The sequence below is a fragment of the Sinohyriopsis cumingii genome, chromosome 14 (genome assembly GCF_028554795.1).
Source record: "Sinohyriopsis cumingii isolate HCF-2022 chromosome 14, ASM2855479v2, whole genome shotgun sequence".
Taxonomy (NCBI): Eukaryota; Metazoa; Mollusca; class Bivalvia; order Unionida; family Unionidae; genus Sinohyriopsis; species Sinohyriopsis cumingii.
In genome coordinates, this window is record NC_142974.1 from 116240738 (window position 1) to 116312826 (window position 72089).

The following is a 72089-nucleotide window of genomic DNA, read 5'->3' on the forward strand; positions in this document are numbered from 1 at the left end:
GTGATGTAAACGACACTGGCATTACGGTGATGCCTTTTGCGCGTGAACCACAGTTTAATTTCTTCTTCGTCTTCTCCTAACATGTCGTCGAAAATGACCAAATGGGTTTGACGGGAGTCAGAGACGATGCCGTCGTCTTCTTTAGGAATGCCTTCCACAAACACAATGGAATCGCCTTGACTTTCTCGCAAGAGGCTGTACGCCGATTGCCACTCGTTGTAACACCACACGATGCGTTGAGGTGGTCGATCGATCAAATGATGTTTATGTTCGATCAAACGTTTGACGAATTCGGTTTTGCCTGAACCGTTAGGTCCAGCAATGAGCATGTTAAAGGGATGGCGAAGATACAAATCCTCCCAACTGGCACGATCTAAGTGTTCGTCGATGACTTTGACCGTCGAGGAAGAGGGAGAAGAGACAGCAGAAGTAGCCATAGTGTCGGTAATGTCACTTGTGACACGAAAACAGACAAGATAAGAGTTTATATACTTTTTTCAGGACACGTTTATTGAATGTTTTAAACATGAATACTAAAGACAAAAATACATAAAAGCCAAAGGCTTAAGTACAACGATAAAAGGCACATGAAAATCATTAACGTGGAATAAAAACAAGTGTCTGTACAACATATTTTGGGTAAAGTTCTGACCAGTTCTATAGGGGGTAAGGTCACACAAGTGTCCTCCCGAAAGGGTCTTTCAGGCCTGTCCACGACAGTCCTGTCCTGGGTGACGGGTTCTTCTGGCACCGTCACTAACACAGGTTGAAAAGGAACTTTTTTCTTTGGACGTTGAAAGGAAGGATCACAACTCTCGAGCATACTGGGCCACTTCTTGGGTCCTAGCCTCAAAATCCCATTCTTCCCAGGCACGGGCATCTGTCCAATGGGGGTGTAAGTCACAAGCTACACACACATCGTCATACGCGTCTTCGGTAGCTAAAAGTTGACGAATCTTTTTTTCCCGTAGAGGTCGAGAAGTATCCAGATGTAAAACGCAAGGCTTTGAGCAAAATGAGTCTCTCGTGAACATTTAAAGGCACCACCTTCATGTTGAATGGGGTGGTAAATACTGTTCGTAAAGAGTCCACAAGGAATCGGCTGGTAAACGAAATCCCAGAAAACAAGTCACTAAGACACACACCACTTGTCGACCCAAATTGAATGGATACACTTCTTGCAATAATTGATGGTAATGATCCACGGTTTGAATATGGTCATTGAGTTTCTTCCACGGAATCTGTTCAATCACTTGTGACATAAGCCGTGGCATGGATTCCTGATTTTATAGTCTCTTTATTTCGGAAGCAATAAAGGTACTTTCTAACTAGACATCTTCGTTCTAAAGTAGGGAATCTAAATCTTGCATACTGTAACCTACACTTCAGAGTTTGTTTAGATGTTTCGTCTTCCGCTAAGCAGATTCCACGTAAAATACGTTGGTAATCCTTTAACTCGTCTTCCTCAATACGTTGCACTAGGTGAATCTCGAAGTAACCAAAATTACGAACATTTAGTTCATTCACTAACTGAAAGTGTTGAACAAGGTCTGACCACTGAAACAATTTCTGACGAATCAATTCTCTTATGCCATTCAGGTACCAGTGGTTAAAGATCTGGTGACGTAACGGATGCAACTGTTCTTTACGTTTGACTTGTATTTTGACCAGCTCTCGGTAAATGCGTTCTCTCAACTCCACAGGCAAAGCACGAATGTTCTCTTGTAAAGTATCCATGAATAGGTCAATCCGTACAATTCACAATCTTCTCCTAGAGCAAAAGTAATCCACATAGTGAGTAATTTCTGGCCACTGCCATTTAGGGTAATGTCCAAGAATCTCATTGAACGCTTTGATGTAAACGGTCTAGAGTGATATAATACGACGAATGCACACTTGACGCAGAGAAATCTAACACACTGATTGACTTTTTTCACTTTCCTCTTGTGAATTTCTCGGCACAAAAGTTCTAGAGTTACCCATTGAGATTTCACTCTGGCAAATCCCTGCCAAACTTCCTTGTAAATCTTCTCTTGCAGTTCTTTAGGTAATGATTCAATATCGTTTTTGAAATGAAGTTTAAATACTGGTCTCTGTGATGTCCAACATTTGATTCCTAACCAATCTGGTTTCTTCTTCTTCAACGACATGGTAAGTTACTTCAATGTCTCGGTCCCACTAAGGGTAAGTAATGACAATTCGGTGACCATCGATCATGTTCTACGTAGGCCGAATCTTGCGGTTCCCAGTGGAGAAGTGACACACCGCAACTGAAGCACTTGACTTTATCCCCTTCGCCCAAGTAGAAAAACCCGGCTCTGGCTAATTCTTCGGGGGTCGGTCCTCCCAGATACTTAGGCCATTTTCCTTTGAACGATTGAAGACGATTTTCAAAGTCGCAGTATTCCGACAAACGTACACGGAACGAATATTCGTCTTTCACAGGTTCGTTTCGATGAGAGTAGGGTGACATGGACAGGAGTTTGCTCAGGGCTGGATGACATCCGTAGGGGGGTAGACGTGAAGGTGGACATTCACCTTTAAAACGAAACCCAGCAAAGTGTCCAAGAGGACGAGCGGCATCGCTTTCGCATCCCTCAGGTTTGACACGCACAGCATCACTTTCCATGATAGGGGTAGTGAGAGCAAAGTTCCCATGATGTTTTACGGCATCGCTAAGGTCACAGCGTACAGCATCGTTCCCATCGTAAGGCTCACAGTCGCATTCCACTTAAGAGGCCCCACACTTGAACTGTGCCTTTCTGAACTTGTTTTGTGTTTCTGTGAAAGTATTCATCTTGTTCGCTTGGTCTTGGCAGTCACAATGAACTATCGATCTTGCCTAGGGTTCCTTTTTATATACAGACCAATACCGACGTGTCCATACGGCAAAGTAAAGTGGTTGGGAAGTCGCACTCCTTCTGGTACACGATTTGATAGACATTTTCCAAGGGTCGACTGACGATGTGGTGAGTGGGTAAACGTACAATCTTGTTGGGTTGATAGGTGGTCACTTTAAGGTGTTCATCTTCTCTAGACTGCAAGGCTTCTTTCAATACCCCAAAGTTCACCACTCGACTGGTACGATAATTCAGAGTCAATCCTTTCACTTTGCACGTCGTCTGCACTTCTCCTTGCTTGTCCCGGTATTCGTAACCGTAATTTTTAGGACCATCACTGACGAAACTTAGAATCTTGTCGTCGAGGTGCTCGTCTGTCCAGGCTCCTAAACGGTCTCCTTCGATGTCAGGGTGCTGTTGACTCGGGTGATGGATGTAAATGCAACTGTCCGTGTCAAAGTACAGGACACGTTCCTCTAACAGTTCTAAAGCTTCGTACAATTTTAAGCGAGCATGAGCTGTCACGTAAGCCGCAATGATGACATTTCCAAAGGGGTCGTCTTGTACAAAGTCCAGATCTTCTTCGTAATTGACCAAGATCAAATTCTCGCGAACGACGTCCACGTGTTTCATGAATTTGGTTTTGTCGTGAATCATCTGGAAGTAGCGGGAAGGTTCGATCAAATATTCCGTCTTGGGTAAACACGGTCGTTGTGCCATTTTCTCCCTCAAGCAATTTAACATCACTTTGGCAAACGATCGCCTGCCTTCGCTTTTCTCGATGTGATCTAAAGTGATGCCTTCTTGTTCATAGTATTTCTCTTTGAATGTCATTTGGTCTTCGGGAGTGTGACACCAGGACGGATAGCCGCTGGCTTCTTGCTTCAGTTTCAAAAATTCATCCACGAAGTCTGCGAAAATGCCTTTCTGAGTGGGGTCACCCTTGTGGTATTGTTGTGTCTTGGGAAAGTGGCAAATTTCGTACACTTCTAACAGTTGGTATCCCATGTCCAGAGCTTTGAACAATTCTACTCTGACCCACGTCCCCGTCAAGGCCCGTTCTTCCTGGGTGTGCTGACAAGGTTGGTCTTGGTTGCACGTTTCGGCAGAAGTACGGCACAAAGGAAACATCAGTTTGCCTTGGCAATGGTGAGGTAGCACGGGATGGTATAGGTTCGTGGGAGGCAAAACTTTGCACTTGATCAAGCCTTCGTATTGTCGAATGTTTTTCAGGTCGATGTGTTCCGTGAGCAACTGCGGGTGCCCTGCAGGAAATCGACAATATTTGCACACGTAGGGATACAGCGAACACACGTCCAAGTATTTGATTTATTCTCCTTTCTCTTCGTCGGCTTGGTACAGCAAACAGGTGGCATTGGTCCTTCTTCCGTACAAACTATCCCTCGGGTTCAGGGGGTCCATGAACTGGTAACTTTCCACAAGGCCTTTAAACTTGGGATCGGTTTTCAAACGGTGATCGTATTCGTGTTCCCACACTTCCACCACTTGGTATCCTTGCTGTTCTAACTTTAGGCGTCGCTGACAAGTGGCCTGGTACAAGTCTTCCATGGTTCGTTGTAAAAACTGATTTTTAGTGTCACGATCAGGATAGCAGACGGGACATCCGTGAAATAAGCAACCGTTAAACTCGTACACGATCTTGGGGTTTTCTAAGTCCCAGCCATCGACCGAATACGTTCCGATGGTCTTTTCGCCCCCTCCGTTGCGGGCATGCTGAATCCATTTGTCTTCCTTGTCGCACAAGTAATGTAACCAGCGTAGGGCTTTGACCGAGTATTGACGTTTGACATAGTTGGTCGTTTGAGGACTGATGACAGCCACGGTGTTTTCAGGCATGAATCTTTGCCGGTACACTAAGGAAGACGCTTTGGCAATGGTGCAAGCTTCCTTCAAAGGATCGACCACTCCGTGTTCCATGAACAGTTCTCGAAATTTTCCACAGCAACGCCGTAAAATGTCCACGTCGGAACGACAATACTTTAACATTTCTTCCTGAAAGTCGAAAAGGTGGGAGGCATGAACCTGGTACCAAGCGTAGAAATCTTCGGGGTCGTAATAGTGAGCCTCAGGCAAATGGGGTAGAACGGCATGTTGATTGGCTTCCGTATTGAAAAAGTGTGGAAAGTACCCTTTAGCCATTTCTGTCATTCCAAACGTTTTAGACATTCGACTCAAAGGCATGGCCAAATAGCTCATCGAATCTTTAAACTGTACTTGTCCCACTTGCATGAAAATGATTTTGGCTCCGTTCAAAGTGACTTTAGGACGTTCGGTGCCATGTTCCGTATAGTATCTCAAAAGAAACTGCCCATCGTATCCGGAGAAATTGTGAGCCATCACTGTGGCCTGGCGATGACTATCTCCGTAACTTTCGATGTCCTCTTGGCTCCACGTCTTGTCGATGGGGTCTAAGACCCATCGGGCGAAATCGGCTAGCGTGTTCGGTCCTCGAAAGATTTTTTCACGCCCTCCGGGAATCTTACTGCAGTGATGGCAATGACTGAAGATAGGTTCTTCAATACACTTTTCGCACGCTCGATGAGCCACGCAGAAATTAGGAATGTGAATGCCGGCCTCTTGTATGCATTCGAAATCGAAAAAGATGAAATTGCCTTTCTTCTTGTGTCCATCCTCTTTCTCTGGTTGGGGTTGGTATTTTTGCACGTAGCATTGGTGTTCCAAGTCCACGATGTGATGACAAATGTGACATTTTTTCTTTCCTCGACATACGTGTGCCTTTGTATTATTGGTAAGTATGCCTTGTCCACACGTAGGGCACAATCTCAGCAGTTGACAAGCACATTTCTGCTGTGAACCTTGCGTCTTCAAATGATGTTGGTAACAGGCAGGGCTGACAAACGTGCGCTGACAAGCTGGACAATGCACTGGTTCTTGTCCTTCGTTCAGACAGGGTGGAGAGGCCAAACATCCTGAGCATTTCGATCCACAATGCTTGTGTTGCTCTCGATTGTTATAGCCATAGTCACATTTCTCACAGTAATAACCGTATCCCAGGAATCCGGTGATACTGGTAATGGTATCGAAATGGTCATCGTGATGATAAAGGTGAATGTATTTTCCATCCTTAAAATCTTGGCCTCGAAACAACAGAGGTCCGCGCACTTCTTGAGGGTGCACTTTCAAGGTGCATCGTGGAGCTAGGGCATCTTGCAATTTTTGCATTTCAGGAATGCCACAGGGTTTGTCTTTGGGCAAGCCGGCTTGTTGTAACAGGAGTTCTGCTTCGTTTCGTTGTTTGGCTCGGTCCGATTGTCGAATAGTTTTCCAGGCTCTTTTCCATTCTGCCGTGTCGTTCTTGTTGACATAGATTCGTCCCACCACGATGGCCCTGGCTAGACACATCTGGTCTTCAGGGTTGTGAATTCGGACGAGACTTGTTTAGGTGCTGCGAAGCTCGTCCACCAATAACATCTTTTTGCGTCCAGTCCCTTGAGGAGGAGAGACGTGGGTCATGTCCAGTGTGGCTTTTCCATCGGTGATGTCAAACTGGTCATTGGATTGTTGAACGTGTTGAATTTTGTCCATGTCTTTGGAAGCAGTCAATTCTGCAGGGCTGCTAAACTCGATCCAAACAGGGGATTTCAAGCCGTCGTGTTGTATGGAAAGTCTCAAGCGATCGTCTTCTTTGGGTTGACATTGTCGCTTGAGTGTGGTGAGCAAAGAATCCCACACCCCGGTGATGAACCCTTCTGCTTTCTCTAACGGTACATCAGCCTTGAAATCTTTAAACTTCACCGTGTATTTGTAAGCCGTGGTTCTAAATGTTCTAGAGGGACGCTTTTCCGTCTCTTGAATGGAATAGTACTTTTCAGGGTTGACTAAGGGTGGTGAACTTTGTTTAGAGGGTTTGGAGTCTGGTTCACTCATGTCCTCTTCAAAATCACTGGCATGAATTTGTGCCAAGACTTCAGCCCTGGTACGAGGCGATAGATCACGTTTCTGCCTCTTACTTTCTTCTTCTTTCTTCTCAAATGAATTGGATCGTTTCATCTTGATAGCAAAATGTCAAATGCCTAAAGTTAAAATACCATGGACTAATTTATAGGCATGGCAGACCAGCGTATATAAAAGGGTATGTGTCTTGTCCTTTCACTATTCATTTCACTCACAAACCGAGCACAACGATGGAAGAGACTACACAAATACCGATGTATGTCCGATCCAAATGGACAGTTATCCATAGGACCGACACCAGCCTATGGATACGTAGGATTTACGTGGAGAGTCAAGGATGCCTCAAAAGAGTGTTAGTGTATGGACCTACCATTAGACGAAGCCTAAGAAGAAGAAGAAGATGTTGCAGATGCCCTTTATGTTAAGGGCATATTAACATAAACCCAAAGGCCCTTTTCAGGGCCACTCCAATCTCTCGAAAAGAGATAGACTTTCAATTGCCTACCCCATTTTTAAAATTTTTTTTTGTGTTTAAAAAAATAGAGACCCCTCCCTGTTTCAATTTTCGTATGTTCCTTTTCCATAGACCCATCAGGTCGGGACCCTATTAAAATAGGGTCGCGACCCTGTTCCATTTTCCCTTATCTCTCAACAGACCCAAGATTTTCTTTTCCATGTTCAATTCCCCTTGAGGCTAGAGTGTCCCAAGACTTTTTCCCCATGTTCAATTCCCCTTGAGGCTAGAGTGTCCCATGATTTTTCCCCATGCTCAATTCCCCTTGAGGCTAGATTGTCCCATGATTTTTCCCCATGTTACATTTCCATTGAGGTAGATTGTCCCAGGGGTGTTATTAATGCTAATTCCCATTGAGGCTAGGGTATCCCTCCTTACTACTCCCATCCCCTCACCATAAATACCAACATTTTATATTCTTCCTTAATTTCTTACCATCTGCGGATTCTCAACTATACAGTAATATGTTTCTGCTGTGCATGCTTATAAGGTACTGTCTACAGACTGCGTTTGCAATATTATGCCTCCATTAATCAAATCAGTCACATTATATAAATAAATATTAGTGATAATGAGGAGACAGTCTGAAATGATTGTTGCTCAATCCTTTATAACTCTTGTTCTATTTTTATTTATGTGTTCTATAAATAAATACTGTTTAAACCATCAGTATCGTGAGGTCAAAGTTCACTGGACGAGTATATCGGATGTGTGCATTTATTTGCACACATATAGTTGTTTCGTGGACTTTTTTGTGTATGTGTTGCTTAATACGTGAAATCCATGATATAATGTCTTTATTATAGTCATAATTATCATCAACTTGTATACAAAGAAGATCAGATCTAAATATAAAGTCTTAAAACTTTAAATGGAATATATGTATAGGAGTTAGTCTTTCCCGTATTTTGAAGTTTGGCAGTACCGACGCTTTGCTTTCCAGCCATTTTTCAACCAAGAACAAAACTGAGATATCGCATTCCTTCTTCTGCATTTCTTATGAAAAGCAATGCAAAAGAATATAAAACAAAAATCGGAAACATGATACGATATTTAATATCCGTTCACACTGTAGAGAGAATAGTAGTTTGATTTGGTGTTTTAAGGCACAGTAATACGTGTAGGTTATTTAGTACCGAATTAATTGGAGTAAAATGATTTGTCCAAGCACACAACCACATTAGCAGACCCAGGCTGGTTCGATTATATGATTTGAACACGCGTCCTTTCGGTCGTCTTGCAAGCTAACCACTGAGCCACCGAGGCCCTACCAGAATAATTCATAACTACATACAGTGGATTCATAACACGAATATCATAATTCATAACTGCATATTGTATATTCATAATATTATAATTCATAACTGCATACAGTGTATTCATAATATAATAATTCATAACTCTATACAGTGTATTCATAATATCATAATTCATAACTGCATACAGTGTATTCATAATATCATAATTCATAACTGCATACAGTGTATTCATAATATCATAATTCATAACTGCATAAAGGGTATTCATAACTTAGAATGTATTCATTACATGAACATCGTAATTTATAACTGAGTACAGTGTATTTATAATATCATAACTGCAATCAAAATATGATGAACCACTATTGTTTTTCCTGAAGAAATAAACACATAACAAAATAGCAAATTAAAATATAATCTATTGTTTATTTCTGGAAATTACTTATCCAAAGTGTAGGCGAATTCTGTCACGTAGGCGACAATGCCTTTTTGATAGCAGATTGCAAATTGGATACCCGTTGAAGAATACCTCCCTTTTAATCTTCTAGCAACAACTTTACGTATGTCAGGTAATAATGAATACTGTAGCAAACGAACGATAAACTCTCTATGTATGTCTCCTTGGATGGCGTTACTAATCTTTAGTTATTTTTGGTGATCAGTGGAAGTCGGTGTTGGAAAGACATTTCTCAGAGTATCTGGACAATTACTATGAGCATACGTCATACTGTGTCTGAATAATAATAATAATAATAATAAACTTTCTTTACGAGGATACCACATTTAATCATACCTAACCCATCTACCATGTGGTACTGAATTTTTGTAATTGGCTATGTAGAAAAAAAAGAAGAAAAGAAAAGGAATACAAGATCATACACATAACCAGAATGAGTGTGCACAATCATTTATACATATTTAAAATGAATGAATCTGTGTGACTATACCGGGAAATATCAGGGGACATAACGGTAAGATGGATTATTTTCGTAAAACATAAGAAATTCACTGAATATAGTTAGGTATACATGTTTAGCAACTTGAAATTGAACTAATAATTTGAGCGGCATATGTTAGGTCGTGTATCGCATGGCAAGACGCGAGGTACCAATCTGGCCTCAGATTGCAATTAGCTCCCCTGGAGGTTGACACAATTAGGAAAATACTTTGAACATATAAGACCGTGTTTAATGGTGAGTTTCACAGCTGACATATATTGAAATATTATAAGGTATGTTGAAAATAAAACGGTAGATTTTAAAGTGTAAAACTGCATGATCTTCAATGAAAACAGTGGTATGCAAAATGTCACTTAATTTTTCATCGATCAGGCACATTAAATTATTTCCCTTGAAGCAAGCTGCTTACCGTATGTATACACATAACAGTTTCGGTCAGCCGATAATATAACTTTCAAGATTTAATGCACTAAAGTGAGTTGGTACATTCACACAAACAACAAAGGTTGGTTATAGCAACAAATGTACAATAATGAATGATTATATATAAGAAAGAAGCAAAACGTATGTGGTCTCAGGCCATCTACGACTTGGATAAGCTTACGGATTAATAGAGCTAGCTATTAATAAATCTTTTGTGCCTCAGTATACCGCGGTATTTAAGAACGTACCGCAATACGTACAACGGTATACCGCCTTATTTAAGAACCTACCGAGGTATTATGTGGTATTTAAGAACGTACGGCGATACGTACCACTGTATACCGGAATTATATTAGCGACCGACAATTCAGTGCTCTGGTTTAATTTGCGACTGTCAACAACTAGAAAAACATCTGTCTTTTATTTAAAGCAATATAACACCATATTTTTTATATCCATGATATTATTTGAAGAAAATTATCTTTAGAGAAAAGTAAAGAAACTCAGTTCAAAAGAAATTCACTTCCTCTTCCACCGGGAAAAAATAATGGCTAGCATCTTTTAGTAGATTAATTTCCTGTGAGTATGTTAACTGCTTTATAGCTTAACTTAAGTTGCATAATTAAATTACACAATAGCCTGTGAAAGACATCGTTCTCACCACAGAGTGCATATTGATAAAATGGGAAGCGTTGATAATAAAGCCTAAAATTTACTAGCTACGCTATTGTTATAATACACATGGGACATTGAGTGGTATGTCAACATCCGAGCAAGATATTTATGAGAGAGAGAGTGAGCAATCATACAGCAAACGAGAACATATTTAATGGCTCTGAGGAATTACACAAATTTAAGACAAAAAATACAAGTGTGCTCCTGAAAATCTCAGGAAGATTCGCAGTCATGCCAAGGAATACATATATGCTTAACATATTCATGAATGCTAGTAAATAACTAAAACACGACGTGTTTTTGTTTGTTGGGTTGACGTTTTTGTTTTAAATACAAGTCTTTTTGCGAAAGTTGGATTTGGCCCATGTCACATCATTACATTGGACTACCACTTTAGTAATGTTGATAGGCGTCAAACAAGCGATCAAAGGATCATCAATACTATAATGTTTTTAATATTCGCCAATAATTTGTGACAGATACAACATTCTGTGAAAGGAAGACAATTGTTTGAACTGGTTTGTCATGAATAATGAAAACAAGATGTTAATATCATTAACGTCGTAACAATTTTAATCGGGGGACCGCTCCGGTGGCCTAATGATTAGAACGGGAGCACATTTTATAATATGTTGTTCAATGCTGTCAGTCTGGAAAATCTATTTATTGGCCCCAAAACCGTTAATGACAAGATACAACTTGAAACTTGGGGGGGGGGGGCAGGACTTACTGACTTTAAAATTTTGCAGATAGATAGATAGATAGATAGATAGACAGACAGATGTTGTTGTTGTTGTTGTTGTTGTTGTAGGATTTAACGCCATTTTCAGCAAACAATAGGCTATACATGGCGGCCAGTAGTAATGGTGGAGGAAGAACCCGGAAAACCCCGGAAAGAACCACGGACCCACGAGAAGCTACTGGCAAGCTTTCTCACATACCCACAGCCGAATCCGAGATAGATAGATAGATAGATAGATAGATAGATAGATAGATAGATAGATAGAGAGATAGATAGATTAGCAGGTAGGTGGGTGAGTGGGTGGGTAGATAGATAGGTGGGTGGATGGATGCAGGGATGGAGGGACTGACGGACGGACAAACAGACAGACAGACAGACAGGCAGGAAGGCAGACAGACAGACACACACACATATATATATATATATATATATATATATATATATATATATATGCGAAACAATACCAGCTAATGCTTTTAATGCGAATCAATGCAAATATCCATTTTTCTCAAAGATCTTTTACTATTAAAAGTACGTTATATAGTATGATTATTGTATATCATATGCGCACGTTAAGCATGACATACGTCCGGATCCTAATTTATTGATATCCATCAGAGTGGGACAACCCAATTTTCTTTTGGTTAGCCAAAGCCTGCTTTAATTTTGTCTTGCCTAAGGTACTTCAGAGCCCATTCATGAACTTTATCTGCCTAATGACTATATGATATATTTGAATTTAAATGAGCTAAATGTGAAACACATACATGTGCCAAAATATTGTTTTCAGCTAACTAAAATAGAACACCACACAGATAACCACATACTCCATATGAAATAACATCTGTTTCAAATATACTTAGGCTGGCAAGAAATGAAATAGCTGTTTTATTTTTACCTTCTCATTTGCCATTTTTATAATAGAAATTGCACACAATCATGCGCAGGTTTCTTGTTCTCATTAATTTAGAAATAAAACAGAAACATCCATCAAAATGTAATATACGACTACTATCAACCCCGGGGAGGCAAATGATACAATTTGAACTACCATAAATAACTTACCCTGTAAAGGTTATATGGACCCAGAATACAATTAACTTTACTATATATTCTCTACCTTTGTTTCTCAGTACTAAACTTTTTACTGTGTGACAATCAATACAAATCATATGTTAATCTAAAGTACCTTCAAAGATGAATTCACGGTGGAGTTCTTGTCATAGGTTCACCGGCTTTTCTTTGAGAGGCTGGTCTGTAAACAAACCAGCGTGTAATGGAGCACATATTTCACTTCTGGATCACCACCAAGACGTTATTACTCACTGTAATCTGTCGTTGAATCACGCACAGACAACCACACCATATGCTCATATCCTAATGCATAAACAATTGCCTTTAAATCCATATCAAGAATACCAAGAATGCCCAAATCTACCTCTTGAATCACCACCAAGACAGGAAATAAATGATCTAAAATAGACTGGGACTACATTCTTAGATAGTGAACTGGAACTATTCATTGTGATGTTTCCTAAGAAGCCTAATTTGTTATGGCCAATTTTAGTCAAATATTTATATTTGCATGTCACACCTGTTTCAGGTTTAGACATGAAGTCGTTTTGAATTTATTTGCAAACAAGACAGGCGATACATGTCAGAAGGTGTGTAGTGCTGGTGTTCCACACGATGCAAGTTTTGGCCCAATTGCTCTTGATAAACCAAAACTAAATTTGCTATATCTACCTTAATTAAAGGATTTTTTCAGAAGCAGTAAAAACCTAATCGTATTACAAGATAATAACACCTGTCTGCAAATATGTTTGAAATGCAAAACTATTGATAAATTAATTTTTATAGGAAATTTAAATAGACAGGTAAATTATAAAAGCTAAATTTTAATGAAAAATTAAATTTTCATACAAGATTTAAAATTCAATTTGACAAATGTTAGACAGCAAAGTTGAGTAATGAATGGCATTTAAAATAAATGGTAGTGTGGGTCTGTACAACTGATAACATTTTTCCCAGGGGTAGTGAAGAAAGATAGCTTCTATTGGTTTTGGCAGCAAATTGCAATCTGCCTGTCCAGATGCAAATATGTTTACACACTAAATAATGACAATTGCTATGTTCTACATTTATTGGTTCAGGTACTTAGGAAGTTGTTATTATAAGTAATAGCGCACTCAGCTGCAAAGTTTTGATGGGACCACTACCATGTTTTATAGCAAAAATGCATTCCATTTTAATGTCAACTACAAAAGCGACAATGTGAGAGGATAATACAATTCTATGGAGGGTCTACCTTACTCAGCAATGTGTAATCCTTCTCATGAAGACCTAAGCCATGTCTTTTAGGTGCTATATATCAGTGTGGTGATATGACCTAATCTTGGTCATTTATGGCAGTACACTGCTCGTGTCCATATGAAACCTTGATATCACCAATGGACTACTGGAGAGCTTCCTGTTATGTATATTTGATTTAATTATATCTGATTTAATATATATTTATTTCAATTTAATTATTTGTCAGTTTAAAACAAATTATTTCATGCTATTGTAATGTAAATTTATTCAATAGAAATGATACTTTTTTCAGAAAATAGTTTGACTTTGTTCGTTTTATAACCACTAGGTGCTGATCTATATCCTGACCTTGATTCAAAATTAGTAGCAACCATGTAAATAAGTTCTAATTTATTTTAAAATGATTGGTTGTTGTCAAGGTCATGATGGGACTACGTGTTTAATTTCTATTTTTTTATTTCTTAGAGTAAAGTGATTGGTTTTCATCAGGGCCACTCTGGGTGTACGTGATCTTTAACAAGTAACTAATTTCTATGAGCTTCTAGAACATGATCACGTGACCCCCTTATTGCGTTTTAGAAGACCATATAACCTTTGTTTTGGAGAATTATTCTCAGTTGCTGCTGGGCTTTCCCTAACACTGACAGTTGTGTGTTGTGTGTTGTGCTGTTTGAAATTATTTCAAATTACCTGGATTCAAAAGGATTAATGATGTTATTGTTAAATTATTGAAAAATTTATTCAACTATCCAAAACCGGAGAGATAATTCTTGTTTCTACTTGCAACTGTATACTACAACGCTACATATTACAGCATACGTCATCGTCTTCCATTTTGGATTCCTCGTCGGGACTCGAACTTGAAATCATTAGAACATTTTGTTATTAGGACTTCAAAAATTTTATTCGGGGATTATTCTTGGATTATTTTGGATTTGATTCTTAAAACCGTAAATTCATAATTTTTCTTCTTCATTTTTACAGAATTTTCCAGGGAAATAAATTATTGTATTTTTCAAAGCTTTTGGTTTTCACCTCTTTCTTGTGTTACTGTTGATTCGAGGCTAAACACGTAATATTCCAAACTGATCCAACTCTAACACTTTGTTCCAGATACCAGGCTAGACCTGGAATGATATTAGATGTTTCACGTAATTCTAGAAAACAGTAAGATGTAGATACAGGAAGTTAAAATGTGATAGATATGGTGATTTCAAAATAACTTTAAGGTTGCAAGCATGGGAAAAAATAGTAAACTTGACAGAGTGACACTCAGAAATATGAAACAATGGTCATGTATTAAAGTGATAAATTCATCCTAAAAATATATGAGGTTCCTAGAAGCATATTTAGCCATTTACAGGTTAAATAACTAATCAGGTAGACTATGTATCATAAAGTTTAAGACAATGGTGGGACGGTGAGGTTTGATCATTGGTGCAAACATAGGTACGTACCACTATACAGGGCAGTCAAGTGACAATGCATCAAATTAAAATATATTACTATAATCAATCATATTCATCAGGAAAATAACAATTTTGGATAGTGCAAGTGAATACAACTAAATGTGGCCACACAAATCAACTATATGTACCAATAGATCCTATATCATCAACTAAATGTGAAATTCTGATCGCCAAAAACATGTACACATGGATGGAAATTTGCATATGTGGACATACACAATGTACTTGTTAAGATCAAATGTGCAAACATAATTCAAACGATCTTTTTGAGCCTTCTTAGTGTGTGTTTTAAGAGTGTTGGTTACCAATGATTAAGCTCAATGATTCAATGGAATCAGATGTCAGCTGATGCTATAATACTGCACTCGGTCAAAGTATTAAATTGAAATAGGCATATTCATGATGAAAATAATATTTTGGAATATTGTAAGTGCACACAGCCAGATATGTGCCTTACAGATTCACTATTGATATAATCACAGCCTATATGATATACCGAATGTGAACTTTTGATCTCAAACATTCAAAAATGTATGGATATGTGTTTATATAATGTGTTTGAATATTTCTTATGTAATCCTTATTGTGTCAGTGGAAAATATTATTAGTAATTAATAATGCATAAAGCAAGATGGATCATCAGAATTACCATAATATCATATAGGTCACAATGACTAACTATATCAATCAATATCTTAACCAAACCGAACAATAAAATGGAATACATTCTGCGTTCAACTCATATCATTTTGCTGTTTTCTTAGATCCAATGGAAAATATACGTGGGTAAAGTATATTTGATCCCTTTTACACGTAATTCACTTACTGCCAGTCTAAAATGATTTAGTAGATAATTTGTGTAGGTTTTAGCATAAAGTTTTAATCTCTGTCCTCTCACTAAATGCCCTATAACTATGTTTATAAACAATTAGTGAAATCAATACAAGCAGATATGTGCTACTCAGGAAGTTACCCTGTCATAAACACATCCATTAACTTCTTGGACCCCTAATAAATAGTTTGAATGACCAATAGAATTATGTCTTCGTGTGTTTTAAATGAAGGTCTCATTTTGACGTACAAAGGCATATATCCATCATTGTAGCTTGTATATGGTGTAGGAATAGATACATGCTGATATCATTTAATATCATTCCCAATAAATATTATACATGTGAATTTTGAGGGAAAAAGTTAATTCTTTTTTAAATTTCATTTAAATTATTAAAATAAAAAATATTTTTTGTAATGTTTAATTTCATTCTTATATTTTCCAATTCAATAAAAATAATATTACAATTTCATTTGTCTGTCATTAATAATAAAGATTTTAGCCCAGTTTGAACTTTAATCAAATAATGCACTGACATGACCCAGAACACAAATAATTTTGCTATATATTCTCTACATTGTTTCCTCAGTACTGAACTTTCCACTGTGACAACCAATACAAATCATATGTTAATCTAAAATACCTTCAAAGATGAATTCACGGTAAAGTTCATATAATAGACGCACCGTCATTTTTTTTTTGAGAGGCTCATTTTTTTTTTGAGAGGCTGGACTGTAAACAAACCAGTGTGCAGTGGAACACAGATTTCACTTCCGGATCATCACCAAGACTTTATTACTCATTGTAAACTGTCGCCGAAACACACAGATAACCACACCATAAGCTCATATTCTAAAGAATAAAAAATTACATTTAAATCCATACCAAAAATGCCTAAATGTAATTCTTGTATCACCACCAAAAGGAGACAGGAAAATATGCCTTGAAAATAGACAGGGGCTACATTCGTTTTTACTGAAACGGAACTATTAATTGTGATCTGTTTCCATAGGAATATATAATTGAATATCAAACGAGTTTAATCGCAACAATAATTAATGGAGCAATGTAGAGTTTGATTGGACTAAATATTTTTCTGATGAATAATAATTATAAAGTTGTAATATATATTTTCACAGATGAGATTATGTCATCCATTTATATATATATATATATATATATATATATATATATATATATATATATATATATATATATATATATATATATATATATATATATTCAGTCATAGCGAATTACTTGCATTATTTTCATTCACTGATGATATAGAACTTAGGAAGAGGCGAAGGCTGCTGACATAAATTGTTTTGAACTCGTCAAAAATATTGACATGCTTTCTTTTACGTATGAAAATTTAACTCTTTACCCTAACCACTCAGCTAAAATATTAGTAACTCGCATTTGTATGGTCTGGAAGCATTTGAATCCACGTATTCATTATCATCATGAACTAATATGACCATTTGTGTATTCATTGTACACCGAGTTCAAGACGCATGCTTACTTACTGAAAACTGAGTTCAGGTCACAAGTTTGCTCGTTTCTGTGATCTTACCGTTTGCTAAGTGTTCAAACATGGATTATTTGATTTTTGGTGGTGAATGATTTAACGATTTGCAATGCAAAGACACATGCATATAAGGTCTCAAATTTATTACAGATTCAGGTCTGTAGAGAAACCACGTCTAAGTGAATTTTAGATGTAAATGTTATTTTATCATGATTTAAAATTAACAGCTATTACTGAACTGTATGTTCAAAGTATTCATGGTACTTAAGGTTTTTCTTTCTAGAATGCATCTATCATTTTAGAATTTATTATCAGTTAAAATACACTATTCTTCCGTTTTCAGGACAAATAGTGTGTGTGTGTGTGTGTGATTAGGATTTTTAACGTAGCTTTAACAATTTTTCAGCCATATCGCTACGATGTCTGCAGTGTGGCAGTTTATAGTGATGTCCAACACTGGAGGATCATGCCTCAAACATGTATCACGATGTCCCACCCAGTCACATTATCCTGACACCAGGCAGGCCATTCCTAACACTAACCTCTTAATGCTGAGAGCCAAGTGAGGCAGCCGTTAGTACCATTTTTGTAAGTCTTTGGTATGACTCGACCGGGGGTCGAAACCACAACCTCCCGCTTCCGAGGTGGACGATCTAACCACCACCGGAGCGGTAAGACAAATAGTAGTTAATAGTAGTCAAATTAGGCGATGGTAGCTACCGTTTATAGTTGTCAATCACGAAATCGTATCTATAGTAATTTATAGTAGTCACATTAAGAGATGGTCACTATACCTCTTCTAGATTATTTTCTGTAGTTGTTTAGACTCGTTACATTAGCAGATAGCAGTTTACATAAGCCACATTAGGTGATAGTATTTATAGTACTGTATATATAGTAGTTTATATAAGTCACATTAAGTGACAGTATCTATAATAGTTTATATAAGTCACATTAAGTGACAGTATCTATAATATTTTATATAAGCCACATTGAGTGATAATATCTTTGCTAGTTTAAATAAGTCATATTAAGTGATGGTATCTATGGCAGTTTGTATAAGTCACATTAAGGTATATACCATTATTAATAGTTTACATAAGTCATAATAAGTGATAGTATATATAGCAGTTTATATAAGTCACATTAAGTGATAGTGTATATAGTATTTTATACAAGCCACATTAAGTGATAGTATCTTTACTAGTTTAAATAAGTCATATTAAGTGATGCTATATATGGCAGTTTGTATAATTCGCTTCTAGACTTATGTCTGCTTTCAATAAAACTAATACGCATGTTCATTTTAACGTTCACCAATATAGATTATCGTTTCCCTCTCTTCCTCATACATAATCTCAATTTTGTACTATTCAAAACGTGATTTCTGTTTGGGAGTTTGCAGACGACGTCTTTATTTGATCGTTTTCCTTAATATGTTTTTCCCAAATATTTTCCAATACTTTTTGACAGTGCAAGAATTTTTAATTAGATAACATGGAATTGAAGACCTCATAAATGATATTTTAAGAAAAATGAAACCTTTATTTTGAAGAAAATCATGCTGGAAACTTTTATTTATTTAGGTAGCAATTTCGATGAAAACTGTGCATGACATTTAGAAACACGCAGAACCACTGATCTCTAACGATAATTATTGCAAAGTATTTTCAAGTCAGTGGGAATTTTCCTTTATATAATATGTGCATTGTTTCTCTGTTTATTACGTCAAAGAAAGGATAGTGACCCGCCGAACACATAGCAACGTGAAATGTTTCGACTACATCAAGTATGACTTTTGATGTGTCGAAGACACGAAGATACAGTACACAAATTCGTGAATAAGATATGATTGTAATGCTACTGAACGATGAACGAATCGGACGCCACACTCTAGTGCACGAAGTCCAACGATGGATTTAACATGATGATGCGCAACAACGGATATAAGAAAGTTATATCATTTCTAAATTTAACTAATTAGAACATGTAACTTCAACAAGTAATGAAAATAAAATAAACGAACGTAACTCATAGACCATTATGATTGCTAGGTGGGTTTATAACCAGAGATGATCAATGTGTGGAATTTATATACAAATATGGACAATGTACGGTTCACAAAAACAAAGCCGTATATACAATCGATTTGCACTAGCATAACGATATATAACTATATAAAGATAATTAATTCGAATTGCACTCATATAGCGCTATTGAATAATATTGATCGAAAATTGAATATATATATATATATATATATATATATATATATATATATATATATATATATATATATATATATACAAAATTAAGAAATCATTCATTAGTTACAAGCTATAAATATGGATCGTCAAACTAATCATCTTAAATAATCGCCTACAGGAGCGGACTTAAGCACACTTTGTTACACGTGTTTGATAATTTCAGATTTAGTTATGCTATTGTATGTCATTGATTTTACGTCCTCGATTTCAGATGCAGCTCGCAGAAAGCTATATTACCGTGCTCTTGGGACATATCGTTAAAAATACTGATCTCTTTTGTTTTAATGTCATCCTAACAGAAGCATTAACTTCATACTCTTAGAAATTAGTGCCAACGAGAGCAAACGTGTTAGAACTGGTTCAGGCCGCTGGATGTCAAACAATATTTTAATAGCCTGATCTTTATTTCTTGGTATACAAATTTTGTAAATAGCCAAACAAAACCTAAGGGTGTTTACAATTTTCTAAAGAATTCTGAAATAAATGCATGTATGGAAAGTTTAAACATGCTAATTGTTTATTTTCTACTTTCAATATCATATTCTCTCTCTCTCTCTCTCTCTCTCTCTCTCATCTTGCTTTGGAGATTTCGTTTATCTGTTTAAATGGGCATTGTCCTACTCTAAACATGATTAGATCTTACATGAACCTTTCTTACCCGCACTTTCTCAACTTGCAGGCGTTATCTCATTTTACTTCATGCGTTTCTTACATTATCGTAATTGCTGATATTGTATTATGTTATAATACTTTTTGTCTAACATTAAAATAAAGTGTTCAAAAATAATTTTCAGGAAAAGCATTTTTTAAACAAAAATTGAAAACAAGTTCAAGCATCCGGCTTAGATATTGAGTTAATTTCGTACAAAAATCTATAAAATTTTGCGCGACGTTTAAAAACATCCAGAATGCGTTAATCCAATATAATGACTATTGTTATTTATTTTAAGGACAAAATTAATTTCCAAATGATTGCGTTGTTTCCTTTTAATTTATATTGTCACTCAAAGGACTGAAGCAAGCAACATAAGGGACAACAGCGTGCTATTTATTGTCCCCTGTAAGTATGATTTGTTTTATACTTTTTTCTGTGACCTATTGGTAATTATTATTTAAAAAAACATCATCTTGCATATCAAAATGAATTTCTAATCTGGAAAACTATTTTTTGTCTCAACACAAGCCGCTTTACGATGAACTGTTATGGATGTTCACTTTATCCTCCTGATAGAATAAATGAAACATTAGCCTTTATCACTCTCATTTCTTGTATGTTAACCTTAGCAATCCATCGACCCCATTTGGGTACACACACACACACGCACACACACACACACACACACACACACACACACACACACATATATATATATATATATATATATATATATATATATATATATATATATATATATATATATCGAGAGAGGGAAATGAAATATGCCTGGATTGAAAAGGGGCTAACAAAGCTGTGTTAAATTGATAACACGTCTTCATCTTAAGATGCTTTCTTATGAACAGATTTGCTTTTATTATAAGGCAATCTGCTTATCGAGTTTGCAGTGAGATACTAGTTGCATCGATTTGCATCTGTTCGTCCTATAAATTAAACGAGCATCGTAGCTATTAGTTAGTGTCGAACTACATTTTGTTACAAACCAGAGTCGGTCTACATTCATTTACAAATCAGTGCCAATCTATATTCCGTTACAACAATGAACAATGATAACTATTTTGTCATGCCTGAAATGCTGCATATGAAGATGTATTTTCGGGATTGTCTCAATATAGAAATGGGAATGTAATTGGTATGTTCTTAGAGTTTCTTAGTCGTAAGCTATAGAGAGACAGACACCAGACAATGTGACGTCTTTCATTTATATTACTTTGGAGAGTGATGAGATACCGAGGAATCGGAAGTCATTTCGCATCTACGGTTGTTTATCTTTAAATATTCCAAAAAAACTGGTGATTTTAAAACCGCCACAAAATTTGGTGTAGTACGGTAATTCAATAATCAGTACTAAATAGGCACGTGGAGACGAGAGGAAAACCACGTGTCTCTTATTTATTGCATCCGTTACGTTGGTATGGATGTTTAGCTGACGTGATTCCCTTTAGGGCAAGAGCTATTAGGCTTATATTGGCAGCACAATTTCCGTGAAGAAATGCCGGCCTTTTGTTTGCAGCGAAACTAATAAAAACACGACAGCATTTATTTTTTTGTTCATTGTAATCGAGAACGCCAGTCTCGGTTTCTTTTATTCGGACACAATCCGATCCACCTGGTAGAAACTTTGAGCAAAGTATAGATATTCAGATTGGTCATATTTTACAAACACGTGACAAGAGTTTACCAGCTTTGAATAAGAATAAGGAGATCGCGAGAACGATGTAGGTGACTGTCGTGGCTTTTGGTGGTTATCAATGCTTACAGGATGGTCGACCATGGTCTTATAATCGTGATCGAGCAAATAATAAAACGAAAGTAAATGAATGGAATAAATGGAAGTCTGAGCAGAGATATTTAATAGAAAAACATAAGCCAAGTATAGAGAATACAACAATTTAATCAATTGGATAAACAAAATAAAACATTTCAGAACCATTTGCATGAATCATCGCTACCAGAAATGAAAATGAAAAAAATTAAACAAACAATTTAGCCGAAAGAGCTTAAATGCAATTAGCAGTTTTGTATTATATGGAAGGCAAATTTCACCAGGAAATGTAATGAGTGTTTCGAACTTTAGTATCTCGGCATATCTTTCATAAGCTGATAATAGGTTGCTCGTCACTCTTCAGAATCAAACTAGCTTTTCAGTGACTCGACGAACTCGTCCACATCGTTAACGTTATCATCTCTACATTCAAACGGACTAAATAGGCTTGTTTAGTTCATCCACAAACAAATCTAATCCACAAAAACTCAGCCGTCTACTACATGAAGTACGTGGTTCGTTTACAACGTTCCTAATACAATATACTATTTGTATGCACATGTCGTGCAGCATGAAGCCGTATATTAGTAGTATCGCAATACTCTCAACGAATCTGACAATGTACAGTTAACGGAGAAAAAAGTGTATATAAATATATAAAGAATGAAAACATATGTGCATAAGCTACAAACTTTAATAAGCAATTAAGCAATTACTGGAGCAAATTGGGTTAAGTTCTTGTATTTCAAAGATTTTACGACGTCGCTTTTCAGATGACAAGACACAGAAACTATATTCCCATACTCTTGGGACATATCGTTAAAAAACTGGTCTGTTCTGTTTTAATCATCCTAACAGAAGCATTAATTTCATGCACTTAGGAATTAGTGTCAACGAGAACAAACATGCTAGAACTGGTTTAGGCCGTCGGACAGGAAAAGATGATCTGCATGTCTTGGTTTTACAAGATTCTCTAAATAGCAGGAATACTAAATCAAGCGTGCTTAGATTTATCTAAATATCTCTTAAAAAATTCATTTCTGGAATATGTCTACTTGCAACAGTATATATATATATATATATATATATATATATATATATATATATATATATATATACTCTCGCTGCTACGTTCCTTCGGGAAGTTCGCTATTATTCTGTACTCAGTATTTACTAGTTCAATACATGATTCAGTCTTACATAAAATTTATTACCAGAACTTTCTCATTTAGGTTTTGGCAGGCATTGTCTTGTCTTACTTGATGCTTTTCTCATTGAGGGTTTGGGCTTTATAATAGTGTATATACTGAAATACAATCAAAACAATTTTGTTTATATCACTATTAAAACATTCTCCTATAACCCAGTTCTGCAAACATAATCGAAAACCCGTTCAAGTTATGTTAAGAACAAAATACGTTTTCCTATGACATTTCATACATTCTGTGAATTATATAAATACATATATTGTCTATCGTTGAATATTTCTAAAGAAAGCCACGTTGACTTGTATTTATTAAATTCCATTCTTTCGCAAAAATATACTTAATCTATTATTAATAATATCGTCAAAAGTTTCTCAAAACAGCTTCAGTACCTGTTAGATTTTCGGTTGGTTAAATCACACAACTCACCAGGAATCTGTATTGATAGCCCTATGTAATATAACACTAAAATGGAAATGTAATTAAAACAGAAAGCAAAATATGTTAGAGACAATGAACAATTAATATAATGTTGCCAGACCCGAAGTGCTAAGTAAAAACACTTCGTATGTTTTCGGCCTAACTTTGTGCATGTTTAAGACTTCATTCCCCATCCGTGTAATACAGGAATTTTACAGCGGTCGTTCGTATCATTAGGTGCTTCTTAGGATCCAATTATCAGCCAGATTCGCAAGGCGATGCATTGCTTCAAAAGTAAATCTGTCATGACTTTCATATATTTCCTGTTGAATTCCCGTACTGTTTCCTCCACATATTCTTGTCGTGTCAACATGGAGCAAATTAACGCAATCTCCACTCACCCACCTCCACCTCACAAAATGCAGATGTTGCTCTACAGCCTGGTATCTTTCGTGCGTTAAGAATGCAACGTCTATGACATATAAGGTAAATCAGACTGACATCAACCACTATGATGTCATACATTTATACAACGATGGGAACCTCTGACATACAGAGGAATTCGAGCTCATTTCCCACCTATGGCTGTGACTCTTTGGACTTAAAGTGCCATAACAGTGTATCAACATTTATTCAGTTCATTTATTGGTGAATGAGAATATATATTCAAAATAAGAATGCAAAAAATCCGATTAAAATTTTTCAGTAATAACTGCATGGGGACCGATATAATATTGCATTTGCACCTGTCTACGATAATAACCGAAAGCAACCGCCGACCACATCCTGTATTTAGCGAAAACAAAGCGTAACGTCACATTTGCAACACTTGTTGTAAACAAAGGTCGAGTTGGTATCGTTATAGTATAGAAAAGTCCCAGAAACTCAACAGGAAAGCTGCGATTATGCATGAAGTGAATTATCACTGTCCTGGGGTCTTCGCCATTCGAAGATTGGGAGGTAATAAGCTTGGAAGAATCTGATAATCGTGTAGACGCGGCTATCGGCACCCAAATTAATCCGTACCAGCTTGAACCCTATATTTCCAGTCCGAAGAACATGAGAATGAAAATGACGAAGAAGAACGAAAAGATAAATAGGCAGACAATTCAAGGTAATTATTTTCTGAAGACGATATTTACAGTACTGTTGAAAAGTCTCCTGTTCGTTAATAAATGGAATTTTTTCTCGCCTGTAATGAAGGCTTTATAAACGTATTGCATTTCATGGGTAGAGACGTATTTATACGTTGATAAGTAAAAGGTATACGTTAACATTTCACATTTCTCATATGTATGCTAATAGTTGATTTTTATAACCTATGATGTCAACCCTTTTTCTGTGGTAAGCATCAACTTGCAACTTCTATTTTATTTCATATTTTGATTTAATTTCCCAGTGCTGTACTGAATGTTTTACCTGTTTCTGACTTTAGTAAGATTAGTCATTGTACTGTGCAATTGATGTGTTCATAAATATGAGATTAAATTTGACAAGCACAACACTATGCATTAAAGAAGAAATCTCTATTTTAGGTGTAATTGTGGCCATTGTTTGGTAATGACCACAGCAAGGGAATATGTGTGTTGTTGTGGCATAGAGAAAGTCAGAGGTGTCTGAAGTGGATACCAGGGGATACAATGTATAACACACCATCAAGGATTCGGTCCAGTTTGTCTAGACATCCATGTTTTGAAAATGGTATGCAACCAGTATAGAAAGCAATTTAAAGAAAATGTCGAGAGAAAGGAAATGAGTAAGTAAAATGTCTGAGTAATTTTTCATGTTCTTTGTTTCTTCGGGATCTATGCATAACAACATAGCATTGTGGTTATTAATACAGCAAATAAATAAACCTATTTTTCCAGTCATGTTATGCTTTCATGGACTGAACCCTTGTTCTGGAGGTGTAGACTGTCTAGCCTTTATAACCACAGTGATATTAATAAATCAGGCCAAAGAACAACACATATACATGTATAAATATCGACATGTATAAATATTGTTTTATTTCATATTTTGTATCGGAAAATAAATTGGTTATATATATATATATATATATATATATATATATATATATATATATATATATATATATATATATATATGCACAGATTATATTTGGAATAATTTAACTTTATTGGTATCATACAAAATAACGATAAATCACACTGGGCCACTACTGACACCATATATTGAAACTTTTGATTTCCTAATTTGATCTAATGCAAAAGCATATTTTATTTAAACTTAGTTTTCAGAAGACTTCCGTATACAGCATACTGACAATATACTCAGTGGTGTTGGCACTTCGAGGGCAACAAAGTGAGGGCCATCATTCCATCACGTGTTGTTCAGAGGATTCGCACTGCCTTTCCTGATTATAATATATATATATATATATATATATATATATATATATATATATATATATATATATATATATATATATATAATATTACTTTATGTTCGTTAATTACTAATGTATCATCGTACCATATGCTGAATCAGCAAGGATTTTCCTGACAGTGTGTCTTCTTTCTTGTACCTTGGATCCATTATTTTATATCTGGCTCTCCCATCCTTAGTGCATATTTGCTCTCTTTGGCTGTTTTCATTAAAATGCAATGCAACTAGCCAAAACCTATTTAAAAGTAAATAAAGATGCAAAATATATAATTCTATCAAAATGAATATAATTTATTTTTATAGATACTTTATTTGCAAACATTCCAAAACACTAAAACCTGTTATACAATTTTACATTGCAGTATATCAAAAGATCAGATCTTGATATCTATAATTTAATTTGAAGATGAATATACTGGACTATAAAGTAAACACTGAAAAACCTGAATCAGTATTTTTTGTGTGCATTACTTTATGATTACCTTGAAAGCATTCCATGATAGGAAAAACCAACCATTTTTGGTGCAAAGTGATTGATCATGGAGTGGTATCCCTTCATTCCTGAAGTTTGTTATCCAGATAACAGCATCGGTACATCTTTTCTCATTTGTCTCCTGATCACAGTCTCTTCAAGTTTTTAAGATACTTTAGATCCTATAAGTTATAAAATGTATTCATCAAGGCTTGGCTTTATGTTATCTTTCATGAAAATTAAAGTTTGCACTAAATTTTCTAAGTATAAATTCAATAAATTACTAGACCAAAACAGTTAAGTCAAAGTCACATGCCTATATGACACTTACTCCATAAGATGCTTTTGCTTACCAAATATCATTGATCAGTAAGTAATAGATCGGCTAATTGAACAAACTCGATGGACCTAAAACAAATTATTGCCAAGAATACAAGTATTGTTTAACAAAAAAGGTTTCAACCATTTTGTTTACCTGCTTTCAACCATTTCTTTTGTCTATCTCTGCCCTCCAAATTACCATGTTCACAGGATACAAATATATCACCATGGCCAGAATGCACGCTACTGATGTGGTTTACAGACTGCCAGTTTGCCAGCAGTAATTCTTATTTCTGGTGAGGCGACGATGCTGCAGTCCAATACAGGGGGTTGGCCAAACTATCTATCCATGGAGTTATATTTTTGTCTTTTGATAAGTCAAAGAGATTTTTTTCTCAGTCCTGTATATAGAAACAGACATTAAGAGCATCATGAAAAGTTTGTTTCAACAATACCTTTCACAAGACGTTTTGGAATTATTTTTTTAATATCATTTTTCACCAACTGATTGAACAAGATGTTATATTATGAATATCTAAAACTTCTGCACTAAACAAACCATCTACATTGGGTATGATTTTGAGTGTCACATTAAAAACATTAACACTTGTTGCGTTGACATTTATTTTACTCAGGTTCTTCTTCCTTTCATATAGGCAAGTTAAGAATGAATATCAATGCAAAAACATTTTGATATTTTTTTACCTTTAGCAACAAGGCAGATATCAAAATAATGTTGAGTGTCTGTCGTATTTTCCATCACCCATTTCACTATTTGGGCATGGCTATCTGTAAATAGGGATTTGATATGAACCTCATGGTACTTAAAGAATTCCACACTCCTTACAAGACCTTCCTCTTCCATGTGGCAGCTGCTCTTTACTTCATTGCGCTGCAACATAATGTTGGCACAATATTAAATCATGCAATTTTATATTTGATTTTGAAGTGTTTAGTGCTGCGCCCAACAATATTTCACTTACATCATGTCAACCAGTTTTGTTAGTATTTTGTAGGCAAATAGTTACATTTTTAACAATAATTCAATTGTTTTGTGTTGGCAGGTTTAATTTATGCGAGAATCTCTAGTACAAAACCTCAAAAATGCACAAGCAACTGACAAACTTTATGAAGTGAGGCCAAGCCAAGTACATCTTGTTCCAAATCTGATTCAAACCTATAACTTTGTGGCAAGTTCAACAAATTCCATATCTGGTATCACGGTACCAATTGTTTTTCTATATACCTCAATGCTAATGTTTTGTGAAATAAATATACTTTCTGTCCTACTTGGGCATGCATGTCACACACTGTCATAAAGAACAATGCTAGATTGTCAATTTGACAATGACATAACCAGGTACTCCATTGCATTTAAGAGAGATAACTCTACTGGAACTAGACAGGGGTAAGAGTTATCTAGTCACAACAAGCACATTTTCAGCCATGTGTACCATATTTTAAAAAAATCATAAAAAATACAAAATATGATCTAGATAGAAATTAACACAAACTCACATGTTGCCAAGAGCCTCAACATTTTTTTAAGCCAAACAGAAAGTACAACTCTTACATAATGCACCAATCACAGCTAGTGTTGTTCTTTAATTCTGAATACAATGTTCCATACACCTTAAGCGCCGCCCACCTGGACTTGCGCAATTGGTACCGTTATACCTATAGCAAACCTTAATTTTTCCAATAATCTGTGAAATAGTTTGGGACTGTATAAGTAACAAATATACTTAGTCTCACTTGTGAAAAACAATTTGATGAGGTACTAACCTATGTCTTATATGAATGTGTATAGAAGTGTCATTGAGCTGTTTGAACTATTGTTTTCATACTTTTGCTTCACCATCAAAATCATCTTTTGAAATAAAATGAATTCTTTCAACTATGACTTGTATCTTATTCCTATCAGCACTTATTGAACTTCACATAGGTGATATGGGATAAATCACATTATGTCATATTACGTAATAACTAGGTCAAAGGTCAATGTACCAAATAGTATGTACCTGTCCTACTTCAAAATGTACAATTCACCTAAAAGAAAGGAATTTATATTTGTTTGGTAGGTGCAGAACTTAACATCAGAGACAGGTGGACATGACCCAATCTTATTATAAAGTATAAGCTTTGACCACTTTACACTATCTGCAGATACAAGAGGTCACTAACCACCAGTCCTGACACAAAGGTCCACCTACCAATCCTCTTTGTAACACAAATAGTAAGCTTTCCTCCTTTGTAATGTGAACAAAATTGTTTCAATAAGCCAATCAGTCACCAAATATAGTAAATCACAGCCTCTAAGTGGTTATGTTGGATTGGGGGGTGAACTTAGGGGAATAAAATACAGAAAAATGCCAAATATAAACACTAAGTATAGCACATCAAATGGAGTTAAAAACAGGAGGAAAGTGTTTATCTAAAAGGGAGAGGTAGCTTATGATAAAGGAATTAAAGGAGGCAAAATCAGCAATGCTGAAAATGAGAAGTGAAAGTTTGATGACCTTACCTTGGACAAATATATGGGGCAGGGCCCAACAGGTCCAAGGACAGCCCAATGGCAACTGTGCTATAACATCCCTTACAGGTACCCAAATTTCAAGTGAAGTTGTGTTCATTTCCATCTAATATGAAAGGGTGAATAATTTAGATAATATAGATACATATAAAGTATATTTCTTCTACATAAGAATTTAATAATAATTGGCATAAGATAGAGAGAAACTTATCTCAGATCCAAACAGAAGATACCTTATCAGTTTTCAAACTTGTAAACTTTACTGTGAGAAATTATTAAATTGCTTCTACTTACATTTGCATCAAGATAGAGGGCTAATATAATACTTCACAAATCTTCTCTTTATTTTCATAACCAGTTACTGAAAATGTGAGATTTTATTTCCTTAAAATGTTATGACTGGTGTAAGGGAGATAACTGAATGATATACATAAGGTGTGGTAACCTCTAATACAGTATCCATGTAATATAGATGAGTTCATCAACAACCTGTTGTTGTTGTGGGGTTTAACGCCATTTTTCAGCACGATAGGCTATACATGGCGGCCAGTATTAATGGTGGAGGAAGAACCCGGAAAACCCCGGAAAGAACCACCGACCCACGAGAAGCTACTGGCACTCTTTCTCACATGCCCACATTGGCTGAATCTTAGACTCGAACCGCCGCAGACAGAGGTGAGATGGCAGTGATCCGTAACGAAGAGCGCTTTAGACCACTCAGCCACTCGGGGCCCCTCAACAACCTGTATTAACTTCATTGCAATTAAATTATCTCAAAACACATTACTGATAAAGTGAGAACCCAACATTTAGACTCCTATATTTAGTGGAGACCTCAAGAGTCATGTAATTTTAATTTCTAAGATGACGCAGCTCTTTCATATCACATAGTTCATATTTTCTACAATGCCAGCATGTAGAGTGCAGCCTTCCATAACCATGCAGATATCATCTTATGCCAATTTGGATTCTTGTGATGAGATGCAAAGTTTCAAGAACAGTGTGGATTTGAATGGAATGAATACGCACTGTGTGACTAAAATGGTTATCATTCTGTAATGTTGGACCAAACATGGAAATTCCACAAGAGCAGCTTGACACAAAGAAATAGGATTAATTGAAAGTCAATAGTAGATTATAATTGGGCTTATACAAGTGCCAATGGCAAATGCTGACTTAAGGAAACTGTTCTTGTTTGTTGGTATTCACTGCTACTTCAACAAAAGGGAATGCAAGAGAACTGAACTAACTACATGAACAATTTCAAAGCAGGAAAGTGTAAAAAATAAAGGACAATTAGAGCAGGACAATTCAAATCAAAGTGGGAAGAAATACCATATCCTTAATAAATTACCTAAAAATTACTCATGCCAGAACATCCCACATGGTACAAGTGATCTATCTACAAGTGTACTTAGCGTGTTCTCTATCCTGGTTTATGGCATGCCTTACAAGAACAAGATAGCTGTTTTTGTACACATGATTTTTCATCTTTTGCAGGTAAAATAGCCAATATTTGGCCAAAATCAATTATATTATGTTTACATAACTTATTTTGTTGCATGCATTCCAATCTAGGAGGTAACAGCACATACATAAAGACATCAGGTAACACAAGCCTATATCTATCATAGCTATAGTTATCAAAAGTCCCCATCCAAAGCCAACTTGTGCTATTTTCTGAAGATTTCATACATTTTATTCTTAAAGAACTTTCAATATTTGGCCAAAACTGTTCAGTACACATTTGTTTTCCTACATCAAACTAGTATAGTTCATAAATGCCGCCCACATGTATGCGTTTCTATGGATACACTGTGAGGCTATTCTTTCCTTTAGGTATCACGGTACCAATTGTTTTTCCATATACCTCAATGCTAATGTTTTGTGAAATAAATATACTTTCTGTCCTACTTGGGCATGCATGTCACACACTGTCATATAGAACAATGCTAGATTGTCAATTTGACAATGACATAACCAGGTACTCCATTGCATTTAAGAGAGATAACTCTACTGGAACTAGACAGGGGTAAGAGTTATCTAGTCACAACAAGCACATTTTCAGCCATGTGTACCATATTTTAAAAAAATCATAAAAAATACAAAATATGATCTAGATAGAAATTAACACAAACTCACATGTTGCCAAGAGGCTCAACATTTTTTTAAGCCAAACAGAAAGTACAACTCTTACATAATGCACCAATCACAGCTAGTGTTGTTCTTTAATTCTGAATACAATGTTCCATACACCTTAAGCGCCGCCCACCTGGACTTGCGCAATTGGTACCGTTATACCATCTGTAAATATCTATACCTAATATATATACACATGTGTGTGTGTGTGTGTGTGTGTGTGTGTGTGTTTGTGTGTGTGTGTGTGTGTGTAGACCTTCTAAATCTACCAGCTGAATTTGTTTATTATTTTCATAGTCAAGCAAAGTTGAAGGCAACATGAAAATTTTGACAATATTTATCAAATGTTTATATCTCAGTTCTTGATTAATTAGATATTTGCTGCATTTGTTTTTGGAAGCTGTGAAGGAACATTCTACAGGGTACAAATGGAAATGATTCGGTGAATGATCTGTTGACTATTATAGATATAATAATTCTCTCCTTGAATAGCATCTTCTTATTTTCTTTTGAAGTGACAATTACTTCCTGTGATGGTGACAACATTTCAAACCTACGCAGCTGATGCTTTGGTGCTGAAGATTCTAACACGCACTTACCTTGGCCTGGTAGTCAGTTTCCTTCACACAGTGCATAGAAGGGACAGCATCGTCACTGAGTTTGACTTTCTTTTGTGCCCTACCCATATGCTCAACCTCAAATCTATACCTAAAGGCGAAACATTCTAGTGTGAAATGAAAGGAGCAGAGGGCAGAAAACTCTGTTGGACCATCCCAGTTTGCTCTTTTGATTTTTGACAATATCTATCCACCTACGACGAAGTGCTTAGTCCTTCGGGAACGAATGGATGGAAAACTCATCAGTATTTGTGTTCCACAATTTGCTGCAACACACCTGACCCCTCTGCCCAACCTTGTACCTCCATGATCTCCACTTGGCATGATTGTGATGATAACACTTTTCAAAATAATATGGAACTGAACACGTGCTTTGTTTATGTTTCGATACAAACAGAAGTAAGGTGTCTGCTCAAAATATGAAGTCAGGCGATCTACACACTCCGGACATTACCAAGCGATAAAATAGGTCCGATGAGCATTATTTTCGAAAATAAAACTGAGTGTATATTTCAGTTATTATGGCGATTGTTTTCATCGGGGATTTTATACCGCTTCCAGATTTCATTTTGTGTTCAAATAATATTGAATTTTATTTACTTTATCTACACTGGTATGGCACTTTAAAAAGAAATTGACGATTGCCAAAACCGGTACAAAATTAGGTGTAGTACGATAATTCTAATCAATATTACAGAGGCACGTGGAGGAAAACGTATGCCTCTTTAGGACACACGGCAACAATTATATGGAAAAATGGGAGCCAGCCTGGAAATGGGTGAACATTAAATAGAGCATATATGGGTTTGGCTGTCCAGGATTGGTTAATAATGTAAGTTTTGTTTTAGGAAAAAGAATCTTTTAAGAGCTTATACTAGTTGTAAGTGAATTTGTTTTAGAGACATTGTTTTATTGACGGAATTTCAGTCCTTTAACAGTCTTGATTTTGGAACACTCATTATTAAAATTAGGACCAGACTCTTTGGTGCGGAATTCAAAGCACGTGTTTCAAACACATGCAGGTTCAGAAAATGCCGCGGCTCATACCCTTTCCTCTACACAGAAGCTGACATCCAGGTTTCGTCTATACTGATAAATATAGGCTTGATCATGAGCACATATAAATTTTAAGTTAATGAATTTTTAATATCATGGGGTTTTCTATGGGAACTGAATTAGTTCTCTGAGTCCTTTATTGCCTCTGGTTGGTACACTAGTGTATCCGACTTGCTAAGCAAATTGATGTGATTTCCCCTTGAGGCAAAAGATCTATTAGGCAAACATTAACAGCTCAATTTCCGAGAAGGAATCTCTGCATTTTATTTGCAGCAAGATTAGTAAAACATGACAGCTTTTCTTTATTTTACTGCAACCGATAATCGTCAATCTAGGTTTCTTGTAGTCGTACATGTTCCCGACAATGTAATGTAAACTCTGATTCAATTACAGATTTTTGAAGAAGTCGTGCTTTATAAAATGCACGAATAGAATTAACCAGAAATAGTTTCGAATAAGAATGGGACATTATGAAAACGGCGAGTGTGACACAGGGAGATTGATTTACATTTTTAAATATATATTATTAAAAGTTAATTATCTCTCAGTGCAAACAAGTCCGCCAAAATACTTTGAAAATCTAACATAAGTGATATATCTTAGGTGATTTTACATTGCAAGATAAATCTGTTCCACCTTTCGGAGTTCAATGTTCTCTGATTTAAGGCATGACGGCTGCTTGCTAAATCTACATTAAAGGGTAAACACGTGCATATGTATGTAAAGAAAACATTAATATACCCTAATCATATTAACTTGCATATGAATCTTATCACTATTAAAAAGTCAATAACACTGTTAATATATTGAAACAAAAGATTACATTCTGATTTGATCGATAGAGCATGACCAAGTTTGGTGGCAGATTAATAGAGTATGATCAATTTGTGGTAGATGAATTGAATATGACCACGTTTGGTGGCAGATGAATAGATTATGAACATGTTTGGAGGCAGACACATAAAACATGACCATATTTGGCGGCAGATGAATAGAGTATAACAACGTTTGGTGGTAGATGAGTCGAATATGACCACGTTTGGTGCAGATGAATAAAGTATGACCACGTATGGTTACAGATGAACAAAGTAGGACCACGTTTGGTTACAGATGATCAGACTATGACCACGTTTGGTCACAGATGAACAGATCATGATCACGTTTGGTGGCAGATGAATAAAGTATGACCAAGCTTGGTCACCGATGAACAGAGTATGACCATGTTTGGAGACAGATGACTAGAGTATGACCACGTTTGGTGGTAGATGAATAGAGTATAACCACGTTTGGTCATATATGAATAGAGTATGACCACGTTTGCTCATAGATGAATAGAGTATGACCACGTTTGGTCACTGATGAACAGAGTATGACAACGTTTGGTGGCAGACGAATATAATATGACTACGTTTGGTCGCAGACATATAGAGTATGAGCACGTTTGGTCGCAGATGAATAGAGTATGAACACGTTTGGTCACATATGAATAGAGTATGACCAAGTGTTTCTTTCCGGAAAATAGTTTTAGACTGTCGTACAATTTGTGGGATATACTCTTAATGCTCTCAATACAGTTTGTGTTGTATCTGTCAGATTATTTCAGGACCACAGCTTGTTCAAAGATATATGCTCATGTTTCTAGCTACATTAATCACCCCATTATTCATCAACAGGGTATCGAGGCATATACCTTTTTTTAAACTCATCGATACCACTCCATGTTTTTCATTCACCTTATGCTACATCGTTTCGATTTACAGATGAACAGTCGTAATACCAGATCAGCCATTATTCTAGATTCCAGGTGTGACTATCTGATCTCATGCAATAGTCCGGTAAGTTATTGACCTGTGGTTTCTCTGTTGGGCCTTCATCGCCAGGTCAGTACGCCCTTTAATCATATTTGTGGGAACATACATACATACATACATACATACATAACGGAAAATAATGAGATCGTCATGGTATTGAAAAGCAGTGACAGTTTTAGGAGGAATAACAAAATAGTACTACTGATACAGGATAGCACAGACATAATTTTTTTCTGCGAGCGATTTCAGCATCTCAGTCAACGGCCTCATTTCCTTATGCGGTGCATGGATCGAGGTCATTCAATGAGACAACGAGAAATGGCATTTTACAACATCAGCCTGTCATTGCAATCACGATGTTTGCTTACAATAATCCCACACGCGTCCCAATGGTCACAGAAGAGGGTTCTCAACCTCCATATGAAGGATGTACCCTCGAGGAGAATATTGTTGATGGTCTTGGACATATCGCAGGTGAATTCTACGGCCCAGCCAATCGTACTTGTATAAATACGTGTCATGTACGTGTCACGTCTATTGCCATTAACACTGATCTCTCAGATTACGGACAGCTGATGAAGAGAACAACGTGGGTTCCAGCGCTAGTGAAAGGGAAAGTTGCACAGAGACGAATCTCCTCTGTACGATAGTATTATCTGGTGTGATAAACATCTTATATAATGCTAGATGTGACGCCCTTTCGAGGTGGGTTTTCAAAAGCGGTGCTGCAGCAGTGGGTGTCTTTTTGTTCAATTCTCGGTGCCTTTGTCTGAGGTTCCAAGTCCACAGTTCAATACTACGGTTTTATTACCTGAGACCATAAATGGTCTTTAATTATCTCCAGTGACCTGAGGATAATACAGTACGAGTATCGAACAGAAACAAATTTTAGCATGCATATGCATACAAACATCTCTCTCTCTCTCTCTCTCTCTCTCTCTCTCTCTCTCTCTCTCTCTCTATATATATATATATATATATATATATATATATAGGATGATAACTATTGAAATCAGGGCTTAATATAAAAAGCTTAATTGTTAATTGACTAAAGTACATAAAGGATGTTACAGTGAGTTTGTGGTTTAAGATTACGCTGCCAAACTATCAGCTTATTTTCCTGGCATTAAAAGAGAAACAATTTTTATTATGGCGAATTTTGTACAATATAAACTTTGCAATATAGAAAAGATCCAGGCCTTCTGTTTACATTGCACTTGATTATGTTAACAACTTTCCTCAAATCAACTACGTAATTGAGTGCACACAATATGAAATCTTCAAGCATTTTCATAGATACGACAAACGGTCTGATACTTATGACAACCACGTAATTGAGTGCACACAATATGAAATCTTCAAGCATTTTCATAGATACGACAAACGGTCTGATACTTATGACTCAGTCGTCCTGGACTCAAGTCACCATTGCTAATTCAGGGTTATTACCCAAGAATCTGGTCCCTGTCTATTCTTAAAGGATATAGTTTGCCTCCCTCCCTTTGACGGTGGTTCTTGGCTTAGATTTTGGCACTTGTAGTATTGATTTAAAGTAAATTTGTTAAGCTTGAGAATTAGAGCATTATAGTGTATTTCTCTGTATATATTTTCGCGCGAGTGCACAGTGAGTAATGAGGCACCGATGCTGTTCCAGACGTGTGTTCCATTGCACGGTGCTTTGTTCACAGTCGAGAATTTCAAAAAGATACTGGATAACCTATGAAAATGTGATATATATATATATATATATATATATATATATATATATATATATATATATATATATATATATATAGACAGATAGATAGATAGATAGATAAGTGGGTCGGTGGGTGGGAGGGTGAGTGGGTGGATGGATGAATGGACAGACAATCAGATAGATAGATAGATAGATAGATAGATAGATAGATACTTTCAACGTCCAAGCTTATCTCATGCAAAACATCTAACAAGTTTTCAGTGCGAGTGCTATTGCACAATACACAAAACCTTGCCAACGACAGCATTGATTAGCAATTAAGTGGTATTGGGACATATGTTTGTTTGAATGACATATGACGATAGATGAATTGATCCTACTGACAGCTTGGTTGTTGAACAGAGCTTGAGCCTTTATTAATCATGTGTTATTGCGTTTGTTGTTTTATTTTTGCGCCTTTCAGGTTTGCGTCATTCAACTGTTCATTATGAATATGACATTATTGTAGCATGTGTTACTCGATCAAACTCAAACGTTCCAAGGTTTTTACTACTGATAACATCTTTAATATGCACCATGAGAATAGGTAATAAAGAAATTAATCAATTCACCGTATGCTGATGACATAATGAAAACAGAGATGGTATCTTAGTATTTAACATATCCTTGTTTCGTTATCAGATATTTCTACAGCATAAGACCATGTACTTTTAAAGACAAAATATTGTAAAATTACAAAGGTCACGTTTTACACGTAATTGAACAATTTTTCGTAATCTGTGAACATTTATCGTGTCGTAATGAAGATATTAACTATCTATCTATCTATCTATCTATCTATCTATCTATCTATCTATCTATCTATATATATATATATATATATATATATAAACTAAGTCTAGATTTGTATTTACATTATTGATTACCAACGCTTTTATTCAGCTACATATATACGCTCCATGACTGTTATTTCTGCACAATATTCAAATCGATGGAAACATTATTACGTGTGGAGAATGTTATTTTTTAAAATGTGCACTATGACCATGTAAACATTCCCAAAGACATCCATCTTCGCTTTTGTTGCTTATATTCAAATCAATACTGCCCTTTCAGCTCATCAATAACCAGCGCTTTATAATGGCACATTTAAATTTGACAGCTCCGGCGGCCTGAGTGGTTCGAGCGTCAACCTTTGATGCTGTAAGGTCGTGTGTTCAAACCCCTACCAAGTCATACCAAAGACTTGTAAAAACGGTAGTAGCAGCTGTTACGCATGGTGTTCAGCATTAAGAAATTAGTGTTTGAATTGGTCGATCGGGACCGGATAATGTGACCGGGTGGGTCATGATGATACATGTCTGCAGCATGATGCCCCTTATAAACTGTTACATCATAGACATCGTAGCGATATGACTAAACTTGGTAAAGCTGTGTTAAAAATCCAAAACACACACACACACACACATGTTTAAATGTAAAATTCAATTTATTCATAATATGAGTACCATAATTCATAAACTTGCACACTGTTTTCAAAACTTAAGTATCACAGGCACAACCTTTTACAATATGTTTAGAATCGGTGAATAACCTTATTCAGAAAAGAATTATCATTATGTATTACATTGCACACTGTACTCAGAACTGCATTTATAGGTTACTGCATTTGTATGGGAAAATATGAACGATTGTTTCGGACTGAATGCTGCACGACCTTGGGAAAGCAATTTATCCATCCGACAAAACGAGTTCATATTTTCCCATACAAATGCAGTAACCGTTTTATTATATATATTTTCTTATTTTACCTAAGGCTTACTTACATAAACAAAATGCACTACAAGAAACAAAGTAAATGAATGTATGCCTTATTCCAAACTAAATACACAAGCGCATATTTATTATTACACAACAACAACAACATTATTAATGCGCACGTAACTCCGCCCAGATAAATTTGAACTTGTCGCGCGCTAGACATAAGTGTCGAAAGAAAATTACGTTTGTGTATACTTAAAATTTCAATTTGGAGTCATATTGTGAATGAATGCGCATGGCATCAAATTTTCTATTTGATCAGGAATGAATAGATTTTGGTATTTTTTCGATTCTACGAAATTTAATGATTATGGACTGGATTCATCTGTGCAAATTGTACATGAAATACATCGGATTGAAGCAACGCAGGAGAAGCGTGTTGACATCTGCAAGTGTGTTTGTTCTGTCATTGACTATTTGAAATCATAATGTGGGAAAAAATATGAAGTCTTTCAATTGCAATTATCAAAAAGACGTTATTGAATTTAATGTTTATTTCATTTTGAGTGTAGTAAGGAGGATGTAATTGCACTTGGAATATATTCGAAATTACAGTACAATTCGAAATGTGTAATCAAGCTTTAGAACCCATGAAATGGCTCATGTAATTCGGATTTTCAGAACTAAGAAAGTACAGTTTGAGGAAATTCAGGATGTACAACTGTAGGTATATTTATGCCATTCTTATTACCAGCTAAAAAAGACAAGTTTATCCCTTGTCACGTGCATGTCATTTGTAAGGATCCTGTCTGTCGTCTACTGTATAACTAGTCTAAATCGAAACATTGTATCAAAAAAGTTATCGCAGAATGTGCCAACGCAGCTTGTGTGTGGTAGTCCACAAAACATCTGCCTTAGTTCGTTCAGAAACAAATTTCATCAACCAAACCGTAAAGCGCCTACTACACGAGTGTACATGATTTATTTACAAATCAAAAGTGCCGGCGTCTTCGTCCATTGTTTGTTTACAACAGAAAGTAGTTCCTTTGTGCACGTGAATGCAAATGATGTGCAATATCGTAAAATACTGAACGATTCTGACAATATAAAGATAACGGAGAAAACAATGAGCATACAATAACATTATTTATAACCTTGCACACTGTACTTAAATATGAGTATCATTATTTATAACCTTGCACATTGTACTTAGAAAAGGAATATCATAATATATAACTTAGAACGCTGTGTTTGGACTAGGAATATCATACGTCACAGACTTGTACACTGTATGAATATTATAAACATAACCACGTAAACTGTGTTCGGAATAGGGACATAATAAATTCTTTTGTTTGAAAACTCTACTCAGAAAAGGAGTAACTTAATATATATTTTTAAAGATCTTGGACTTCGGAACTGTCAACAAACTGTTCTCAGCCCCTTCCTCTGCAGACGTCCGGCATATTACCTGTTGGTGTTTATGTGAGTTATCAGCAGCTAGTCAAGCATTTGTTATACACTGTAAAGTTGTATGCCCCATGTAGCAATCTACTTGCAAGTAAACGATAATTAAAGCCCGAATCCTAATGTATGGAATTTGGCTTGTAGTCGCTGTCCTGCAAAAGCTCCATAGACTTATGTGTTTCTTTGTAGTACCGATATCCATCTTTATCCATGATTTGCCATCGGAGTATTTACATTTATATTTTATATGTCAATTTATTACCATATCTTTTCTTGTTTGAACAAATTAAATTCTTCAATCATTTATTATTGTAGCGAAAATCTCTCATAACAACCAGGGCAAGGGAGACAACCTCTATACTGATTCAATATGGTCGTGGGAGTTAATTACCATATTAATGTTCCATGTCAACCGACCTCGATTATGTAAACAAAAAAGCATAGAGAGTTCTGGGCTTTCGGTTGTATTTTTTATAGAGGGATTTTTATAGTCTGTAATTATTAAACTTTTATATTTTATGTCACTATTTATTTATGAATATGATGATTATGTCAGGTAAGTACCACATTTTTTTTCTTCTCCATCCAGTGAAAAGATTATATTTTGTTTGGAATATTACCGTTCGCATGAGCTCGCTAGAAATAAGAGCCATCACAATATTCGCAGCTTATTATCGACAAAAATGTCACTTTTGACCTTGACCTATATTCCCCTCCCGTCCAATACTTGTGCGTCTGTGGGAATGGATTAAGGTCTGAAACATTTCTTGTCACGTACTCATCACGTGAAATATAAATGTTCACCCTCCATCAGTTGGTTGAAACTGGTTTTGGGTTGCAAGTTTATTCAAATTTTTAAACGTTCTCAATGTCTTCGCTGAATTGTTCGAACATTAAAGATTACCTTTTGTGATAATGAGTTTGTAGCTTGTTAAACATTTGTGTGCTCAATTACTTTACATTATTATAGATTTAGATCACTTTACGTACAACGTTATAGTGACATTAAGATGAAAAAATTGTACATCATTAAGTTAAATATAATGTTTACTGTAAGTGTTCATCATGCAGGTCCTCCACATCGTGTATATGCGTTTTTCATATATTTTTAAGCAATCACTGTCACTAACAGTAAATATTATATTCATCTCAATGCTGCATTAACTTTTATTCCATCTTTTAGAATTTATATAACGAAAATTACTAATTGAATTGTGCATTCGTGTTTTTAAGGTTTCGTGTCTTTCTTATTCCTGTTCTTCATCTTGCAAATTCATTAGCATTATCCCTTAGTAATATTTTCTTTACTGATAATTGCATAAGTATTAATCATGAGTAACATTGTCCTTTACTGATAAACTTATAAGTATTTACTCTGATAGTTATTTTTTATTGCTGATAATCGTATAAGTATTAATCCTCTGTAATATCTTTTTCGCTGATAATCGTATCAGTATTAACCTTCAGTATTATATCTTGCTGCCAACAGTATTAGTATTAAAATGCAGCAATATTTGTAGTAATCGTATCAGTATCAATCCCCAGTAATATGTTTCTGCTGATAATCGTATCAGTATTAATTCCCAGTAACATGTTTCTGCTGATAATCGTATCAGTATTAATCCCCAGTAATATGTTTCTGCTGATAATAGTATCAGTATTAATTCCCAGTAATATGTTTCTGCTGATAATCGTATCAATATTAATCCTCAGTAATATGTTTCTGCTGATAATCGTATCAGTATTAATTCCCAGTAACATGTTTCTGCTGATAATCGTATCAGTATTAATCCCCAGTAATATGTTTCTGCTGATAATAGTATCAGTATTAATTCCCAGTAATATGTTTCTGCTGATAATCGTATCAGTATTAATCCCCAGTAATATGTTTCTGCTGATAATAGTATCAGTATTAATTCCCAGTAATATGTTTCTGCTGATAATCGTATCAGTATTAATTCCCAGTAATAAGATTCTGCTGATAATCGTATCAGTATTAATTCCCAGTAACATGTTTCTGCTGATAATCGTATCAGTATTAATTCCCAGTAATATGTTTCTGCTGATAATCGTATAAGTATTAATTCTCAGTAACATTTTTCTGCTGATAATCGTATCAGTATTAATTCCCAGTAATAATTTTTATTTGCTGATCATATTTATTCTGTAAGGCTGCGCCTTTTTATGCTCAGAATTGTAATCGTTTCTTTAAAAAGTAGCACACTCATGCTTCGCACGTCTTGTGAGACTGGTAAAAGTAGGATACAACGATAGCATCGTATTATAATAACTTTATTTACACAACGTACACAAGGTAAATATAAAAGTGCGGGGGTCATAGACAAACTGCTTTATAACAAAAGTCTGTATTTTGCGAAACACAAGAAGTGAAAAAATGTCAATAAACCTTGAATGGAAAATATATTTCCCTGGAGTAATGAGTAATATTACATAATATTTTTAACAATAATGAGTGGGAAGAAGAAGCCAAACAACACTAGATTTTTTTATGGCGGAAACTTTCTCGTCTAAATTTTTCCGTGTTCTAAATTTTGGTAACCCAAGCCGAGGCCTGCTTTAAGTTTAGCAGTCTCATAATTGATTAATGACGTCAGCCGGTGTTTCGAACAGAGCTATGAGAGAGAGAGAGAGAGAGAGCATATATTAATAAGGTTGTAAAATTACTTGCAATCTAATTTCTTACAGTAATAAAGTGTCTTTTCATTAGAGAAAATAATTTATTTCTGCATTTTTCGAATTGAAAGAAACGCAAATCAACGCTCTAGATTAGCGACACCTAAAGGGTGCAGACGGAATTACTATAAAATGTATATGTTTTCAGTGTGATTATTTTGGTAATGCAGTTTTATAGTCTTGTAGCTGTCATTTGACAGAATGGAATAACAGTGCATTAAAGCTTTACTACGGCATGATCTGCTGCAGGATTTAAGTCAATTAATAATTTGCCAACAAATATATTAAAATTGATAAGACAAAGCAAGAATATTAATTAATTTAGACTTATATATATATATATATATATATATATATATATATATATATATATATATATATGTATGTATGTATGTATGTATGTATGTATGTATGTATGTATAGTTGCAACTCTATCGTCACAAACTAAGTAACAAATGTGAGAAGAACTTACAGTATGATGAAGTGAATCCAAATTAGTCCTTATAAAGATCTATGAAAAACCTAAATGAATTAAATGTTTATTATACATTTCAAATATCTGAATATATACACTGCCTATTGCAAACGTATTTCGCACTAGACCACACGTGACAGAGTACACTAGTCATTTTGCGCCGAATTGGCCTATTCATCTGACCTAGCCTAATGAATAAGAAGTTACAGAACTGTTCTAGAAAATGTTGAAACCCCATCAACTATCTATCTATCTATCTATCTATCTATCTATCTATCTATCTATATATATATATATATATATAAACGCCCCCGACGTTATATTGATATAATGTTTTCTTTTCTCTTTAGACTTTTTATGCATAGTTAAATACAAGGTCGTCTTTAAAATATCGGAAGCATATATGCTTCATTTATTAATTTATCTTCCTATTTTGTCGTGAGCGTATTTCTCCTCGCAGATTGTATCATATCCAGTATAATGGATGTTTTTGTAGTAGATATATCGCTTTTCCTTTAAGGCATTTTTCTCACTAATGGCTGTTATATTCCTCAAGCATCACATGAACACCAAGTCATGTGATTTTATTAACGATTAGGCGACTGGGAAAGTGACTTAAACGGACACCCTACTCTCGCATTTTGAGACAGTGGATCTGTGGCAATGATTATTGTGGTATATTCCTCGGTTGAATAGAGCAAATATGGTTATTTGAGTACGTTAACATAATATTGGTATGAAGTCTCCTGTAACTGGACAAATGGGCATAAGTTTCAAGTGGGTCCGAGAGCAGTTATCTGGCTGATATACATAATAGTCATATCCAAGTGACGCAATCCAGTAAATCTGAGTCAGTAGGATGCATACATTCCCCCAACTTCTCTTCGTAATATTATTGATTCAAGGTTTCTCTGTGTCGGGTATCTTCATCCACATTTAATGGTACACATCTAACGGTACACATTTAAATGCCCTGACATCAGGATGTTGTTTGTTACTGTAGTAGATGAAGTTGCTTATGTTCTTCTAGTTTAGTAAATACAGTTTTATTTGATGGTGAATTAGTACCAGCTGTGTCAGATGTTTTGCACTCAGTACATTTTCCTACAAAATTTGTTGAGCTACTTACGTTAAAAAGTTATCATGGCTTCATCTATTTAGCGGTCAGATATGACTGTCAGCAAGTATCATTTGCAAGAATACAAAGCCCATTCAGCAGCATGATTTCTGAAACATTTGGTTACATTCTCTTAAGAGGCTTCTTGACAGACGTTGTTCAAAGATATATCAATGCTGTTCATCATTGCCATATCTAATAGCATCGGCATCATCTGTACAAGGACGTAGAATCATATGTGTCCAATGTGTTCGATTTATGTTGAACGATTTGGGAGAAGCCGTGCCGATGCTGTTTTATTTCTTTAATCAGCGGCCGTATTTAAAAAAAGGATCAGCACAATATGTTCGTTTTGTACCATGATTTAAAATGTGCACTTTACAAATATGCACACAAATGTCAACCCAGTAAAGATCCGCTCGCTATTTGTTGTCTTGCATGTATGTGTGTGTGTATGTGATTTGGATATTTAGCGTAGCTTTAACAATGTTTCAGTCATATCAATACGATGACTGCAGTGTAGTAGTTTCTAGTGATCTGTATCACTCTGGCATCATGCCGTTGACATGCAACATGATGTCCCACCCAATCACATTATCCTGACATCAGACCGATAAGTCCTAAAGTAACTTCTTAATGCTAAGTGCCTAGCGAGGCAGCAGTTAATATCATTTGTATAAGTTATGGGTATAACTCAGCCGGGGTTCGAACCCGCATCGGAGGCTGACACTCAAGCCACTAGGCCACCAGAGAGGTCGCTCGATATGTGTATTATCGTCGAGGTTAGTTTTTCAGAAGAAAACAGGAGAAAGCACATATAATAAGGACATTGGTATTGAAACTCTCCTGGAACCTGTATTATGGAGTAAGTAAGACAAACTTTCATGCAATGTATGGTGGAGTGATATTTAACACTGGTGCGTTTTTCGGGTCTCTCAAAATAAGAATGGGTGCGCACGAAATTTGTAGAACAAGTATTATTCCAGATAATGATTTGGATCTGGCTTTCGCGATTTCTTTTTATCGCAGGTATTGTCAATTGTTATTATCATCTTCACCTCGAGTATTACCGTCAAAGACATAATATAAAGATTTAGAAAAAGAAACGGAAGGGTTAAATATACTTTAACAACGCAGAAATGTAGAACGCGCTGCTATTGAACAAGAAAAAAAAAAACGAGAACGCAACAAAAGAAGATGAAAACATTGAATGCTACCAGAAGGATGGAAGCAAAATCAGAAATGTAAGTCGCTTACATAATATTTGGTTTGTCTAAATCACCTGAGAGGAATGTATGAAGTTACGTCGGCCAAACTCAGACGAAAGAGACCTTCACAATCCAATAATTCTAAACCTTACATTACAACTAACATAGAGACTCTAGCTACACAACTGATCAAGACATCGATACACTCTTACTTGATTGTTATATTTTTCGCATAAGGATGAACAATTATTTTGAAAACACATGACAATCGTCTTTTCTTCCATTTTGGAATTTCTTGATTTGAATTCCTTAACCGGAATGGCTTCTTCTGCTGTTTCTTCTGCTTGTCTTGCATTGATTGTTTTCGCTGGAATGGGTTCTTCGAATGTTTCTTCTGCTTATCGTGCCTTGAATGACTTCGCTGGAATGAGTTCTTCTGCTGTTTGTTTCTTCTTATCATGCTTTTAATGACTTCATTGGAATGTGTCTTTCTGCTGTTTTGTACGCACATCTTGTTTATGTTTTTGCACTTTCTCTGCACACTCTGAAGACTAGTGCCTGTTTTCAAGACAATGCTAATAGGCATCTTTACTTCTGTTACTGGAGGTAGCTTTACTTCTGTTTCTGACCTGCTTTTCCTATTTAAACTTTTTTTCCATTGACTTTGTGAGAAAATGACTTTTCACTTCATAGACATAACAGACATGTTCACATGTATCTCGAGAGGAGTAGTCTTGCGCTTTTCCAGCAGTCTTGCTGAATGTGCATTTTCGATTGAATCCGTGTAAATCTCGAACAAGGAGCGTGATCTTCTGAGGTTCATACGTCACTACAGAGTCAAGATTGTTTAGTGTGTTCTCGTACGTACGGAGAGAGGTAGCTTTAATCCAATCAAACTTGAATAATTCACCATCAGGTAATGATCACACACAGTCAGGGGAAAACTGGAAGCAAGGCGAAAATGGTATGTGTCGCTTTATAATTTGAGAGAACATTTGTCAGAAGTTCACCTAAGCAATTATGAAGAGGATTTGGTTGATACAGATCCAATGCCATCCAACTCCTTCTTCCTCCCCATCACCGAGAGAGTCAAGATAGGTCAAAACAGAAAGTTGTTTGGTAGTCATTGAAGACTGTTTTCACATTCAAACGGGTCACAAAGCAACTCCTACAAAAGTTCGATCTGCTGCTGAGACTTTCACGGTTAGATTTAAAGAGTTCAGATTGCAAAGTCTAGCATTTATTAGCGACTAGCTGGAATTTATTTTAGAGGAATCGAAACTACAAAGTCAAACTAAAGATCTTAATCGTTAGAACTATCTATCACTCACTATAGCTTTCAATCTCCTCTCTGGATCGAATTTAGAACAGTTGTGTAATGAACCAACATCTTCTACAAACACGCAAAACATCCAATGATGCAACGACAATGACAATGCGGAAATACCAGTTTGATTAGGGGCCCCGATTATAAAGCGCTCTCCGTTACGGACCACTGCCATCTCACCTCTGTGTGCGTGTGTTCGAGTCTCGGATTCGGCTAATGTGGGTATGTGAGAAAGCTTGCCAGTAGCTTCTCGTAGGTCGGTGGTTCTTTCTGGGGTCTTCCCGGGTTCTTCCTGCACCATTAATACTGGCCGCCATGTATAGCATATCGTGTGCTGAAAAATGGCGTTAAACCCTACAACAATAACCATTATGATCAATTTCATCCCGTGTCTCCCCCGGCCACCTCACGTCTCATCGAGTTTGAAATCAAAAAAGAAACCAGTTCACAACATCGATCTGATTAAAAGCTATCCAAACGTTAATTCATTAAAACTGGCTGGATTATACCAGCTGCTGATGCTAGAATGTCTCCCACCAACAATATGGTGCTTTCGAAGTTTAGCGAAGTTTATTAGAAGTTAAACAAGACATTCATCGGCACCAGCTAGAGAATTTCCTGACGTACATTAAAGAAGCCAAGAACACACACCGATGCTTGTGTTTTGTTGCAACCTGGCACGGTGGGCAATTTAACAGCACATCTTTGATTGTTAACGATAAGCAGTGACGATTCAATGACTGAAGTAAGAAAATCAAACAAATACATAGTTTAGAAATGATGGGTCATTTGTACTTGGACAATAGGTTATTTGTAAAACAAAACATTTTCAATAAACAGTTGGTTGACTTTTTATATTTTAAAAATTGTTTGTCATGCTTTTTAAACTTATTCTTACACTTTTCTTCATCTGGTACAAAGAAAGACGTGTTCTTTAACGCTAGTGTACGAAATCTGAGGGATGGTTCCTTTTGAGAATGTGGTTAAAGCACGTCAAAATGTGCCTCCTGGGCCAGACAACAAGGAAGAAAATGAACCAGAATCAGAACATTAGCGGCAATGAATGGTTCGCTTAGCTAAAGTGAAGTACCCTTTAAAAAGCCTTGAAGAAATGAAATACCTCTTCAATAAGAGGTACAAAATGAGGATTATGATGTCATTCAAATTGTCTAAAAAGCTAGTCATATATGATTTACTAAAGAAATGAGAGAATGGGAAGATGAAGAAAAAACAACAAAATAAACAATTCCAATTATTCTTTCATTTACTGCAACACCACAACAGCAACAGCTAAAGCAACCATATTATGACCCGGTGCTCCTCATTCTACAATCAAAGAATTTGAAAACTAAAGTTAACTTTTCCTTACCTGTGTCCATTAACCCTCGAGATGGGGATCAGCGGAATAAAAGATATGACGTCCGTGGAGCCCTGGGTCGTGGTGTGTATGTTTTTTGTCTGTGATTTTCTCTTCCAGAACAGAAACGTAAAACTCTCCTCCATCCTTCTGTTTTATGCGATTTTATCAAGTATATTTGTCTTTATGTATGAATCTTCTTTTCTCTCTTTAATTTCCCTTTGAGGATTATATGTATTAGGTTTGATTGTGAAAACGTCATTTTGTCTGTTCCGGATGTTACTATACATCCAACTGTACATATTCTTTGACGCTGCGTGCTTGTAATTAAGAAACTAGGTATGGGTGCTGGTCATTAGAGGTGAATGTTGGTCAGTAGAGGTGAATGCTGGTCAGTAGGTTGCATCGTTGGTCAGTAAATGCGTAGGTTAAACCTATGAATATTTTTTGTTATTTCATTTTCTTTTCCCAATACCAAACAATCCCTCTTCCATTTACAAAACACAAACTTTGGACACTGTGCCTTTTACCTTTACCCCAGAGCGGACCATAATGTTAAATTCAGCTTCTCCACACTGTCCCCCATTTCAACATTGAGGCATACTTTTATATTCCCAGACAACTCCATTTCCTCTTAGAATAGCCCCATATACTACTATCATTAAATCTTTTACTTACAAATTACTACACCCAGCAGACTATAATTATCTTTATGTAATATAGTACATACTTGTTAACAGAAACATTAGATAGTCTGGTTTTTCAATCCAGTAGAGGTGTTGTTAACTGTGGGATTCCGTTACTTCCAAATGAATTGCAAAGGAACATGGTTGATCGTTCATGCTTTACCTAACCACGAACAAAATCAACCCACTACAAAAAAAGAAGAAAGAAAACAAGAAACCAAAAACAAGCAACAAAAAATTTCAAAAAGTAGCAAACTTAAGCTCAACAAATTTTGCATTGTATGCGAATAAACTTATCGCAATTAATCTGGAGTTTTGAGTTTTGGATTTCTTTAAGCCGTTACGGGTCATTTATTAAGAAAATGTATTTGGATAAGTTATATTATTACGTACCCAAGTCAACTTTGTATATGAATAAATTTAGACTCAAATGGTTCTTATGTCGTCTTTGAAAACACTGAAGCATAACTTTATTTCACGCTTATGTGTTTAGATTAACAATTTTTGGGGACTTCATTTGGCATGAATGTTACACTATATTGGTTTGCTGACGAATATCCGTCAATATAATTTTCACTGTGCTATATTTTATTTATCAATGTGCGTGTACGTGATACGCAGTCCACTAAATTAAGGCGTAATTGTCAATCATAACTTTTCATATTGCAATACTTACGAAAATCAGAAACGTGGCACAGAAACTTTAACAGCTTTTCCATCGCAGCTTCAAGATGTTGCCCAAATCTTATATATTAACACCACATTTGTCTTTCTGTGTCTCCCGGCTGCCAATTTTTTTAAAATACTTTTTTATTTTATCTTTAAACATTATTTTAAACTTGCTCATTCTAATATTTTAAATCATTTTTTATACTTTTCTAAAATGTTTTATTTTTCAACCTTTCTTTTATAAAATGTGACCAACAAGAAGTCACGAGTTCGAAACTAGCGGCGGCAACCCAATATGTTCTATTTATTTAAACACCAGCTAGCACCAACTGTTATCATTGTCATGCAATTGACGACCTGTAACACGTATTCAATTGCACTAGATATCAACTAGCAAGAGCCAAATGTAAACAGGCGCCAAAAGCTATTAGATATCCTTATACCTACCCAGCCATACTAAAATAACAATCCCAATTCAAATTTAACATTTAGTAACATCCTAACCTACCTAAAATGAACAGGGTTCAAAAATAAAATATGAATCCCTAAACATCCCTGTCAGACATCTAGCATTTCAAACCATAACCTATTAAACTAATAAACCTATCACCCACCCACCCCCATCAAACTTGGTAGCAAGCCAGAAGACTGGCATGAAAAGTCAATCGTGACCTGAATCCTCAGCAAAGGGGATCCGTCTTCTCAAATAGACAAAACCTACCCCCAGCAAAATAAAAGAAAATTATACCAGCCACCCACCCACCCCAAAAATACTACTAGGTTTCAAAACCAGTAGATGGGCACCTTTGATGTATCAATCGTGACCTGAATCCTCAGCAAAGGGGATCCGTCTTCTCAAATAAACAAAACCTACCCCCAGCAAAATAAAAGAAAATTATACCAGCCACCCACCCACCCAAAAAATACTGCTAGGTCTCAAAACCAGTAGATGGGCACCTTTGATGTGTCAATCGGGACCTGAATCCTCAGCAAAGGGGATCCGTCTTCTCAAATAAACAAAACCTACCCCCAGCAAAATAAAAGAAAATTATACCAGCCACCCACCCACCCAAAAAATACTGCTAGGTCTCAAAACCAGTAGATGGGCACCTTTGATGTGTCAATCGGGACCTGAATACTCAGCAAAGGTGACCTGTCTACTCAAACACTCAATAACTACTCCCCCCCCCAAAAAAAAACTCTCATCTACCATATTACTAACACTCTCAAACTAACTTATATGTTTACCTCACGTACGACATTAAACAGCACAGAGCCTCTCTCAATTCAGCAAAGTATTAGAACCTTTCGGAATTAAGTTCGCTCATTCTAAATTCAAAATTTGTGCAAGACAACAACTTAAGACCAACTTTCTGGACTGATCAACGGACACCTTCATGTGGATCGGCGCCTGCCCTCGCGCCCACTTCCTCGTATGCTAAGACCGGACAATAATTATCAGCGTGCAATGAGCGCATTAAATCCTCACCAACAAAAGTCATGAGTGAGTGTCTGTTCTAATCCCACTCATCCACACAATTGGCACTGACTTATTTAAACGTGAGTGCATATTGGGTCCCTTCCCACTCATGAAGCCTACAATTCAGATATCATGGGACAATATGTCTCGATAACTGACGGCTAAATAAGCAGCACTCCTTGAGTGCACACATGCCTAGGGGATGTGGCTCTAATTCCTTTCCCCAGGAACAATTAGCATCCTGAGTCACGTTTATTTCGTGAGAACGCCTCTATAATCTAAGAAATCAATCAATCAATCAACATCAATATCATCATTAGTCTGCAGCGAAGAGATCAAGAAGCAACAAAAGAAGTGGAGCTAGCGACGGAAAAAATACCCACCGAGGCGTTGAACGCAATAAAAGGCTTAGGCCTTTTGGTTGCTTCCAGCTGAAGTTTGAGAAATCAGCAAAATAGAACTACGCTACTCTTAATTTGGGAGAATAAAGAAGAAATAAGAAAAAGGCACAGGAGTCGCCGCGGTGGAGGAAACATACAACTGCAGAGAGGACAATCTGTGCAGACACAGCTAGTATGCAGCCCACTAGCAACGTCTCACCAAACAAATAGCAGCAGCAGCCGACACCAACTAACGAAATAACTCCGGAAAGAGTTGTACATCACCATGGTGCAAGGCCAAAAGTCGCGTCTGCATTGCAATTAACAACACGGGAAACTTTTGGGAGTAAGGCAGCCCATATTTCTGTTTCAAAGGCAATACCATCAAGGCAGGAAGTCGCAAGGAAAACGGTGGATACATTTTCAGCGGACTTAGATATGTCGTCATCTTCTAACGAACGCCCGGAAGAACCAATTGTTGTGAATGTGGGAAGTGAAGAAGAAGTGGTGGAAGTGGAGGAAGAAGAGGAAGAAACTGACCCCAACCTCCAAAGGTTTATGGGACTGAGACCAGCGCCTAATGATGTAAGGAAAGCAAGATAATTAACGCTGTAAAATATATAGCCTGGGGTCAGAATTCTTACTCAATATTACCAACATGCCTACGACCATCCACTATGGCAACTGGTTGACGCTGCATCTTACCTATCTGCATTACACGGGTATGCATTCCCAGACATCATCAGACAGGACATAAGAAGTGGGGCCAAGTGCAAGAATGCAGAAGAACACCGTGGAACCTTCTAGTCGTAATAACAGCCCTTCTAAGAGTTGAAAACTGGCTTTTATTTAAGGGATTTTATTATGGCTTGAAAGCCCAATTCAATAAAACTAATTCACTGACTTGATCCATTTATCCGCCGCTCAAAATTAAAACTTTATTTAACCTAATAGTGACCAAACCCTTTATATGTTGCTCAGACAAATTAGTTGTTTACTAAACTGGAGGTATATTACAATGTACACTATGTACTAATTTATTAGAGTAGTTAAGAGGTAGGAAAATTGTATGACTCGTTCGATTCTATAAAAGTGCACAGGTGGCATAAACATTATTGTCCATTAGTACAACTGGACTAGATTTGAAATAAGTACGAGCTGGCATTTTGGTTGTACACGACATCCAGATCATGCTTGTCTCTTGGACATTCATACATGGACGGAGACGTGGAACAATTTCCACAAGTCTAAAGCTTGGTGTCCCTATGTGACGTCATAGTGGAGACCATTCGCTACTGGCGTCACATACTGCCTTGGTTGACACCCCTGCTCAGTTATGGCAGACTGAAATTCATCACTTCACATGAGTGCGTGTTCGGGTCATTCCCACTCATGGTAGCCTTTCATTCAGGGTGTTAGGAACTTAAATTCTATGAACACATACATGCCTGAGGGATGAGGCACTAATTCCTTCCCCCAGGAGTAATTAAACAGCCTGCTATGCAGGCATAAATCGTCGTACATGCTCTAGTGGGCGAAAACGACGTTAATTTAATTAATCAGTTAGAACAACATTAACACCCTCATTCATTCGAGAAGATTTGGAGAGCGGGGGGGGGGGGGGGGGAGAGAGAGAGCCACGCAGCATAACAGATACAGAGAAAAATCACCAAAATTACAGAAATAGAGAATCAGCATTTAGCCACTACTAAATAACCGCTATCGTGTATCAACAAATATCTAGGACCCTAGAATAACCAGCCCGAAACTCAGCAGGGAAGCAATTAAGATCAAGATCAAGAACAAAGGAAAGCAGGCAGCAGAACTATGAACAAAGAGCAAAGAAAGGCCAGTGGCAGCAGCGCGACTGGTTCCGAATTAATTAACACCTCGCCCTACTATTGCAACAGTAAGGTAAAGAAAAAATATTCCTCCACTATTTACATTAAAATCCACAGAAAATATACGTTGTGGCTCTTTCGATCAACGTTTACTTTTAAATTTAATTCCATTAACTTTTACAATTAACCTACATTAATTGCCTCGATAAATAGATTTCTAACTCATGCTTCCAAACCCACTAACTAAAACATTACTAACTACACAAATTTAATAATAATAGCACCATAATAATTTATGATTGCTACCAGGGAAATGAAATACTAAAGAGCCACAGTAAACACTTGTTTTGTTCAATATACTAAGCCACTACATTAGAATACAATAAGTAACCAACAACCCATCAGAATCGACTTTGCTTAACTGCCACGGGCAAACGAGAAAACCAACAAAACGACCGATCGATTCAACCACCAACTCGACCGGATGCTAATTACATTATCATCTGGTGCAATAGCGCACGACAACTTGCGAAATGCCTAGAAATAACAAACATAACAGGTATGACTGTCTGTATCAAAAGACACCAAGCAACTAAAGCAATCCCTTTACAAGCGCCTCCAACGACTGCCACAAGGAGAAACACCAACATATCACCTACTACAACACGAAATAGAGAGAAGAACGACAAAAGCAGTGCATTTAAAGACATCCTCAAATTAACTGGCATATTCCAATGGAAAACTACTCGAGAAATAGCATATGATTTCACATACCACCACATCAAATACAGGCGAATAACCAAGCACAGAAATAGCCAGGGAAGGGAAACTCCTACGGTGTTGCTAGAATTTGCAGAGCCACCACCAAAAAACAATCAAGCTAGGTTGCCACTGAAAATCATTCAAATTAAAAAGTATATAAACAAACCACGCTTTTGTAACAATGGGGGCAATTTAATTTAAGCAGCTGATACAACACACGATTTTCCAAATGTGGACACAAACAAAAAGGAAAATGTATTGCTAAAACTCTCAAATGTGCCAATTGCAGAGGGAAGCAGACTCCTTACTCTAGAGAGTGTCCCTACACTACAGCAGAGATACAAACTATCAAAATAACGGAAGACAATCAAATTTCATACAACTGGGGATTTAAAATATCAGGCACCAAAACTATAGGAATGCATGTACCCCCAACAACAAATAGACATACAACATATCCCAAACTCCATCTACAAAATACACCAATCAAATGTGTTACAGTAACATATTTCTTGGGAATGTTAATTGACGAGACCATCAACTAGAAATTGGACATAAAAGGCCTAACCAAAAGATGTCAACAGGACCTAAACCTTCTAAAATGTATTAAGGGGACAAAGTGGGGCGAGGACCAAACATCAATGCTCATGCTCTACATGTCATTAATCAGGGCTAAACTTGCTTATGGCTGCCAGGTATATGCATCGGCCAACAACTCTTTGCTCCAAAAATTAAACAGCATACAATATAAAGCGCGTAGACTTTGTATGCTAGTTCTACCCAATACTTCAATCGAGGAACACCAAATATTAACAGGAGATTTAACATTGCATCTGAAGAGAGAAGAACAAATATTGAGATATGCCACCCCAACCTTAATTCTCAAAGACTCCAACCTAACCAAATTGACGATTAAAAGTGTAGGACTCCATGTAGCAAAAGACGTGTCCCATGAACCAAGCAGGCAAAAAGAAAAGACAATACCCTCTGCAAAAAAATGGACCTCACGTGCATATGCGATCTTACTTCATAGAAAAACAACACCCCCAGAAGTGCCCATACATATGGATCCAAACTATAAAACCCGACAGGAACATTATCATAAGCATGCAAGACCATCGATGAAAAATATTCTGAACATCTTAAAACCTATACAGACGGATCCAAATCACAAGAACTAAAAAGAACTGCAGCTGCAATAATAATACCCGAACACCGAGTCGTACTCGGAGCCAGACTTCCGGATGATTGTTCTGTCTACACAGCAGAATTCTGGGCAGTACATGAGGCACTTAACTGGACTAAAATCCAAACGTACAGTCAGTACATTATTATAACATACTCTCTATGCGTAGTCAAATCCTTGGAGACTGGTACAACAAAAAGCAGAGGAATTATGTTAGAAGAAACAATTATCCATTAGGGGCATTGAAGGAAAACAACAAAGAATTGAATCATTATGGGTTCCTTCGCATATCGATATAACAGGAAATGACAAAGCTGACCAAAAAGCAAACGCGTAACCTCATGAACAGTACACTATCACACCTTGACTACAGTGTACAAGAAGTATATAGTCAAATAAGAATTAAAATAAACAAGAAATGGCAACTCTGGGAAAATACCAATAAGGGCAGATATTTATTCCAACTGCAAACAGAGGTCACCAGAACCATCATGACACCTAAAGACATAGAAACCACCGAACTCCGCATTATTAATAGGTTTAAAACAGGAGAAACCTTACACTAAGATTCAGTTTTGGTAAACATCTCGAGAAAGAAATAAACCAAACAGCAAACTGTCCTCGTTGTCCAACAGCGGAAACATTAGACCCTATTTTTAACACCTGCCCCAAATACCATAATCAACGAACTAACTTCCAAGAAGAAAAGAAGAAATACGGAATCCCAACAACATACTCGGATATATTAAACAAGGTACATAATACAAACATCGAAACTACATACAAGAATATACTATGCTACCTAAAACAAATTAATAGACATGATAAATATAAACAAACATGAGAAAATAAAAACGTAACATCCAACATAACATCAATCACTTAGGGCAAGACCACCTTAAATATATATAAGCCCAGTCATTAGGTCCACCGCACAAGGTGGAATTAAATAAATAACAGATACACAGACCCAAATTATTAAACACACAACACTAAAACCCCAAGTTTATCCCTCAGACCAATATATTAATGGTATTAAAGAATACAACTAAGATACAAAGTGTACTGTCAAAATTCAAACAAGTAAATAAGAAACGACATCTGAAGACCAGTCGAAAACGTCATGGCAGGCCTACAACAATGAAAGCCGAATCGGTGCCAAAACATCTACCTCCAACATCAGACCAACAGAAACAGAGAAAGAAAAGGAGGAAAGAAAACAAAGAAAAAGTAAACGAAGACTGACATCGACTTTCAAATTACCTACTTACAAGATGTTCTTTCTTTAGCTGATGAAATCCTTTTTCGATAAAGCTCTATCCACAAAATCCTAATCTGATCCTTTAACAACCGCCATCAAATTCAAGATCAAAGATAATCATAGCATGATACAAAAGTAAATAGGGTGCCTGACACCCAACTGATTGATGCTATTTAGATAATTGAAGGTGCACCGTGTACACGAAATTCTAACTTTTTGTCAAAATAGTAAAGAAAATTATACAACTCAATGAAATTGGAAAAATCCACAGGTGGCTCACACACTATTTTAAAAGCAATTGTCACTAGCAAAACTGAACTAAACTGAGATCATATGCGCTTTGCCGTTTAAGGGCGTACCGCTTTCCTGTGGCGTTTCGCGTCCCGGGGGTGCCTTTCCTCCTTGCCTCGCTTAGACATGTCCAAAATTTAGAAGTGAAACATATGCAATAAATACGGGGCTTTGGGGGAATCATACCCACAGCCGCGACCAACTAAGAATCCTGACCTTCATGACTTAACCGGTCGCGAAAGTATTAGCTGCATAAGCAATCTAAATTTTTTAACAGTATCAGTATAACATCATTAGCTATATTAATGAGTCAGGTATCACTAACAAAATAATAAGAATACAATAAAATAACCAGAATAAAGCTATTTTTAAAAATTACAAATAAACTACACTACAGAAATCCAGAACCCAACACTCATGCTAAACAATCTTGAAAAGGGGGTCAGGGAAAGAAATATCGGGGTTGTGGGAAAATCCGAATGTTATCAATGTAGGGATGATAATGCCTGTCATTCGACGGACGCGATCAACCTCGGGACAGCGACAACTGCCTACCAAAGTCAATCAAGCTTACTTTAAAGCTAGCAAGAAAGCGAATTACCATCAAACCAAAAAAAAAATCTCTACACCAACACAATCATAACAGCAAATATATTAAATAATTCAAATAAAAATGAATTAACTCCACAAACAAAATCCAGGTGATAATAAATAATAGCCATATGGGGGGGGGGGGGAGAATTGTATGGAGCAGCTATATTACAGCAATAGGCATGAATGTAAACATAAGTACAAGTAAGACCGAAGGTGGTCAAAATACACAAGCCATCAGGCCCCGCCGTACAAGGTGGCAATATAAATATAAAATGTTAGAAAAATATGACCCAACATTATTTCCTTTAAGGTGGTCAAAACACCAAAGACCATCAGGCCCAGCAGCACAACGAGGCAAATTAAAATATAGCACTAAATAACACGATGGACCCATAACATAATAATATATAAGGTGGTAAAACGCCCAGGACCATCAAGACCAGCCACACAATGTCAACCTAGATCTAGAACGTGGCTGTCATCAAAGGTATACCCGTCTATTCTAAATAAAAACAAAACAGCACAGAGTTTTCCTTCAAGATTGTATATGGTGTCAAAATTGTATGCCATTATCAAGGAGTATCAGGGCACTTTCCTGTAAACCAGTGCTAACCTACCATCCGTCCTCTTTTTCCTCGAACGGACATCACAGTTTATCCTCGCGCAATGCACGAAAAAATCGGATCACTACCGAGGTCTCATTATACTGCGGTTGACGCCTGAAGTTCAGTAAATACAACCTGTTTGCATGAGTGTGTGTTGGGTCTATTCCCACTCATTTACTCCGTTCAATAGCTACATACTTTAAACATGAGTATTGGGTCTATTCCCATTCATAAAGGTCAAACTTACAGGTCGTATGGGACCTTTAGCACCACGATATGCCAGCTAAATTTAACAGCACTCTGATTCCATCACCCCCCACCCCCCACGATCAATTAAACAGACTGTTGTGCAGGCATTAATTAGTCGTACATGCCCCTATGGACGCACACGACTTAAATCAAACTAATCAATCAATCAATTCGCGTCATTCAACATTAAATATTCTAAGAAGATGGCTTCTGACACAATTGATAAAATGAAGAGGTTGTAGGAAGGCGTGATAGAAGAGATGCTGGTCAAACTGGATGGGGATGGTTATTCTTAGAGCCCACATCGAGTCAAAATAGAAATATACAATTTGGGAAAGTCTAAGGATATATTAAAGGAGCTGATGAAACAATAGGAGGAAAAGGAGGACGAAGATGATAAATAGAGAATGAGAGCCTGGAACAAAAATGAGGAAAAAGAGGAGAATGAGAAGAGGAAAAAAGAAGAGGAAGAGAGAGAGAAAGCGGAGAAGTAAAAGAAGGGGAAAAAAAAGAGTGTAGGACAGAAAATAAGAATTTGTTGGAGGAAAACAAGAAATTAGAAATAGAAGAAACCCAAAGGTCCATTTCAGGACCACTCATGTGTCTCGAAAATATATATATATATATTATATTTGCCCTTTTTTGTGTGTCTTTGTTTGTTTGTTTGCTTGTGTATTTGCTTGTTTGTTTGTTTATGTCTATCCATTATTATACTTATATTTTATTCCTAGTTTGGATGGATATCTCAGCCTGACTATGGAATCTTCCAATTTATTCGTATAGTTCACCGCTGATTTAGCTGGACTGACACGTTTAGCCAAGCGTTATATGAAGTTATATGTCCCACACAGTCAAGTGTTATTAATCGTATATTTCAGCCCTGATGCCACCCGCCATCCTCTACCCGCCACCCGCTTTTGCCCCCCTGCTGTCACTGTTTTCTGTTTGGCCCGATTGAGCTTAGCCAATTGCAACATTGTGGCCAATGTTCAGCAACGTGAGTTCACCCATCCTGTTCCCATGTTCAACGTTCCCTTGTATATAGTCACAAACTTTATATATATATATATATATATATATATATATATATATATATATATATATATATATATATATATATATATATATATATATATATAGGCTAAGGATAAAAATTTATAAACTTTCCAATTTAAGTAATCTTCAAATCTATCTGCAACCTCCATCAGCAGACTTCTAAAGTTCCAAACTACTCCCGAAAATTAGAAATTGAATTCAGGAATGAATGAATGAATGAATGATGATGATGATGATGATGATGATAATAATAATAATAATAGGTACAGTTGTTTATGACCTATATACAATTCATTATCATTTTAAAACGGCACAGATCTTGTTGTCTTATGTGCAAACATTCAAAGTAGATGTATTCTCTGTGATAGGCTTAAGATGTGAATTTCAGTGATATTTAATTTATGGAGTTTGCAGAATTCGTACAAATGGATTACAATTACTTTAAAGTAATTTTAAAGTAGGATATATTTATCAGTAAAATTAGCTGGTCTGAATATCACGCTATCACGTGGGCAGAAGAGTACCTGCCTTTCAAATTCTGTGAGTTAGAAGATCAATTAATTTAAACAACCTCAAAGATCGTTCAGCTTTCGCTACGTAACACCAAAGTCATGATGAAGCAAGCAAACCAATTGAATATGTAGATCTGACCGCAATGTATGTTGCTACTCAATATTAGCCGTAGCCCCAAACATAGTTTTGTTTACATGTTTATCCATTATTAGAATGTATCAGACTGATAAAATAACTAATGTGTCATATTTATGTAAGGCTTAAAAAATATATCTCGTGCGGCAATCTGATCGTAATTTATCTTAATTTGGAAATTGTTAATTTCCTGTGGTTGCTAATTATTCCTCATCTAGAAATCTTTTGTTCAGTTTTATGAATCAACTGAGACACCTGTAGTTTGGCGGGGGGGTGGGGTTTACAGTTTTGTTATGTCTTCTTTAATGGCATAAGAGTACATGTTCAATTCACGGCTAATGACATTTTGCAATAAACTGTCGCCCCAGCGATATAATTTAGTATGTATTTTATACTGTACACCATTTCACTGTTGGATATATGTCAATATTATTTTTAGTGTGGTTTGTTGTGTCTGCCAAAGTGCGTGACCGTAGGTGTGATACCTACAAAATGAAGTCGTAGGTGTTGATTATTGCTATTCACACGAGTAGGGTTCTGTAGCTTACATCCGCGATAGGTACCAAAATATCTCTGATCAGAACCACTTAACATGTGCGCTGGGAACCAATAGCCATACTTAAAACGCGCTCCGAAGCAATATTGAGTCCGGTACTTATGACATTTTTCCTTATTATACTTATATTATTATTATTATTATTATTATTATTATTATTATTATTGTTGTTGTTATTGCTCATTACCACACTGCTGACTGATATAGCAGAACTATTGGGAGCTTGTTATTGATGTAGGCCTTTAATAATATTTAAAGATATCATATTTAACATTTAAGAAAGTACCCTTTACTTCTTTACTGATTTGCCTTAATGAAATTGAAAATTTTCTGATAAACTTACATCAGCTCAACTGCAATTAGTTCAAAATCTGGGTGAAACTGACAGAAAATATACTAATTACCTGAATGAGAAATGAATATATAATTTAATTCATACTGGCGACAACCTTGTAGATTTATAATGTTTTCATTTCGCATTACTTTTAAATTTACAATGTATTTCATCTTCTCGCTTTTCACAATATAGCAGAATATCATCATCATCATCATTAGTAACAACAACAACAATAACAGCAGCAACAACAAAACCCAATATGGCAGTAATTTATTACTTCATGCTGTGTCTTCATGTATATTTTATTTTTTTGTTTATTCTCCATATAAATCCTTTATAAGACTGGTGGCTAGGATGGCATTTATATGAGATAATTTATGTCTCATTTGATCCAATATTTTAATGCTTTAGTTTCCTAATTCTGATATCTATATGCGTACTGCAGTTGTTATAAGTAAAGTGCTTATATTTATAACTCTGAGTAAAGTGATATTTGTCAAAATCTACAAATTACTTCAAGGTTTTAATTGGATTCATTTTCTGGATAAGAGTACTGAACGTCTTAAAAGTTGAAGAAATAAATGCTGTAGATTGGAAGAAAACTAAAGCAAATAATATCATCAGTATAAACAGCAGTATTAGTAATGTTTGTATTTCTCATGGACTGACTCGGAATTCTCTCTGTGGGATTCAGTTTCGCGAAATGTTCTTTTCTTATGATTTTCATAGTTTAGTTTTACATTACAAATTGTGCTAGTTCAAGCTGAAACTGATCCTCTCCCCCACCGTCCTGTTGTTGAACCCACTACTTTAATTTTTGTTAGTATTTAGTGCTTCGGTTTAACTTTTCAATCAGAAAGTTCGCAAGTCAAACAAAAATGTTTCTTCTCAGTGGCGTACTAAAGGTTGGTGCGGGGGTGGGTGGGTGGGTTCGCCCCGGGTCACAGCCAGAAAGTGGAGGGGGCTATCGGTAGATTTCAAATCAGTACAAGTTTTCAAACCAAATGAAAACTTCGCCAAAGTAAACGTTATTTCCAATTTGCTTATGGCAGCACTGTTTTGTTTAAAAATTTACTTACAAACATAATATTTTTTTGTGTGTTTACATTTTAAAATGGGGGGGGGGGGCAAAGGATTATCTGCTCCGGGTGCCAAATACTTTAGGTACGCCCATGTTATTTTTTCATTATATAGCTAGTAAATTTAAGATCTTATTATTTTGTCCTGAACATAAATTATAAAATATTATATAATACAAGAAATTTTAAAATAAAATGATGCTGGACACAGTGCCTATAATTTTTTTTTTTAATGAAAGTATTAACAATAAATACTTTTAGCACTGTTCTTTCTAAAGGATTAGTCGATGCATGTGTCCGATTGTTACTATCATTTGCAAAACTTTACATTCAAGAATATACTCACAAAGCTATGGGTAATTATGATACAGAAAGTCAGTGTCATCCATGTTATCAGGGTAATTCATGATTATGTGATAAGATAAGAAGATCTACATTACATAACGGTGATAAAGCAAAAATTAGATGTGATATTTTACAACTCAGTTATAAAAGAATTGTTTTCCTCCTAATTACTTACAATTTTACTATTAATTCTTCATTTGGAGTCTCAAATATTACCTTCCTATTATTGTTTCGTTCATCATCTTAGTACCATAATCTCCTTCCAATGACGCTTTGCCTTTTTTTTAATAATGACTAGCGAAAGCAAACTTGAACAACAAGTCTTCACTTAACCATCTCTCAACATTTAGAATCACAAAGTGTCCGATTGAAGTAGTCCCCTGAGATATTGCTACTACGTTATTAAAATAATATAATCTTATCATATATCATAATATTCCTGCAAGAAATTATTTTTAATTAAACGCTTAACGATTCAAGTGTGTAATGCAATTAAACGCTTCAAGCAAAACTTTCACTGAGTTCTCAAGGCATTGTCAGTTTAAGCTTCTTGTTGTTTCCTAACAAATCCTTCTCTTTCTTCCAGTTGTTTCAATAATGCATTTAACATTTAGCTTTGTATCACGAGTTGATGCCAAAATAAAAATAAGTATATTATGTTTGTTTATACTAACCATTTGACACTAACCACCAGTAAATTTAAGTAAGTAATATTCCTTATTTGTGACGAAACGGTTATCACGAGAGTGTATTCAGTGTATACAGTGTGACTTGCGACCAAAGCCGATTCATTATTCCAAGTTTCCATATAGCATCCGTGCTTGTAACCAACATTACTTGTTGACAGAAAACTAGAAATATTACAGATCAGACTCCCATACAGCTATCAGAACAAATGACAAAGGAAAAACTACATCTCTATTGTTACATTGAAATTCATGTCCTACTCCCAATAACGTGCCGCAACATGTAGAATAAGGGCAATAATGTAATGAATGATAACAACTTCATGGATGTTTAATCATACTATAGTTAACATCTGAACTAGGATGTTTTAAATTCAGTATAAATCAACATATTTCATACTATTCGTTCTTTCCGTGTTTAACTTGCATGATAGATTCCTGGACCTCTGATATAGTGTGGTATCAATTTTAGCATCCGTGCTCAGAACCAGCTTAAACATTCTTCATTATAAATTCCTCGGGAATATATATCTTGATCCTTAGCAATTGCAATTTAGCAGCTTTATTCTTACGTCATTGCTCACAAGGGCTGGCTCCTAGGTAAGGTTTCTATACACGTTCCCTTCAAGCGATGCATCTTCGCTCAGACCCACGACCTTATTACCACTGCCTGTTAAAGCACAAGTTGATGCACTCAAAAAATAAGAATATTATGATTTTGGCACTAATCCTCTCACAGTAACATCCAGTAAATTAAAGTAAGTACTATTTTTTTTTTACTTTAGACGAAAAGGTTATCATTAGAGTATATTCACAACCGCACGTGACAGTCTACCTAAATATTTATTACTTCAAGTTTCCTCATATTATTTGCGCCTGGAACCAACATTACAAATCATTTGCAATTTATGTGTGCTGTATACATCAACAAATTTCATACTGTTTGTGCTTTTCATGTTGTTAAGCTTACATAAAAGTGATATGCCCTTGAGATATAAAATACCGTATCAAATTTTGCATCCGTGCTCAGAACCAATTTATATATTTTTCTTTATAAAAGCCTGAGTCATATATATTTCGTTTGGTACACATTTGTACACGTCACATTATCTCCATGTATATTATGTCATATTTCTTCAGCTTTAGGTATTGCAATTCAGCAGCTTTATTTCCTCAATCGTTGCTCACAAGACCAGTTTCCTATCTAAGTTATCTAAACTCGCTTCTTTCAAGCGATGTATCTGCGCTCAGAACCACGATTTTCTTACCACTACCTGCCACAGCACAAGTTGATGCCAAAATAAACATGAGCATAAATATTTCTTATAATGAATACCTGTTACTAATCACCAGTAAATGAATGGACTATTCCTTATTTTAGAAAACATTTTATCACTAGGATATATAGTGTAACAATCGACAAAAGTTTGTTCATTACTGTAAGTTCCCTTGCAACATCCGTGCCTAGAACCAAGAATTCCTGTAGAAAGAAAATTACAAAAAGGTAGAGTTCCATACTCATACATCTTTCAGAGCAAATGACAAAATGAATAAAATCTTTATTACCGCATATAAATTCACATCCTTTTCCCAATCATTTGCCGATTACATGTAGAATACGGACATTTACTTAATTGATAATAACATCCCCGCTGGGAACCAAAACAAATTCATAGATTTAATACCATGCTCTAGGTAGCATCTTTAATAGCATATTTGAAATCCTGTGTCCTGTATAAATCAACCAACTTCACACTCTTCCTGCTTTTCATGTTCTTTCATTTACATCAAAGATTCATGCATCTGACCTATAACGTACCGTATCATTTTTTGCATCCGTGCTCAGAACCAATGTACATATTTCACTTTGCAAAAACCTGAGTCATTTATATTTCGTTTCTTACACATCTGTACACGTCACATTATCTCCATATATATCATTTCACATTTCTTCATCGTTAGGTATTGCAATTTAGAAGCTTTGTTCTTAAGTCGTTGATCACAAAACCTCTTTTCTATCTAAGATACCTACACTTGTTTCTTTCAAGCTATGCATCAGCGCTCAGAACCACGATCTTCTTATCACTGACTGTCACAGCACAAGTAAATGCCTTTATAAACATCAGCGTAACTATATTTTACAATAACCATCAGATACTAACCACCGCGTAAATGAAAGGATTATTATTTATTTTAGACCAAGATTGCCTAGTAAAAGAAAATTAAACAAAAGTAAATATTCATACGTCTTTCAGAACAAATGACAAAATTAACAAGATCTTTACAGTCACATATAAATTCACGTCCTTTTCCTAATCATGTACCGATAACATGTTGAATACAGGCATTTACTTCGTCGATGATAACATCCCCGCTGGGAACCAAAACAACTTCATATATGAAATACCATGCTCTAAGTAACATCTTTAATAGCATATTTAAAAATGTGTCCTGTATAAATCAACCAACTTCACACTCTTCCTGCTTTTCATATTATTTCAATTACATCAATGATTCATGCATCTGACCTATAAAGTACCGTATCAATTTTTGCATCTGTGCTCGGAACCAATTTATATATTTCTCTTTGTAAAAGACTGAGTCGTGTATATTTCGTTTCTTGCACATCTGCACACGTCACATTATCCCCATGTATATCATCTAACATCTGTTCATCTTAAGGTATTATAATTTAGCAGCTTCATTCTTTGACAACAAGAAGTGATTCCTATGTGAAGTACCTTCACTCGTTTCTTTGAAGCGATGCATCTGCACTCAGAACCACGACCTTCTTACCACTGCCTGTCACAGCACAAGTTGATGCCTAAATAAACATCAGTAATACTATTGTTTCCAATAACCATCTGATACTAATCACCAGTAAATGAAAGGACTATTCCTTATTTTAGACAAAAATCGTATCACGAGGATATATAGTGTAACAATCGACCAAAGTCTGTTCATTACTGAAAGTTCACTTATAACATCCGTGCCTAGAACCAAGATTTCCTGGTGAAATTAAATTACGCAAAAGTAGAGTTCCGATACTCATACATCTTTCAAAACAAATGACAAAATGAATAAGATCTTTACTGCCGCATGTAAATTAACATACTTGTCCCAATCATATGCCGATAACATGTTGAATACGGGCATTTACTTCATCGATGATAACATCCCCGCTGGGAACCAAAACAACTTCATATATGACATAGCATGCTCTAGGTAACATTTTTAATAGCATATTTTAAATTCTGTGTACTGGATAAATCAGGAAATTTCATTCTGTTCCTGATTTTCATGTTCTCTAACTTACATCAAATATTCATGCATCTAAGCAATACTATACAGTATCAATTTTTGCATCCGTGCTCAGAACCAATGCATGTATTACTCTTTGTAAAAGCCTGAGTCATGAGAATTATCATAATAGTGAACATCTTTGCAAGCATATTTAAAGTTCAGTGTTCTATTGACAACTATAAATTTTTTATAGTTCGTTCTTTTCATGTTGTTTTACTTACACCAATGATTCATGCACCTGAGCTTTGAAGTACCGCATCAATTTTTGCATCCGTTTTTACACGTATATTTGAAGATATGCATCCGCGCTCAGAACCTCGACATTTTAAGCAATGCTTATCACTACCTAAGTCGATAGCCAAAATACATATCTGTATATTATGATATTTTACACTATGCACCAGTAAATTAAATAAGCAGTAGTCCTTCTTTTAGACAGAGAGTATATAACGTTAATATTTATAGACGTGTAACAATCCACCTAAGTCTATCCATCAGCATAAGTTTCGAATGGCATCCGCGCCAAGAACCAAAACCTCTTCTTGAAAGAGAATTATAATTATTACATATTCGTCTCCTATACATCTATCAGAACAAATGACAAAGGAACAAGAGCTTGAATGCTCCATACAACGTAACGTCCATTTTCCAATAATGTGCTGGTAATATGTGGAAAACGGATATTTACGTCATCGGTGATAGCATCCTCGTTAGCGTCTTCGATGACAACATCCTCGCTGAGAACCAAACCGACTTCAAATATGTATTATCATGCCACAGCATCTTTAGTAGGATATTGTAAATTCAGTGTGCAGTATAAATCATCAAATTTCACAAATTTCTTTCTTCTTCTTTCTTTGTTTTTGTTACAAATTACATCAAACATTCCAGGACGTGTGCTATATAATACCAAATCAATTTTAGCATCCACGCTCAGAACCAACTTACACAAATGTGTTTGCAAATGCCTGAGTAAAATATATTGTGCTTCTCGCACATTTGTACAAGCCAAATTATCTCCATTAAAATTGCCTAGCATCTCATACTATTTCATAATGTTCGTTCATTTCATATTGTGTCACTTTCATCAAATTTTCCTGGACAAGTAATATAAAGTACCTATCAGTATTAACATACGTGCTCAGAACCAACCTGCGTGTCTGCATTTATACATGCCTGAGTAAAATATATTGTGTGTCACCCACATTTGTACAAGCCAAGTCATCACCTCTTCCTTAGGTAATACAATTTACCAGCTTTATTCTGTAATCGTTGCTCAGAAAAACGTGTTTTTATGCAACGTACCTATACATGTATATTTGAAGATATGCATCGGTGCTGAGAATCACGAAATTCGTAAACAAACATATTCTAATAAAATTCCTAAGTGGACACCCTTTCATTGCAAATAGCAGAAGTACGACTTCTATACAGCAATCAGAGCAAATGACAAAGGAAACACAAATATCTTCATTGCCACAGAGAATTTCACAATCATGTACCGATACAGACATTTACATCACCCATGATAACATCCCCACTGGGAACCAAGACAACTTCGTGTATGAATTACCATGCCAAAGTTAACTTCTTTACTAGGACACGTGAAACTGAATGAAATCAACGAATTTCACAAAGTTCGTTCTTTTCATGTTGTTTCAAGTATATCAAAGATATCTAATAACATTCCTAAGTAGACACCCTTTCATTTTCTGGCTGTAACGACATTTAATCAATCTTGACTAAAGGAAATGCAACATCAGCGTCCTCCATGCCCCCCCCCCCTCGACGTTATCGATGATAAGGTCACCTCTTGACAACATATAGTGGTTAATTTGCGTGTCAGCGAGGAAATGCATCTGAATCAACTATTGTTAAACAAATGTATTGATTAAATGGAACTTAGTGTCGTAATCGGAAGAGAGGTTGATGCGTGTCGTACAAGACAAATTACCAACAGTAAAGCATAATAATGAGTTGTATGACTGGTTTAATGTCATATTTATAAGGTGTTAAATGCTACCCTTCAGAGGGAGAGGGCATACGTAAGAGAATTGATTATCTGATTGGTTGAAGGCGAAAATCTAGCGTGGTCCGTCCTAAAATGTATACTCTTAGACTTTTGCGTGTGTGCGTGCCCACATACATTACCATTGATTCTGCCTTATATACTTCTCCATTCCTTTTGGTAATGGCTTTGGAAAGGATCATGGATGTATGAGGATCCAACTATAGTGAATATTTGCCATTTAAAGGTATGAGATTACATTTTTACAATAAATGACAACCATTACTGAAATAATCGGTGTTGAATGCATATTTGACGTATGACTTTTGCTCTAGTTTTTACTGTAGTAAAAAGTCATATGGATCATGTACGCGTTCAACACTTACTAAACATCCATATTCCTTGGAAAGATCATTATTTACACAGCACGAGAAGTACATACGTCAAAACCCATATTCGTATTACCCGTTACTGTGATGATTAGACTCGACGTGGTCTTTTCTTGACCCAGTTTAGTACCTGACTACCACTGTATAAAAATCCATAGCTATCGATAATTCTCGTCTGCAAGTTTCTTGATAATTAAGGTGTATAGCATTCAATAATCAGGACTGAATATGTTTTGGTTAAACAAAATTAGTATTAGATGTTAAAACATTAATTAATATTTGATTTAAGATAAGATAAGCAGATACGCATACATGACCCTGTTTAATTTGTACTAACCGCTCCGGTGACCTATTGGTTAGAACGTCCACCTCGGCTGCGGGAGGTCGTGGGTTCAATCCCCGTCGGAGTCATAGCAAAGACTTACAAAACTGGTTCTAACAGCCGCCTCGCTTGGCGCTCAGCATTATGAGGTTAGTGTTAGGACTGGTCGTTCCGGTGTCAGGATAATGTGACTGGGTGGGACATCATGCTATATGTCTGCGGCATGATGCACCAGTGCTAGACATCACTATAAACTGTCATACTGCAGTCGTAGCGATATGACTGAAAAATTGTTAAAGGTACGTTAAAAATTAAAATCACACACACACACACGTTGATTTGTACTATAATGTACCATTTTTCTTAACACGTGGTAGTTTATTATACATAAATAACATCGCTTTCTGAGCACCTGCATTTGACTCATTTTTTCTGTTTTTTGTTTACAATATTGCTCTTATTCGCTAATTTATTTTTCTAAATATTGTCATTAGTGCTTTCAACTGATATTCCAGTCATTGATGGAGATCGTCTTCCTTTTCTTATAACGAAAAGTTCGGTAAAAATTGTAAAGTTTGTTCTCTAACAACTCTTCTTAAGAAATTATCTATAGATCCAAATAGTCATTGCGTTGGCCATATTCAATATCATATCTGCCCTATTTTCATTTAGAATCATACAGATAACATAAGTCTTTTAGTGAAAACATCCTGTCGATATGACTATCGATTCAGGAGGAATAGCGATAATAAGATTTTAAATATGGCCACTGTTACGGTCATATTGTTAGTACCAGTGGCATATGTTTTTTTATTAGGTTCAACCACATGATGGCGTGAACTTGTATCTAATGTTCATGTTAATCCTCCAATACTTTAGGAGTAGCGGTAATAAAAGTGTGCTAACGGGCGATGGACGGATAGACGGATCATCAACCGATGACATTTTTAAAGATGCCTTCTGTAGTGACCATATTTGACATAGGATGAACACCAGTTTTATTTTGGATCAATTATACATCATAAGAAGTCAGCAGGGTAACTCACCAATGGCAATATTATTGTTCAGGTCTGATTAGAGACACGATTTTAGATATGGCTGCTGTGGCTGCCATATTGGGTATGAGATCCGACCCATTTTAATTCAGAACCTTCAAGACATCAAAACAAACCTTTTGAGAAAACCCGATGCGAATATCATCATCGATTTATGAACTGCAGCGATAATGTTGTTTATCAGTATGGCCAATGTAAAGGCCATATTTGGACATAAAATTGGCCTCCTTTTCCTTTACTACATGCCAGACACCATAACCAGTCTTTTCGCTGGATGTTGGCCTGATACATTCTAAGTAGTGATAATAAATTTGTGTTAAATGACGGACAGACGACGCACAACATACAATCATATAAGCTCTTCTAGTATATGACCAGAAAAGCAAAAACAAAACTAAATATCCCAAAAGTTTTGGCCGTTCTCTTTCTATATATGTATTTCATTTCTTTGTGCGTCTGTATCTGGGATACAAAATAAAAATATAAGTGAATGAAGAAATAGTTTATGAGGAAAAAAGACTGAGAACGGTTTATATTTTCATGCTCTGTGTATCTGGCTTTGAGTCAGGTAAGATATAATTGTTTGGGGATGTTGCAATATGTACATCATTAGATGTTGATATGGTGGCCTGATAGATTCGGGGGAGTAGTGATAATACAATTTTGAAACAATTATTTTCATTAAAGTAATTGTTTATTTGATATATAGTTTAAGAAACGCAATTGACATCATATTTTGTTACATTGCATGACAAATTTACAAAGGCATTTACTAATAATATACCAATTATAGTTCCTCATAGATAAAATTATTGTCTTAGACTTTTGCAGTCATTGCAAAACTGTATGTACAGATTAATCATTTATTATCAAACTCAACTTACAGAAAATTTCATGATAGTCATGAATTATCATTCGGTTACATATTAATAATCTTAGTTTATTACACACAAAGCGGAAATGCAAATGATAAGTTATGAAGAAAACTAATAAACAATCAACAAAACTAACTAACTAAAACTCGCAATACTTATTTTTGACAAGTTTTAAAGCTTGAAAGCTCCTGAGCCGGCTACTCATGAACAGCCCAAAATGTCTTATATACATTTGACGAAACCCAGATTTAACATAAACCCATTGATCCCACACATGAAAATGAAATAAAGCAATGGAAACTACACTGATAAGAAATACAGGTAAAATGCGTTATAACTCGATGCTCGTGTCAAAAGAATAATATCGCGATAAAAGCGGTATCGCGTTAAGAACGTTTTTTAAAAAAATTCTCCATAGACAATGTGCATTTCATTGTTATCAGTTTTACCTTAACTCTTGATCATATATCGCTTGTTTTGTCCGCCGGGTCCATCGGACATCAAATATACTGCAGTCTTTAATGGTAAAGATGCAAATATGGCGGAAAAGGTGCACGGTGAAGTTAACTCAACATTAAACTAATTGCTGGAACTAAAAATCTGCTAGGGATACGAATAATCAGCTTTTCCGATATCATATGTTTAAGATGTTCAGAACAGAAGTCACCTTCAACTAAAAAATGGGAGCTATGCTACTATCGGTGATGTAAGCGGAATCGCGTTATAACGAAATCTCTTTTTAAAGGGTTTTACATTTACATGCATTTAAAATTATCATATAGCACAATTTACTTTCATAGCTTTTGATCAGCTTCTTATGAAGAATACACAGACTCTAGAGAATGAATACAATATCAAATACTTAAAACGATTTAGACCAACATGTACAACTTTCCAGTTTAAAGTCGCAGTCTCTCAATATATGCAGTCATAATGAGTATATTGCAATTAAAATTTCAGAGAGCCATTTTTGTTCTTCAGTTAAAATAAATAAAAGCTGTCATTAGGTCCATTCTATATTGTATCTGAGATGACTAATCTAAATATTTTCCGTCTTGACAAATACTAAATCCAGCAAACAATACAAATGTGTACTCGTCCTGAATACAGCTCAAATTCAATATATATATATATATA

At 35.9% G+C, this 72089-nt stretch overlaps 1 long non-coding RNA gene and 1 pseudogene across 1 annotated transcript; one reads left to right on the forward strand and one right to left on the reverse strand.

The window, feature by feature from the left end:
- Nucleotides 1-24660: 24660 nt before the first annotated feature.
- LOC149784656 (uncharacterized) lies at nt 24661-33187 on the forward strand. Its single transcript, XR_016414179.1, has 3 exons — nt 24661-24940; nt 25362-25582; nt 32216-33187. It is a non-coding gene; the product is annotated as an uncharacterized LOC149784656 (long non-coding RNA).
- LOC149784657 (uncharacterized) lies at nt 26357-27900 on the reverse strand (annotated as a pseudogene).
- Nucleotides 33188-72089: the final 38902 nt, after the last annotated feature.